This window comes from Chiloscyllium punctatum, chromosome 15 (assembly GCF_047496795.1).
Source record: "Chiloscyllium punctatum isolate Juve2018m chromosome 15, sChiPun1.3, whole genome shotgun sequence".
In the NCBI taxonomy this organism is placed as follows: Eukaryota; Metazoa; Chordata; class Chondrichthyes; order Orectolobiformes; family Hemiscylliidae; genus Chiloscyllium; species Chiloscyllium punctatum.
Genome location: NC_092753.1, coordinates 8,577,966 through 8,650,054, shown reverse-complemented (window position 1 = coordinate 8,650,054; position 72,089 = coordinate 8,577,966). Strand labels below are relative to the sequence as shown.

Genomic DNA, 72,089 nt, shown 5'->3' with positions numbered 1-72,089 from the left:
ATAGAACTGCCTCTGTGGTGGGGCACAGCTCGAGAGCCCAGGCACTCAGAGGTTAACAGGAACTGCTTGAGTCGAGAGATGGAGAAAGTGAACACATTCTGAATCAAGTTTTGAAGGGTTTTATCATCAATACTAGCAAGTTCCTCACAGCGAAGCCTACACTAGCCTCTGAATGAATGTGTAACATTTGTTCTGTCGGCAATCTGCTCTCAGTGAATCCAGTCACATGTAAGGAAACTGTGTCCATCAAGTCCCTTTCTGACGAGTGCTGCCTTGCATGCTATTGACTGGATGGAAGGCTGTGCACATGGTCCTGATGTTCCAACTTGCCAAGTGAAGAGTTAGCATCTCCTTTCCTTTTATTTATTTCATGGTTTGACAATGATTCTGTTCATGTCGTGCCTCGATTCCCAACTCCCATCCCATTGAAGCAGATGGACCATGGTGGGATAAGCACCCCATTAGATTAGATTCCCTACAGTGTGCAAACAGGCCCTTCGGCCCAACAAGTCCACACTGACCCTCTGAAGAGTAATCCACCCAGACCTATTTCCCTCTGACTAATGCACCTAACGCTATGAACAATTGAACATGACCAATTCACCTGGCCTGCACATCTTTGGACTGTGGGAGGAAACCGGAGCACCCGGAGGAAACCCACGCAGACACGGGGAGAATGTGCAAACTCCACACTGACAGTTGCCCGAGGCTGGAATCGAACCTGGGACCCCGGTGCTGTGAGGCAGCAGTGCTAACCATTGAGCCACCATGCCGCCCATAATTCAGGGAAGGTCTTCTTAGAGTCTGAGAAGATGGATATACTGCTGGGCTACCCCATTGCAGGCTCAAGCTACTGCTTATATTGTCACACTGAAACACACATATGTATTTTGAAATTCCACTGTTTGACTTAGTATCTAGGACATTCATGAACTGAAACGGTGTCTAAACCACTGATTTAAAATGGCCACAGGCATTGCCCGATCACACAAGTGACCAAGTTTCAATGAGGAATAAACAAGAGCTAGCCAAGCTGAAATTAATATTTTATCCAAACCAAGACCTCCTGGGGAGGTTTGAAAAGGTTTTAGTCTCCTATGTTGGTATGCTGTTTTCTGACAATCTTCCATGTGTTGGAGATGGAACATTGCCTAAAATTAACAAGCATGAAAACCAAACTTCCACAAAAATGAGATACACAAATAGGTTTGTCTTGCTTTTGATGGTGAGGAGAGATGGAACTGATGATACAGCACTGAAAACAGCCCGAGGATTCTCTCCCTGTGTCTCACAAAAAGAACGAGTGCCCAGTTGAAAAATTCATTTAAGAATAAAATTGCGAGCTGCAAATCCATCACTTGTTGATAGCGCAAGACACCAAACAAACAGCCTGGGCTCAATCTTATGTTTTTGTGGCTCAATCCAATGTGTGCAGAGTTTTTTTTGGAAGGTCTGTCACTGAGAGGCCTGGTGAGTTTTCTCACCCTACTTTTGCAAACTCACCTCTGACCACCCCAGGCAGGGCCTGGGTTAGTATTGGAGGAAGCCCTGAGCTGACAGCTATAACAACTTCCTACCAGGGCTCTGCACTAAACGGCAAGGCCAGACAGCACTAACGTAAGCCAGGTATCTACGGCTGAGGGGGAAAAGTGCAAAAAGGCAAGGTCATGCATGCTGTGATCACCCAGGTAGAATAGAATTATATCATAGAATCCCTACAGTGTGGGAAACAGGCCCTTTGGCCCAACAAGTCCATACTGACCCTCCGAAGAATATCCCACCCAAGCCCATTCCCCTGCTACTCTACATTTGCCCCTGACTAATGTACCTAACCTACACATTCCTGGGTAATTTAGCATGGCCAATTCACCTGACCTGTACATCTTTGGACTGCGGGAGGAAACTGGAGCACCCGGAGGAATCCCATGCAGACACGGGGAGAATGTGCAAAATCCACACAGAGAGTTGCCCGAGGCTGGAATCGAACCCAGCTCCCCGGCGCTGTGTGGCAGCAGTGCTAACCACTGAGCCACCGTGCCACCCCATAGGCGTAGAGCGAGTGACAGCTGTGAGACATAGCGACGAGCCCAGAGATGCAGCCTTGCCCAGTTCATGAACACAGTGTGCGTGTCCCTGAATGTAAAATGTCCCTGCTTTAATATTACAACGATATTTGTCAGTGCAACTCAAAGTGCAGAAGGACCCTGTTAACATTCTGGAGATGTGCCATGAGGGGGGTCAGAGAGGCTGGCACATGTTGGATTCACCAATGGTTAACAAGGACCAGTGCCCACGGAATTTGCCCTGAGATGCTGGTGCCCAGTTTCCAACATGGAGGTTCTTTTGAGTAAGCTGGATGCACCAGCTGCTCGCTCTGGTTTCTTTGTTGAGTTTTCTCCAAGGTCTGACAGGTTTGTGACAGGTTTGGAACATGAATGAAGCAAGCTGGGCTGAGAACAAGGCCATGAACAAGCAACAGTCACCATCGACTGACCACTCAGCTCTGACCAGCAAGAAACCTGTCACACAACTTCTGCAAAATGGAAAAGGTGGAGCAGGATGATCACAGTGTTGGGATGGACCTCTGTGTACTCGCTACCCTATTCTGTCAAATATCTTCTCATAAACCACATCACTCAGGCCCTTATAAGATGAACCTAACCTACACATCCCTGAGGTAAAAACAATGACTGCAGATGCTGAAAACCAAATACTGGATTAGTGGTGCTGGAAGAGCACAGCAGTTCAGGCAGCATCCAACGAGCAGCGAAATCGACGTTTCGGGCAAAAGCCCTTCATCAGGAATAAAAAAATTTTTATTCCTGATGAAGGGCTTTTGCCCGAAACGTCGATTTCGCTGCTCGTTGGATGCTGCCTGAACTGCTGTGCTCTTCCAGCACCACTAATCCACTACACATCCCTGAGCACTGTGGGTAAGTTAGCACGGTCAGTTCACCTGACCTGCACATCTTTGGATTGTGGGAGGAAACTGGAGCACCCAGAGGAAACCCACACAGACACAGGGAGAATGTGCAAACTTTACACAGACAGTCACCCAAGGCTGGAATCGAACCCCGTGCCATGGTCTCAGGTTAAAACCTTATCTTCAAGGACACCGTAAGAGCTTTAAACTGCATATCCATTTAACATTTTTTATACTAGACACTGTCCCCCTTTAGTTTTATACCTGGCTGCCTGAAAACCTGACATTGCAGCTTTGTTATTTTTCACATAAACTGCATCTGTTCAAACTCCAGGAAAGCTTGCAACTGATTCTTTACTGTTTGTGGTGAAAACAGTTCACTACGTTTTAATTGGGGATAGGTATATCCTCATAATAAAAAAAAACGTAAATCTTCCTTGTGACCCATAGGGGAGGCCGAAAAGCAGTACTTGGTTGGGAGAACAGGTATTTATTGAGGAAGTATACAGAAATAAGCAAGATGCTGAATTATATTAAGTTGGTCTCACACCGCATAGGTCACATTTTCAAATGATTTGTACAGCATCTCGCTTTGGCAATCTCCTACAAGGTGACAGGTAAGTGTGATATAAGACCATAAGACATGGGAGCAGAAATTAGGCCATTCAGCCCATTGAGTCTGCTCCGCCATTCAATCACGGCTGATGGGTTTTTCAACCCCATTTTCCTGCTTTCTCCCCATAATCTTTGATCCTCTTGGTAATCAAGAACTTATCTATCTCGCTTTTAAGAATGCTTGAGAAGCTGACTTCTACAGCCTTCTCTGGTAATGAGTTCCACAGGTTCCCCACCCTCTGGGTAAAGGAGCTTCTCCTTACCTCCATTCTAAAAGGTCTTCCCTTTATTCTAAGGCTGTGCCCTCAAGTCCTAGTCTCTCCAACCAATGGAAACGTCTTCCCAACTCTACTCTGCCCAGGCCATTCAGTATTCTGTATTTTTCAATCAGATCCCTCCTCATCCTTCTAAACTCCAAGCAGTATAGTCCTAGAGTCCTCAAACATTCCTCCTATGTTAAGACTTTCATTCCTGGGATCATTCTCATGAACCTCTTCTGGACCCGCTCCAGGGCCAGTACAGGCCAGGCACCCTTCCTGAAGTATCGGGATCCAAAATTGCTCACAATACTCTAAATGTGGTCTAACCAGAGCCTTATAAAGCCTCAGAAGTGCATCTTTAAAAGTACATGCTTTAAAATTCTCGTACTCTCCAGATGAATGACAATATTGAATGTGCCTTCCTAATTACCGACTCAACCTGCAAGTTTACTTTAAGAGAAATCTGCTCCCTTTATCAGCCCCACCCTTTCATATGGACAGGGTGTGAACATTTAGCTGTTGGTGTTCAAGTATGCTGTGTGAAGGTTATGTTGTCCATAACTTTGATTGCTTAAGATGTTAAAACAGTAATAGCTTACATCCTGTGACAATAAGAATTCTCAAGCCCAGCTTACAACTCATTGCCATTTACTTAGAAGGGATGGAATACTCAGCCATCTGTGTAAAAGTCACCAGAGTATCAGGCAATGTAATCTGTCTGTCAAACGGCATGTATCAATTTCTTTAAAAGCTGCTGCCTCTAGGCAGCAAATAGATTCATTTTGTCAGCTCCTCGCCCTCAAATTGTCTTGTGCCTTAGCAGAGAGAGAGATGTCTTGATTCGAACATCATATAAAGATAAAAAGACATAAATCCTCCAAAGAATGGCGGAGTGTGTCACGCACAGTTCTCAATGCTCAGTCTTTCCAGATGACTGAAAGAGACATGGCAGTTAGGGGGGTGAACATAAGCAGCAGGAGATAGAAATCAAGCTCAATCACTGCGCTCGCCCTCTTATCCAGTTGCATTAGCTTCAACTGTGCTGACTGTCGGGCACCTGCCAAGAAATGTGGTCGCACCTATCCTTCTGACCTGCCTCTGTCCAACTTGGACCCTGTGCTTGCTTTGGTTCAAGAACCTGTTATATCCCGTCAGCTACACTAAACAGCATTATAGGGAAGACGGTGGCAAAACGGTAACGTCACTGGGCTGGTAATCTAGAGACCCAGGATCGTGTTCTGGGGCTCGTAAAAATCCACTTGGTTCACTCATGTTCTTTCGGAAGGAAATCCACTGACCTCGTCTGGTCCTCAAGTGACTCCTGACCCATAGTGATGCAGCTGCCTCCCAACTGTCCTTGGAAGTCGCCCACAAGGTTCAAGTGCAATTTGCTGCTGACACCCACATCCCAAGAAAGGGTAAAGGAAAAATATCCCCCACTATGTACCTGGCAATTGGGGAGAGGAGTGTATCAAAAAGAGAGAATGGAAAATGCACCAATGAGCTGCCAGAGGTTAAAAGCCTGAGATTTAGAAATTTGTGTTGTTGTCATAGTGTTTCCTCATGACCCCTATTTAAAGCTAAGATATTTATTTTCTAATACATGTACAAAGTGTACTGACAGTGGGAGATTTCAATGTCCACCACCAAGAGTGGCTCAGCAGCAGTACTACAGATCGAGCTGGTCTGGTGCGAAATGACGTAACTGCTAGACTGGGTCTGCAGCAAGTGGTCAGGGAACCAACAAGTGGGCAAAACATACTTGACCCCATCCTTACCAATCTGCCAGTTACCAATGCACCTATCCATGACAGTATCAGTAAGAGTGACCGCTGCACAGTCCTGATGGAGACAAAGTCCAACTTCACATTGAGAATAACCTCCATTGTGTTGTGTGGCACTACCGCCAGGTTAAATGGGACAGACTTCAAACTGATCGAGCAACTCAAGACTGGGCATCCATCTGGCACTGTGGGGCCAGCAGCAGAATTGTATTCCAACCCAATCTGTAACCTCACGGCCCGGCATATCCCCCATAACCATGACCATCAAGCCAGGGGATCAAGCCTGGTTCAATAGAGAGTGCAGGACTTTGCGCCAAAAGCAGCACCAGGCATACCTGAAAGCGAGGTGTCAACTTGATGAAGCTACCAAACAGGACTACTTGCACGCCAATCAGCTAAGCAGCAAGTGACCGACAGAGCTAAGTGATCCCACAACCAACGAATCAGATCTAAGCTCTGCAGTCCTACCACACCCAGTTGTGAATGTTCATGGACAATTAATGAACTCACTGGAGGAGGAGTCTCCACAAATAACCCCATCTCCAATGACAGAAGAGCCCAGCTCATCAGTGCAAAACATGAGGCTGAAACATTCACAACAATCTTCAGCCAAAGTGCCGAGTGGATGCTCTATCTCGGTCTCCCCCAGTGGTTCCCAGGATTACAGATACCAATCTCCAACCAATACGATTCTCTCCACGTGATATCAAAAAAGGTAGGAGACACAGGGTAACACAAAGGCAATGGACCCTGAGAACATTCCAGCAATAATATGGAAGACTTGTGCTTCAGAACTTACCACTCTCTGAGCCAAGCTCTTCCAGTACAGTTACAACACTGGCATCTACCTGACAATATGGAAAATTGCATAGATATGTCCTGTATATTAAAAGAAGGACAAATCCAGCCTGACCAATTACCACCCCATCAGTACACTCTCGATCGTCAGTAAAGTGATGGAAGGTATCATCAAAGTGCTATCACACAGCATCGGCTCAGCAGTGACCTATTCAGTGATGCCATTTTGGGTTCTGCCAGGGCTACTCAACTCCTGATCTCCTTACAGCCTTGATCCTAACATGGACAAAAGAGCTGAATTCCAGAGCTGAGGGAGGAGTGACAGCCCTCAACATCAAGGCTGCATTCGACTGAGTGGGAATCAAGGAGCCCTACAAAACTAGAATCAAGGGAAATTCAGGAAAACTCAATGCTGATTGGAATTATACCTGGCACAAAGGATGATGCTTGTCATTATTGGAGGCCAGTCATCTCAACGCCAGAATATCTCCACAGTGTCCTCTTCAACTGCTTCCTCAATGACCTTCCCTCCATCATAATGTCAGAAGTGGGGATGTTCGCCGATGATTACATAATGTTCAGCGCCAGTCATGACCCCCCTCAGACAGTGAAGCAGTCCATGTTCGAATGCAACAAGATCTGGACAATATCCAGGCTTGCCCGAAAAGTGACACATAAGATTTGCCCCACACAAATGCCAGGCAATGACCATCATCAATAAGACAATCTAACTACCATCCCTTCATGTTCAAAGGCATTACCATCATTGACTCCTCCACAACATCCTGGAGGTTACCATTGATCAGAAACTCGACTGGGATGATTACATAAACAGTGGCTATAAGAACAGTTCAGAGGCTAGGAATACTGCGGTGAGTAACCCACCTCCTGACTCCCCAAAGCCTGTCCACCATCTACAAGGCATAATTCAGGAGAGTGATGGAATACTCCCCACTTGCCTGCATGGGTGCAGGCCCAACAGCACTCAAGAAGCTCAACACCCTCCAGGACAAAGCAGCCTGCTTGATTGACAGCACATCCTCAAGCCACTCCCTTCACCGCTGATGTTCAGTCACAACAGTGTGTTCTACCTACAACATGTATTGCAGAAATTCACCAAAGATTCTCAGACAGCATCTCCCAAACCCACGACCACTTCCTTCTAGAAGGACACTGGCAGCAGATACATGGGAACACCACCCCCTGCAAGTTCCCCTCCAAACCACTCACCATCCCGACTTGGAAATATATCACTGTTCCTTCGCTGCCGCTGGGTCAGAACCCTGGAATTCCCTCCCTAAAGGCATTGTGGGTCTACCTACAGCACGCGTACTGCAGTGGTTCAAGAAGGCAGTTCATCCCCACCTTGTCAAGGGACAACTAAGGACTGGCAATAAATGTTGGGCCCAGCCAGTGACACCCACATCCCACAAGTGCATAAAAGAAAATTACCCCCCTATATACGTGACTGTTGCTCAGAACCCAACACATTCCATCTGTCTTCATCTTTTCTTTGGCACCTGTTCAAGTCCATCCCTCCTCTATTCTGTTACCCATTCATGTCACACATTGGTAACTTACCAACAGCTCCCAGCCACGATAGAATAGGTTCTTCCCCTCTGAAACCTTTGATTACTCAATGTCTGCCTGGATTCTGCTAGTGCCAATTATCCAGGCAGAAGCTAAATGGGGCATTTTTTGCCAAGAATTGGATAATCTCATGTCAGACATGAAAAGCATTTATCCAGCGTTGTCCCTTTGAACGTGACTGCTATATTGTAAGTTTGATTTTTTAACCTGTATCCAAACAGAAGTTGCAGGTGCAAATGCAGCAGCTTGCATTTATATTATGCCTGGACAGGAAGAGTGCCTGGCTGGGCTAGAAATGGGGACGGAACTGGGAGAGGCAGCTGGACAGAGCTCAGCAGTAAAGCAGTCCATGAGCTCCTCACACTACTTTTCGAGGGGAGTGTGGAGCACGGGCCAATTTATAGCGCAAAAGAGCACTCGGGGGTCCTCTGTATTTTCCAGGATGATCCCAGAACGGCGAGAGGTTCCAACAGGAAAAAAATGCAAAATTTAGAACCACTCGATGTGGTCCAGCAAGATCTGGCAACAAAAGGCTCAGCCAATTTTCCCATAAGCCTGCAGCCCTTGGTCAAACAGGCAATTATTTTCTCAAGGTACATTTTAAGTGGTATTATTGGTTTGCTTTTGCCTTGCTAAGTAATTGGCGCTTCAGCAGAGTATGAGGAGTGTAGTATTAAAAGACATCTGTCCTGCTAGATAGTTAGATAGAAAGACCTCTTAATTTGTTTGTTTGATATCACTGTCATCACAGTCGGTTAATAACCATCACCCAGTTTCTGCTCTGGCTCTCTTTGAGACTCCCAGTGCTATACATCTACTTTTCTCCTTCTTCCTCCTCTGTTTTTACCCTCCATTTTGCCAAATCAAGGTTGTTGGGACTTCACTTCCAAAGCTTGTACTCAGCTATCTTGCCCTGTCTAAATCTACCTAGCAACTTTATATGCCCAAACTTTTACCCTTGACCTAACCTACACCTTTATCTTTCTGTCATCCTGTTGGTTTTGAGCGGCTGCTTCCAGTAATGCAAGGTATTATCTAGACTCTTTCTTCAGAACCCAATTCTCACATTCATAAAGTGCAATACCATACACTAACGACTGTACTACATGTGTTTTCATATTTTACACTGATGCTTTTGGTCTTTCAGATGCTAATAAAGTCACTGGTTACAAGTCTTGCCATAGGTTAAGCTAAACTTGCATTCAGAAAGTCAGGAGGTATGGGACATGGGAAATTTGGCTGTCCAGATACAGAATTGGCTGGCCGAAAGAAGACAGTGAGTGATACTGGATGGAAGGTATTCTGCCTGGAGGTCGGTGACCAGTGATGCCCCGCAGGGATCTGTTCTTGAGCCTCTGCTCTTTGTAGTTTTTATAAATGACTTGGATGAAGACGTGGAAGGGTGGGTTCTTATGTTTGCCGATGACACAAAGGTCAGTGGTGTTGTAGATAGTGTCCAGGGCTGTTGCAGGTTACAACAAGACATTGACAGGATGCGGAGCTGGGCTGAGAAGTGGCAGATGGAGTTCAACCTGGATAAATACATAGTGATTCATTTTGGAAGGTCAAATTTGAATGCTGAATACAGGGTTAAGGACAGGATTCTTGACAGTGTGGAGGAATAGCAGGATCTTGGGGTCACGTACATAGATCCCTCAAAGTTGCCACCCAGGTTGATAAGGTTGTTAAGAAGGTGTATGGTGTTTTGGCTTTCATTAACTGGGGTATTGAGTTTAAGAGCTGAAAGGTTTTCCTGCAGCTCTATAAAACCCTGGATGATCCACATTTGGAATATTGTGTCCAGTTCTGGTCGCCTCATTATAGGAAGGATGTCAATGCTTTAGAGAGGGTGCAGAGTAGATTTACCAGGATGCTGCAGGGCTTGTCTTATGAAGAGAGGTTGAGTGAGCTAGGGTTTTTCATACTGGAGAGAAGAAGGAAGAGAGGTGACTTGATCGAGGTGTCCAAGGTAATGAGAGGCAGAGATAGAGTAGACAGCCAGAGAATTTTCCCCAGGGCAGTAATGGCTGTCAGGAGGGTCATAATTTTAAGGTGATTGGAGGAAGGTATAGGGGAGATATCAGAGGTAGGTTCTCTACACAGAGAGTGGTGAGTGGTGGAGTCAGATACATTAGGGACATTTAAGCAACTGCTGGACAAGCACATGGATGGCAGTAAATTGAGGGGCGTGTATGTTAGGTTCATCTTAGATTAAGATCAGGATCTTGATTAGATGGACCAATGGGCTGAGAAGTGGCAGATGGGGTTTAATTTAAATAAATGTGAGATGCTGCATTTTGAGAAAGCAAATCTTAGTGGTAGACTTAATGGTAAGGTCCTAGAGAGTGTAGCTGAACAAAGAGACCTTTGAGTGCAGGTAGACAGAATAGTGAAGAAGACGTTTGGTATGCTTTCCTTTATTGGTCAGAGTATTGAGTACGGGAGTTGGGAGGTCATTTTGCGGCTGTACAGGACATTGGTTAGGCCACTGTTGGAATATTGCGTGCAATTCTGGTCTTGTTCATATCAGAAGGATGCTGTGAAACTTAAAAGGGCTCAGAAAAGATTTGCAAGGATGTTGCCAGGGTTGGAGGGTTTGAGATATAGGGAGAGCTTGAATAGGCTGGGTCTATTTTCCCTGGAGCGTCGGAGGCTGAGGGGTGACCTTATAGAGACTTATAAAATCATGAGGGGCATGGATAGGATAAATACTAAATGTCTTTTCCCTGGAGTGGGAGAGTCCAGAACTAGAGGGCATAGGTTTAGGGTGAGAGGGGAAAGATATAAAGGAGACCTAAGGGGCAACGTTTTCATACAGAGGGTGGTATGTGTATGGAATGAGCTGCCAAAGGATGTAGTGGAGGCTGGTACAAATGCAACATTTAAGCGGGATTTGGATGGATATATGAATAGGAAGGGTTTGGAGAGATATGGGCTGGGTGCTGGCAGGTGGGATTGTATTGGGTTGGATTGGGTTGGCATGGACAAGTTGGACCGAAGGGTCTGTTTCTGTGCTATAGGTCTCTGTGACTCTCTGATTCTAAATGCTACATTAAAGATGAATATAAAGAGTATCAGGAATGAGAGACTCTAAATTATGAAGTATGAGTTCCAACATTATGCTAGAAAGGAGAATAAGAAGGATCTCAGAGAGGTTTTAGCTAAGAAGGAAGGATCTACAAGGCTAACACATAAAACTCTGTTTCCACTTGCTGTCCAAAACATCAAAGGGTGAACAAAGTCCAAAACCCAGGGAATGGGAAGACATTGCTTCCCCTGAAATGGAATACTTCTTCCATTCGCACAATTCAGTGAAGTTTAAGGAGGATGAAAAGACCTGTCAGTCAGGGCTGAAAAAGCTGGCAACATTCTGCAGATCTTTCAGTCACTGCAAAACCAGGGAGAGGCCTGTTTTACAACTATCCGACCCTTTTACAGCATCTTCTGCTTTTATTTCACATACTTTTCAAATGGGAACTAACAGAACATGGCATTTTTGCAGCAAAAAAACGACTGTGGGACCAAGTAACAGTGGGAGAAAAGCTAGATTCTAAAGGAATATATTGTGAACAAAGAGATTCTGAACACAGCTTGAATTTGGAAAATGCTTACAAGGCAATGCCATAACTTGTACTATTTCATTGTTTTGTTTGGATCTCATACACCAGTGAAAAAGGGGCTGACTGTTTCCTTAATCTAATTGTTCACAAGCTAATTTATGGTTGCATTCAGCTACAGTAGACTAACCATTATCCTCCATTTGATTTATCTGTGCTATTTAAGATTCTGCATCCATGCTTGCAGTAAAACATGCAATTATTATATCACATTCTGCTGTTTGCTTTATGTCTCTGATGAAAAGTTATTTGTTTTCTGACACACCTCGAAACTAAGTTCTGTCACTTTGAAAATGCATATTTTGTCATTATTGTAAAAACAAAATGTGCTGGAAAGTTCTAACTGGCCAGGTAACATTTGGAAAAGAGCAGAGAGAATCAAGAAAAATGGATTTTATTTCAGGTCAGCAAACTAGCTAGTGAGATACTACAGGGATCAGTGAATTATTTTGCATCTATGCTATTGCATGAAAGAACAGACTTTATGTTAGGCAAATTCACAAATGATGACCAAGAATGCAGGCTGGAAGGAGGAAATAAAGAGCCTGAAAAAGGATAAGTACCAAGAATTTGGTGGGTGGAGTCTGTTGGAAAATATGAGGTTGTCCACTTTGGCTAGAGGAGCAGAAACTAGAATTTTATAGAAATGGAAAGAAAATGTGGCATCCGTACGCAAAGGGATCTGGGTGTGCTTATACAAGAAACATGAAACGTTAGCACGCAAGGAAGCAAGTAATTAAGAAGGCAAAAACCGAAAGAACTGCAGATGCTATAAATCAGAAGCAAAAACTACAGTTACTGAAAAAGCTCAGCAGGTCTGGCAGCAGCTGTGAAGAGAAATCAGAGTTAATGTTTCAGGTCTGATGACCTTTCCTCAGAACTTCGTGAGGAAGGGTCACCAGGCAAATACAAGGTCAGTCTTTATTTATTGTAAGGCCGATGGAGTTATACAAGTAAGGAAGCATTGTTACAGTTGGTCAGTGGAGAGAACACATCCGGAGTATTGTGAACAGTTTTGGCTTCCTTACTTAAGGAAGGACTCATGTGCATTGGAAACAATTCAGAGAAAGTTCACTTGATTGCAATCAAGAGATTGTCTAGTGAAGAAAGATTGAACTGATTGACCTTATATATATATTGCTTTCCAGAAGAAGGGGAGATGATCATGTTGAAACATAAAAGACTCTGAAAGGCCTTGACAGAGTAGATGCTAAGGGGATGTTTTCTCTTATGGAATGAAAATAAAACGTCTCCCATTTAAGACAAAGGTAGCTGCAGGCAAATCAGAGCAGGACTTATACACTAAATGGTAAGGAACTGGGAAATGTTGCTGAACAAAGACCCCTTGGAGTGCACACTCATAGCTCCTTGAAAGTGGAGTCGCAGGTAGGTAGGATAGTGAAGAAGGCGTTTGGTATGCTTTCCTTTATTAGTCAGAGTAACAAGTATAGGAATTGGGAGGTCATGTTCCAGTTGTACAGGACATTGGTTAGGCCACTGTTGGAATATTGTGTGCAATTCTGGCCTCCTTCCTATTGGAAAGATGTTGTGAAACTTAAAAGGTTCAGAAAAGATTTACAAGGATGTTGCCAGGGTTGGAGGATTTGAGCTATAAGGAGAGGCTGAATAGGCTGGGGATGTTTTCCCTGGAGCATCGGAGGCTGAGGGGTGACGTTATAGAGGTTTATAAAACCATGAGGGGCATAGATAGAGTAAACAGGCAAGGTATTTTCTCTAGGGTGGGGGAATCCAGAAATAGAGGGCATTGGTTTAGGGTGCGAAGGGAAAAATTTAAAAGAGACCTAGGGGCAACATTTTCCCACAGAGGGTGGTATGTATATGGAATGGGCTGCTAGAGGAAGTGGTGGAGGCTGGTACAATTACAACATTTAAAAAGCATCTGAATGGGTATATGAGTAGGAAGGGTTTAGAGGGATATGGGCCAGATGCTGGCAAATTGACGATATCTGGTCAGCATGGACAAGTTGGACCAGAGCGTCGGTTTCTGTGCTGTACATTTCAATGACTCTGTGAGAATGATTTTCTTCTCTCAGAGGGTCGTTAGTCTTTGGAATTCTCTCCCCCTGAGAGTAGTGGAAACTGGGTCATTGAAGAACCTCAAAGTGAAGGTCGCCAGATTTTTAAAATTTTCTTCCATGGAATGTAAGCAACATTGTCAAGACCAGCTTTTGTTAGTTGTCCCTCACCTTGGCTTGAATGGAGTGATTGGCACAGACACTTCAGTCAATCATCTCGCTATGAGTGACCTATCCACATTGCAGGACACGAGTCAACGAGAATACAGGTGACTAACCCACTCACAGGAGCTGGGCCAATCAGGGATGGGGTTGGGAGAGTGGATGACCAATCCATTGTAGGACTCAGATCCTTGGGGTGATGGCAAGTGACTAATCTGCTTGAAGAAAGCTACCTATTCTATCAAATACCTTAAGGAGGCTGCATAAACACATTAATACATTGTTGTTTGTCTTTGGAGGCCAGACTTCTTGGGGAAGAAGAGAACAAAGACCATAGAACAGAGAATATTACAGCACAGTACAGGCCCTTCGGCCCTCGATGTTGCACCGACCTGTGAAACCAACCTGAAGCCCATCTAACCTACACTATTCCATTATCATCTATATAGTTATCCAATAATCATGTAAATGCCCTTAAAGTTGGTGAGTGTGTTCCACACCCCTACTATTCTCTGAGTAAAGAAACTACCCCTGACATCTGTCCTATATCTATCACCCCTCAATTTAAAGCTATGTCCCCTTGTGCTAGCCATCACCATCCAAGGAAAAAGGCTCTCACTGTCCACACTATCTAACCCTCTGATTATCTTGTGTGTCTCTATTAAGTCACTTCCAAATCTTCTTCTCTCTAACAAAAACAGCCTCACGTCCCTCAGCCTTTCCTCATAAGACCCTCCCTCCCTACCAGGCAACATCCTTGTAAATCTCCTCTGAACCCTTTCCAATGCTTCCACATCCTTACCGCAATGCGGCAACAAGGACTGTGTGCAATACTCCAAGTGCGGCCGCGTCAGAGTTTTGTACTGAACCTCAATCCCTCCACCAGTAAAAGCTAGAGGAGGCAAGAACGTCTGCATTGATGTGACTACTACAGTTATAGCCCTGCTTATGGGCCTACAGCAAGATGAGTACATGGTTGGAAAGATGGTGCTGGGGAACTGGCTTCAAATCCCTGGGAAAGGCCACTGAAGAACAGGGCACCTGTACAAGCCTGGTGGGACAGAGTTCCTCACGGGGTATTTTGCTTGTGCTACTGGGATTTCTATGTTGGGATGAGGTGAGAATAATACCAAAGTGCACAAAATACTGGGAGAGACAGATAGCACTGAAAAATAGTAAGTCAAAAGGTGGAGTAAGGGAAAAATTAAAACACTTGAAAATAAATCAAAGAAGGCCACTTTTGGAATAGTGCATGGAATTCTGGTCTCCTTTTTATCGGAAAGATGTTGTGAAACCTGAAAGGATTCAGAAAAGATTTACAAGGATGTTGCCAGCGTTGGAGGATTTGAGCTATAGGGAGAGGCTGAACAGGCTGGGGCTGTTTTCTCTGGAGTGTCGGAGGCTGAGGGGTGAGTTTATAGAGGTTTATAAAATCATGAGGGGCATGGATAGGATAAATAGACAAAGTGTATTCACTGGGTTGGGGGAGTCCAGAACTAGAGGGCATAGGTTTAGGGTGAGAGGAGAAAGATATAAAAGGGACCTAAGGGGCAATCTTTTCACGCAGAGGGTGGTAAGCGTATGGAATGAGCTGCCAGAGGAAGTGGTGGAGGTTGGTACAATTGCAACATTTAAAAGGCATCTGGATGGGTATATGAATAGGAAGGGTTTGGAGGGATATGGGCTGGGTGCTGGCAGGTGGGACTGGATTGGGTGGGGATATCTGGTCGGCATGGACAGGTTGGACCGAAGGGTCTGTTTCCGTGCTGTACATCTCTATGACTCTATGGCTCTAACTGGGGTCACTGGAGATCTGAAATAAAAACAGAAATTGCTGGAGAAACTCAGCAGGTCTGGCAGCATGTGTGGAGAGAGAGCAGAATTAATATTTTGAGCAAGATGACTCTTTATCAGAACTGTAAGTACAAAGGAAAAACATGGTATTTATGCTGAAGCCAACATGGGGGAAGGGAATGGTGGAGACAGAGTCCAGGGAAAGAGATATGTGAACAGAGAAGGGAATTGTGGATAACAGGCCAGGACAGAAATAAAATGCTGAATAAGTGATAATAATTATTATAATTAGATTCCCTACACTGTGGAAATAGGCCCTTCGGCCCAACAAGTCCACACCAACCCTCCAAAAAGTCACCCACTCAGACCCATTCCCCTAACTAATGCACCTAACACTACGGGCAATTTAGCACGGCCAATCCACCTAACCTGCACATCTTTGGATTGTGGGAGGAAACCGGAGCAAACCCACACAGACACGGGGAAAATGTGCACACTCCACACAGACAGTTGCCCGAGGAGGGAATGGAACGCAGGTCCCTGGCGCTGTTAGGCTGCAGTACTAACCACTGACTCACCGTGCTGCCCAATAATAAGAGTTAAGAGGAAGAAAATGGGTTAGCTGTGCTGAATGCAAGCCATATAGTGTAATAATGAGCCCAGGAATGGGTGACTCTGATACAAGGAACCCCACATATGGCCCTGTTGAGACATAGGTTGTTTTTAGCATGGCTAACCAATCTTCTCACTCTTTGCACAATTTTCCACGTGCTGAAAGAGTGAGTTTAACCCTTTGTTTCCTTCCAGGTCAGATGAGACTCCGGTTTCTTTGTTTAAATGTCTATTCCTGCATGCACGAGAGATGTACACTTCAAGAAAATGGTGTGCATCTCAAACTTTATTGCAAGGACAGAAGTTGTAATTTGCTTATACAGATATTAAGCTTCCAATCACAGGTACCATATTTACTGCCCACCTATCTCCACCCAATCGTATTCATAGAAGTTCACACAAAGCTAAGCCCAATAATTAGAGGCCAGTCAGTTTAAACTCCAATAGTGAGGAAACATCCAGAAACAACAAGTTTGGACACAATGAATAATGCCATGGGTGAATCGGGGACAGCCAGCATGCACATATTAAGGGAACTTCCGAGGGGGAAAGACCATTTTTAAAAAAAAAGCACTGGTGATACGTGGAAATGAATGAACGGAGCCAACTGAAGCTTCATTTTAAAAACATACAAAACACATCAGACCAATACGTTGCGTTCACAGGTTTTCCTGGTTTTTCCTTTTGGGTTGATGGAGTTCTTTGAAGAGATAGGAGAGTGTTCATGAGGATAATGCTGTTGATGTAGCGTGCGTGGCCAACCCAAAGGTGTTTGATAAAATACCACATAACATCCATGTGAGAAACATTACAGTTAATGGAATAAAAGGGGAAGCAGTGGCATGGTGATCGCGTCACTGGGCTAGTAACCCTGAACCCCAGGCCAATGTATTGCAGACATGGGTTCAAATCCTACCAGGTCAGATGGTGAAATTTGAATTCAATAAAATCTGGAATGAAAAGCCAGCCGAATAGTGATCATTGTCAACTATTGTAAAAGCCCATCTGGTAGACTAATGTTACTTAAGGAAGGAAATCTGCTGTCCTTATCTGGTCTGCTTTACATGTGACTCCAAATCCACAGCAATGTGGTTGACTCTTGCCAGAGGACAATTAGGAATTGGCAATAAATGCCAGGCTAGACAGTGATCCTCACATCCTATGAATGAATAAAACAAGTTGTTGTGGTTCTGTTCGCTGAGCTGGGAATTTGTGTTGCAGACGTTTCGTCCCCTGTCTAGGTGACATCCTCGGTGCTTGGGAGCCTCCTGTGAAGCGCTTCTGTGATCTTTCCTCCGGCATTTATAGTGGTTTGAATCTGCCGCTTCCGGTTGTCAGTTCCAGCTGTCTGCTGCAGTGGCCGGTATGTTGGGTCCAGATTGATGTGCTTGTTGATTGAATCTGTGGATGAGTGCCATGCCTCTAGGAATTCCCTGTCTGTTCTCTGTTTGGCTTGTTCTATAATAGTAGAGTTGTCCCAGTCGAACTCATGTTGCTTGTCATCTGCGTGGAAGCGGCAGAGACAAACCACTATAAATGCCGGAGGAAACATCACAGAAGCACTTCACAGGAGGCTCCCAAACACTGAGGATGTCCCCTAGACAGGGGACGAAACGTGTGCAATACAAATTCCCAACTCGGCAAACAGAACTACAACAACGAGCACCGAGCTACAAATCTTCTCACAAACTTTGAATAAAACAAGTAGCAGCAATGTGGATTAAAGACTGGTTGAGTGTAAAGAAGCAGAAAGTAATGGTTAATGGATATGTTTCAGGTTCAAGGATTGTGTGAGGTGAAGTTGTCCAGAGTGGTACTGAGACCCTTGCGTTTCCTGATATATTAATGATGTGGATCTTGCAGGGTACAAAAGACAATTTCAAGGGTTATGGGCGGTCCAAAATTTGGAAGCGCTGTAAATTATGAGGAGAACAATGTAGAACTACAAAAGGATGGGAACAAGTTGATGGAGTGGTTAGGTAGGAGGCAGTTGAAATTCATTATGGAGGAGTGTGAGATGGTACATTTTGGTAGAACGTGGAGAGACACCTTTAAACAAAGGGCAATTATTCTCTGAAGGGCGTGCACATGCAGAGAGACCTGGGTGCATATATGGATAAGCCAGTAAAGGTGGTAGGACAGGTGGAGAGAGTGCTTATAGAGACAGAGTCACACAGCATGGAAACAGACCCTTTAGTCCGACCAGTCCATGCCGACCATAATCCCAAACTAAACTAGTCCTACCAGTCTGTGTATAGCCCATATCTCTCCAAACCTTTCCTATTCATTAACTTATCCAAATGTCTTCTAAATGTTGTAACTGAACCCACATCCACCACATCCTCTGGCAGTTCATTCCACACACGAACCACTCTCTGTAAAAAAGTTGCCCATCATGTCCTTTTTCAAATTGTCCTCCTCTCACCCTGAAAATATGCCCCCTGGGTTTGAACTCCCCCCATCCAAGGGAAAAGACTTTTGTCATTCACCTTATCCATGCCCCTCATGATTTTATAAACCTCTATAAGGTCTCCCCTCAACCTCCGAAGCTCCAGTGGAACAATGTCCTAGCCTATCCAGCCTATTTTTCTCACCCAAAACGCTTAAAGCAGCCAGTGGTTGTTCATGATAAACCATGTGCCTGTGAGTATAGGAAGCCCAGTTACCAGGCTGCTTCATCTTTGCAAACCAGCCATCTAATTATGGATTCATTCAGGCAAATCCTGAGCAGATGGGAAGCCTGCACCAGGCCCTTTCAACTTTACAAATCATTGTCACTCACAGTGACAGTACAACAGCGGCATCAAGCAGAGATTCACAATATCACTTTGACAGTCACCTAATCTCCTGGGCAGAGGGCAACCTTGTGGGCATGAGTCCCTCTGCCAGTGACAGACAGCTGACAAACACTTGGGTCAATGCGACGTGTGGGAATGGGTCCCCCACATCACAGGGTCAGTGTCCTCAGAGCTCAGCAAGATGGGTACCACGGCCGTGTGGAGCAAGTCAGAGCCGGAGCTTTATTTGTGGGGCTTGGAATTGCAATCCTGCTCTTCTTGTATCACCAGGAACCTTGTTAAAAGCTTCACTTCCCGGGCCTCTTCCAGCCCTGGCAATTGCTCTCAGCAGCTTCCGTCCGGTGGTAAATCCAGAACAGCCTGCGCCACCCCATTCCAGGTAAAAACTAACATCTCCAAGCTTGCTCCACACACTGAAAAAGGGATGCCTCTTAGTTTCATGTATTTGGGTGGGAACAGAATGGATAACTCCCCTTGCTCTATTTGAATCTCTCAACCCTCCCAGAAAGCTGAAAGGTTAGAAATGATCCCAAAACTGTTCTCCGGCTTCCCTCTGCTTGACATTATTTCACGTCCAGTGGATACTGCTATACGTTTGTCAATAAGACACGTTGCTTTCTCTGACACTTGGCTTCATCAGATTCAGCTGGAGGAGCTCCCTAATAATTGGAAAACGGATTTTGAGTGGGGGCAGGATTGCAGGAAACAGCTCACCTCGCACCTTGTGAGAGGGTGGTACATCGGGGTGAGGTGAGGGCAAAGGTGGGTGTCTGGGGAGGGGTGCTAACGGTGATAACAGGATTTAAATCAGGTAAGGAGAGCCTGATCATGCTGGAGGATGGGGTCAGTTTGATTGTGGAGGGGAAGAAGTCTCCAGCTTGGCCCACAAGCAGTGTTGGAAAATCATTGACTTGCTCCGTTAAGCAACTCTCACCTCCCATGAGCGGCTGGGTTTCCATACAGACCTCTCCAGCCTGTGCTAAAGGCAGGTCACAGAACAATAATATAAACTAAAATTTGCTTTTGTGCACAGAATCACATTCAGAACAACTCCTTCCACATTCATGCCTGGATGTGAGTTTAAGACTTGGAAGGTTAAGTTAAGATTGTCGAACAGCTTTCATAAGTGGCAGGATTTCAAACACTCTTGATCTCATTTGTAAAGCCCCAGAAAACTTTCCCACATGAATCACTGATGGATTTTCTTTTGTGTTTTTATTTTAATTTGAATTCAATAAACTCAGAGCTTGGGAAATATTTTCTGAGACTGAACAGGTACCATGAGGATTGCCAAATGGAAATTGTCATTGAGATATGAGAGACACGAACCTCTCCTTGTGGAGTGCGTCCAAGAGATACCCAAAGGGAGAAGCAAGAAGAAGAAGCTGCAAATGCTTGAGGCTAGCAGCAGGAGGGAGACAAACTAGGCCGGGACACAAAAGCAAAATAGCATGGATGCAGGAAAGCTGAAATGACAACTGAATACGCTGGAGACTCAGCAACTCTGCAGAAAGAAACATATAGTTATTGTTTCAGAACCTGACGAGGGGTCACAGATGTATTGCCCTTAACTGATGCTAGGTTAGGACTTGGACTCATAGAATCCCTGCAGTGTGGAAGCAGGCCCTTCAGCCCATTGAGTCCACACTGACCTTCCAAACAGCATTCCGTCCAGACCCTCATCGTATCCCCTAACCCTGCATTTCCCATGGCCCAGCCCTCCTAGCCTGTACATCCCTGGACACTATGGGGCAATTTAGCATGGCCAATCCACCTAAACCTGCACAGCTTTGGACTGTGGGAGGAAACAGAGCACCTGGAACGAACATACACACACACACACACACACACACACACACGGTGTGCAAACTCCACTCAGATAATTGCCCGCGGTGAGGATCACTGGTACTGCGAGGCAGTAGTGCTAACCACTGAGCCACTATGGCATTTCTAAGGGCCTTTGCTGGAAGTGGTTGTTGTGTTATGTCTAACAGTTGGTATGCTTTCTGACTTTAAGACACGTGCTCATGATATTATTACTATACCATAACATGTGACCTGAGACTATAAAGGTCTCAGACTCCAACTTTACGTGGGTCACTTGAAGGATGAGATGTTAACTGTTTGTAAATGAATTGCTTAATATTATTCCAGGCGCTGATACATATCACAAGCTGTAATATACATCAGATGAATCTTTCAATGTCTCTTTACCTATGTTACAGTGTTATGTTATGGGAGCTACCATAAGTGTTGACACATCAGGTACAAACGGTCCACTAGAGGCAAAGCCCACACCACAGTGACAGTTCTCAGTTGATCACTTCACTCCCAGGGTGTTTCCTTCCCCTGGTCCTTAAGAACTGAAAGACTTTATTGTTAACTGGTAGGCCGATGACCACAGTGTCAAAACTTCCACCAACTGTCTCTCTCTCTGTTGCTCCATGATTTAAAGTCGTAAATTTTCAACGTTCACTTGTTGACCTGAGACATACCAGAAAGAGTCAGACAAGGTCCACTTTGCACAGATTCCCTTGAGGACACTTTCGCATGTGGGTTTGAGGGCAGGGGAAGATTAAATCCAGGGTATTGAACAGCGTGATGGGGAGCTGGCTCCAAACTGAAGAAGGGCTTATGCCTGAAACGTCGATTCTCCTGCTCCTCGGATGCTGCCTGGCCTGCTGTGTTTTTCCAGCACCACATTTTTCAACTCTGGTCTCCAGCACCTGCAGTCCTCACTTTCTCCTGGATCCAAACTCTCAACTTTTCTCGGGGGTAGGCCTCCACAATCTCCTCCACAGAAGGGCTGCTCACTAACATTTTTATTCATTTAATTCAAGCCATGTTGAGACAGGTTTCTGGCTTTAATGTCAGGTCTATGGGTGTCCTGGCTTTTCTGAAACTCCCCAGTGATAGTGAATTAAGCACACCATCGCAATTGAGGAACCTGTGTCAACTTCACAGATACAATGCAAGAAATATTCAGTAATCAGAAGCAGAAAGACAATGAGAAAGGGGGAATGAAGAGGCAGGGTTGCAGAAGAAGCACAGGAGGGGAGAGAAGAGGGGAGGAGAAAGAGAGTGAGAGAGACAGGGAAAGCAGAGAGAGGGGAGCAAAGAGAGAGGGAGAATGAGAAGGGGTAAACAGGGAGAGACAGGAGGGATAGCGAAGGGAACAGAGAGGGTGAGATGAGCAAAGTGGGTATCAGAAGGAGTGAGACAGAGAAAGAAGTAGAGGGGTGGACAGAAAGAGAGAGAGGGTAGATAAGAGAGAGAGCAGAGTTGGGAGTGAGTAGGGAGAGGAAAGCAAAGAGAAAATCTTAGAATCATAGAATCACGACAGTGTGGAAACAGGCCCTTCGGCCCAACAAGTCCACACCGACCCTCCGAAGAGTAATCCACCCCGAACTTGTTACTCTACATTTATCCCTAACTACTGCATACTATCTACACATCCCTGAACACTATGTGCAGTTTAGCATGGCCAATTCACCTAATCTGCGCATCTTTGGATGAATAGTATAAAATGTTCACCTCATGAGTCAGCGGTTTCCATTTTACTTGCAGCAGGAGTGGTGAGAGAGAGGACCGGGGGGGGCCGCGGAAATCGTATAAAAAGTTTATCTTGTGTATAGGTGGAGTGCACACTGAGCAGGAGCAGACCTGAGGCTGCTGCGTAACTGAGGTTTTGTACTTGGGCAGTTGCTTTGCCCAAAGCTCTACTTAGATAGTGCCTCCCACCCATCCTCCTCCGCTAAACCAAAAAAAGAATTCTGTGCCCCGATTCGGTAAAGTTACTAGTCTTTTTTTCAATACTCTCTTAGGCAAATCAGAACAGTGGGAATGGAGGTTAGGACAGTTGAATGTTCCACCTGCAGAATGTGGGAGGTAAGGGTCACCACTAATGTCCCTGCTAACATCATCAGCAAGAATTTCCCTTCAACTTCAGCTCCTCGGAGATTGCGTTAGGGAACTGGAGCTGGAGCTGGATGGACTTCAGATCATTCAGGAGGGTGAGGGGGTAATTGAGAGGAATTACAGGGAGGAAGTCACACTCAGGTACAAGAGGAAGGTAAATGGGTTACCGTCAAGGAACGGATAGGGAACCGGAAGGCAGTGCAGGGATCCCCTATGACTGTTCCCCTCAATAACAAGTATACCGTTCTGGATACTGTCAGAGGGGATGACTTACCAGGGGTAAGGCAAAGGGCACAGGTCTCTGGCACAGGGTCTGTCCCTTTTGCTCAGAAGAGAAGGCGGAAGAGGAGCAGAGTATTAGTTACCGGGGACTCCATAGTTAGGGGGACAGACAGGAGGGTCTATAGGAATTAGAGAGACTCATGGTTGATGTGTTGCCTCCCAGCTGCCAAGGTCCACGATATGGATAGAGCAGGGACAGGTACGGTTTTGCAGATTCCGGGGTTTAGGTGTTTCTGTAAGAACAGGGAAGGTGGTAAAAGAGGGGGAGGTGTGGCATTGTTAGTCAAGGACAGTATTACAGTGGCAGAAAGGACGTTTGATGAGGACTCGTCTACTGAGGTAGCATGGGCTAAGGTTGGAAACAGGAAAGGAGAGGTCACCCGGTTGGGAGCTTTCTATAGGCCTCCAAAAAGTTCCAGAGATATCGAGGAAAGGATCGCAAAGATGAATCTGGATAGGAGTGAAAGTAACAGGGTTGTTGTTCTGGGGGCTTTAACTTTCCTAATATTGACTGGAAACACTATAGTTTGAGTGCTTTAGATGGGTCAGTTTCTGTCCAATGTGTGCGGGAGTGTTTTCTGACACAGTAGACGGGCCAACAAGGGGCGAGGCCACATTGGATTTGGTATTAGGTAATGAACCTGGCCAACTGTTAGATATGGAGGTAGGTGAGCACTTTGGTGATAGTGACTGCAATTCAGTTATGTTTACTTTAGCAATGGAAAGAGATATACCGCAGGGCAAGAGTTATGGCTGGGGGAAAGGCAATCATGATGCGATTAGACAAGACTTAGGATGCATAGGATGGGGAAAGAAACTGCAGGGTCTGGGCATAATTGAAATGTGGGGCATGTTCAAGGAACAGCTACTGTGTCCTTGATAAGTACGTATCTGTCAGGCAGGGAGGAAGTGGTCGGGTGTGGGAACCATGGTTTACCTAAGAGGTTGAAGCTATTGTCAAGAGGAAGAAGAAGGCTTATGTTAGGATGAGATGTGAAGGCTCAGTTAGGGCGCTTGGGGGTAACAGGTTAGCCAGGAAAGATCTAAAGAGAGCACTAATAAGAGTTACTAGACTAGATAGGATTGAGGTGTTAGCAATTCTGGAAAGTGTGAAAATAGATAAGTCCCCTGGGTCGGATGGGATTTATCCTCAGATTCTTTGGGAAGCTACAAGAAGATTACAGAGCTTTTGGCTTTGATCTTTATGTTGTCATTGTCTACAGGAATAGTGCCAGAAGGCTGGAGGATAGCAAATGTTCCCTTGTTCAAGAAGGAGAGGAGAGGCAACCCTGGTAATTATAAATCAATGAGCCTTACTTCAGTTGTGGGTAAAGTGTTTGAATGGCTTATAAGAGATTGGACTCATAATCATCTAGAAAGGAATAATTTGATTAGGGATAGTCAACACAATTTTGTGAAGGTAGGTCATGCCTCATAAACCTTATTGAGTTCTTTGAGAAGGTGACCAAACAGATGGATGAGGATAAAGCAGTTGATGTGGTGTATATGGATTTCAGTAAGGCATTTGATAATGTCCCACATGGTAGGCTATTGCACAAGATACGGAGGCATGGGATTGAGGGGGGTTTACTGGTTTGGATCAGGAATGGCTAGCTGAAAGAAGACAGAGAATGGTGGTTGATGGGAAATGTTCATCCTAGAGTGCAGTTACTAGTGGTGTAACGCAAGGATCTGTTTTGGGGCCACTGCTGTTTGTCATTTTTATAAACAACCTGGGTGAGGGTGTAGAAGGGTGGGTTAGTAAATTTGCAGGTGGCACTGAGGTCAGTAGAGTTAGGGATAGTGCCAAAGGATGTTGTAGGTTACAGAGGGGCATAGATAAGCTGCAGAGCTGGGCTGAGAGGTGGCAAATAGAGTTTAATGCAGAAAAATTGTGAGGTGATTCAGTTTAGAAGGAGTAGCAGGAATACAGATTACTGAGCTGATGGTAAGATTTTTGATGGTGTGGATGAGCAGAGAGATCTCAGTGTCCATGTGCATAGATCCCTGAAGGTTGCCAGCCAGGTTGATAGGGCTGTTAAGGTGTACAGTGTGTTAGCTTCTATTGGGAGAGGGGTTGAATTTCGGAGCAATGTAGTCATGCTACAGCTGTACAAAACTCTGGTGCGGCCGCACTTGGAGTATTGTGTACAGTTCTGGTCACCGCATTATGGGAAGGATGTGGAAGCTTTGAAAAGGGTTCAGAGGAGATTTACCAGGATGTTGCCTGGTATGGAGGGAAGGTCCTATGAAGAAAGGCTGAGGGACTTGAGGCTGTTTTCGTTAGAGAAGAAGATTGAGAGGTGACTTAATAGAGGCATACAAGATGATCAGAGGATTAGATAGGTCAGATAGTGAGAGCCTTTTTCCTCAGATGGTCACAGCTAGCACGAGGGGACATAGCTTTAAACTGAGGGGTGATAGATACAGGACAGATGTCAGAGGTAGTTTCTTCATTCAGAGTAGTAAGAGCATGGAACACACTGCCTGCACAGTAGTAGACTTGTCAACTTTAAGGGCATTTAAATGGTCATTGGATAAATATATGGATGAGAATGGAATAGTGTAGGATAGATGGGCTTCAGATCGGTGTCACAGGTCAGCGCAACACTGTGCTTTAATGTTCTATGTTCTATGAGGGGAGCATTATATGGAACAAAGGGAGGGAGCAGAGAGAGAGAGAGAGAAAGCAGAGCTGCAAAAAGATATGAACAGCAAGAATGGGGAGCAGAGAGAGGAACAACAGGGAACAGGGAGAATTTTGGAATTCAGTCTGACATCTCTCACTGGTCCTCTTCCACAAAGAACCTTGGGTGCTGTGCCTTCTGTTCATATTTTGATTCCTGTTCACTCACAGCAGGAAGTGATCCAACTTCTTTTCAAAAGTATCAATTGACCCCCAATTAATACCTATCTCTCAATATTCATATCCACTTAGAATAAGTCCACCCACATTGAAACTTCCTCAGAGGCTGGTATCCCGTCACCGAGTCCCCCTTTATTGACACATAGAGAGTCCTTGACACTGACCCAGCTCCCTCAGAGCCAGCTCTCAGGGTGAACAGAACCCCTGGCACTCCTCTTTGCTTTCGTTTATTTTCTATTTGAGGCAACTCGTTGATTTTGTTTTGCTTTTATAATTTTCCTCCAAACCACAACAGATCAAGGAACTCAGATTCTATCAGGTCTACCTGGCTGACCTCATTACACATATGTTGATTATTCTCTGTGGAATTCAAATGTTTAATGGTAGTTTTAATCCTTTTTTTGATACTTGGGAAATTTTCCCTCTATCATATTGTACAAAGCTTGTTGCTCAAGTGATGATATGGGTGTTGCTGGCTGCCCAGCATTTATTGCTCGTCCCTAGTTGCCCCTTTAGAAGGCAGTGGGGGATCCACAATGCCATCAGGGAGGGAATTCCAAGTTTTTGACCCAGTGACGGTGACATATTTCCCAGTCAGGATGGTGAGTGGTTTGGAGGAGAACTTGCAAGTTGCAACATGTAAATGCTGCCCTTGTCCTTTTCAATGGAAGTGGCCATGCATTTGGAAGGATCTTTGGTGAATTTCTGCAGTCCATCTTGTGGGTAGAACTCACAGCAGCTGCTGAGATTCAATGGTGGAGGGAGGGGATCTTTGTGGACATGGTGCCAATCAAGTGGGCACCTTTGTCCTAGATGGTGTCAAGCTTCATGAGTGTTGTTGGAGCTGCACCCATCCAGGCGAGGGGGGAGTATTCCATCAAACTCCTGACTTGTACCTTGTAGATGATGAACATTCTTTGAGGACTCAGGAGTTGAGTTACTCACCACAGTATTCGTAGACTCTGATCTGCTTTTGTAGCCAATGCATTTATATGGTGGGTTCAGTTGAGCTTCTCATCAATGGTAACTCCAAGCATGCTGGTAGTGGGGGATTCAGTGATGGTAACACCTTTGAATGTCAAAGGATGGTAGCTAGTTTGTCTCTTATTGGTGGTGGTCTTTGTCTGGCATTTGTGGTATACAAATGTTACTTGCCACTTGTCAGTCCAAACCTGGATATTACCCAGCTCTTGTTGCATTTGAGCACGGACTGCTTCAGTATTTGAGGAGTTGTGAAAGGTGCTGAACATTATGCAATTATAAGCCAACATCCCCCCCTTCTGATCTTATGATGGAGGGAAGGTCACTGATGAAGCGGCTAGATGGTTGGGCCTAAGGGACTATCCTGAGGAACTGCTGCAGAGACATCCTGGAGCAGTGATGACTGACCTCCAATAACCACAGCCATCTTCCTACATGTCAAGTATAACTTCAACCAATGGAGAGTTGCCCCCTGATACCAACTGATCCTAGTTTTGTTATGAGTCCTTGATGCCACACTCGGTCAAATGCAGCCTTGACGTTAAGGGCTGTCACTCTCATCTTACCTCTGGAATTCAGCTCTTTTGTCCATGTTTGAACCAAGGCTGTAATGAGGTTAGGAGCTGAGTGGCCCTGGTGGAACCAAAACTGGGTGTCACTGAGCAATTTGCTTCCTTCAACCTCAGCCATACCTTGCAATGTTCATGAAGACCTGTCTCATGTCTCTCCTCCAATCTTTTCTCCACCCAAAACTTAATTTAGGCACTTTAACATTTCTTACACACTCTATCACACGTGAACCTTCAACTAATGCCATACAAAGTATCAGTAACACACAGATGAGAATTTAAAGCAGACACTCCAATCTATAGATAGTCAGAAACTAGAGGTACCCTGGGCAATCTGCTATGGAGTCCACGGATGGTGAAAGACTGACTAACTGAAAGTTAAAACTTTCAATGGGCAATTTCCCTGCTCTCCGAGTCCCTGCATGTCAGGTCAGATCCATGGTAATTATCAGTTTAGCTGGAAATGTTAGACAGATTGAAACATGCTCTCATTCCTGAGTAACTAATGTTCCCTGATCCTCCAACCCATTCTGCCCCATCCACACTTTGACCCTCCCTGACACTCTGATTCTACCCCCAACCTTTGACCGTCCACTGATGTGCCAACCCCTCCCGGACTCCAGTCACCTCCTCCAATTCCAACATGACCCTAGTGCCCTACCCAACTGCCACCTTCTCCATCTACCATTCTACCCATCTACCATCCTGACTCTACCCCTACCACCTTCCACTTGACCAATCCTCCAGCTTACCCACTTACCTCATTTGAACTCAACCTCTGCCGCACTGAAACACTGCTCTTATGTCCCGTAGTTTTCCAGTGCATTTGCGAATCAAATCCTACCAGAATGTGTTACTTAACATTGTTAAAAGGGGCATGCTTTGTCTCGGCCACCTTGATTCTTGCTTCTGAAGAAGCATCAAGGTGAAAGACTGCTTCTCTTTTAAGAATCTTACAATGATTGCTCTCCTGGAAGATTCAGGACAATGTTAGTGGTGAGTCATTGCTTCCGAAAATCTTCCACTTCATTCTGATTTGAAAGGAAGTAAATAACTCTCAATAAAAGTTCTGCACGTTCCCCACAGGAGCAGTGAACCCTCCAATCACCAGAAACATTCTGAAGCCAGTCCATCTTGTTGATTAACCTTTGTCGCCATTGACATTGGAAGGCATCGCATTTAATCTAACATCCCATGAACAATGTAGTCCTTCCTTAGATGGAGAGTACAGAATGACTGTTCATCAAGATAGCTCTCAGTTTGAACAATCAATCACAGCTTTTCAAAAATTGCAGCCGTATCTCACTGTCAACAGAAATGGAGATTGATCTGCCTTGCTCCACTTTGAGTTAACGTCAACATGTATCAAATAAATGGCAAACTGCAATCCAAAAAACACAGGCCTCCGCTTTCCCAAATCCTGTCTTTGAGCGCTCACTCAATTCCCCCTATTCAGCGTACAGCCTATACAATCAAATGGCCGATTTAAACTTGGTTTCATTCAGCAGAAATAATGAAGCCATGTAAGCAGAGTAGTTATGAGATTGATGGTCACAGTGAAGAGATTGACGGGCTTGATGAGTCCACTCTGAGTGTGGAGGCTGAGTCTGTTCTGAAGCTCTCACTGCTGTGGGCATTTAGCACTGTGTCCACTCGTCACACACTGATGCAATGCCTCTGTCACACAGGAAAAGCTCAGCTGTTCTGGCAGCATCCGAGGAGTAGCTGAAGTGATCAGCAGTGATAAAGAGCTCATACCCGAAACATCAATTCTCCCACTGCTCAGACGCTGCCTGACTGGCTGCGCTTTTCCAGCACCACACTTTTTGACTGCAGTCCTCACTTTCTCCAACGCCCCTGTCATGTGTGATGTTGGTAAACATGCATTCAAAAGAGTCTTTAACAGGTGATATTGTGACATTCTGATACAGTAAAAGTAAAGATGTTGTACCTTCTGATGCATCATAGCTCCTCGAAAGTGGAGTCGCAGGTAGATAGGATAGTGAAGAAGGCGTTTGGTATGCTTTCCTTTATTGGTCAGAGCATTGAGTACAGGAGTTGGGAGGTCAGGTTGCGGCTGTACAGGACATTAGTTAGGCCACTGTTGGAATTTGGCACGCAATTCTGGTCTCCTTCCTATCGGAAAGATGTTGTGAAACTTGAAAGGGTCCAGAAAGGATTTACAAGGATGATGCCAGGGTTGGAGGATTTGAGCTATAGGGAGAGGCTGAACAGGCTGGGGCTGTTTTCCCTGGAGTGTCGGAGGCTGAGGGGTGACCTTATAGAGGTTTATAAAATCATGAGGGGCATGGATAGAATAAATTGATAAAGTCTTTTCCCAAGAGTGGGGGAGTCTAGAACTAGAGGGCAGAGGATAAGGGTGAGAGGGGAAAGATATAAAAGAGACCTAAGGGGCAACTTTTTCAGGCAGAAGGTGTTACGTGCCAGAGGATGTGGTGGAGGCTGGTACAATTACAACATTTAAAAGGCATTTGGATGGGTATATGAGTAGGAAGGGTTTGGAGGGATATGGGCTGAATTCTGGCAGGTGGGACTAGATTGGGTTGGGATATCTGGTCGGCATGGACGGGTTGGACCAAAGGGTCTGTTTCCATGCTGCACATCTCTATGACCTGCAGGAAAATTGCAAACCCCTGAACAGAAACCAGCTTACTGGAAGCAAAGGGACTGCATCATTTACTGTTCGTGCCCTCCTTTTCACCACCATCCCCATCCTCATTATCCAATAACAGGATTTCCCACCACATATCCCTCATCAACCGAAGTTTAAGATGGTCTGCCTACTAAAACTGACAGCCCAAGGCAGGAAATTTCCCAATGCACCAGACCCACCTTGCCAAAACAAATTCTGGAAATGGGAGATTTTCACTGTGAGCCGGGCTGGCTATGGGATACAGTTGGGCTCACTGTCCCGGAGCAGAGTGAGTGAGGAATCCGAATTTTCCCCAGTGGCTTTACAAGTTACGTTCTCTATCCATCATCCTTCTCACTGCTTCAGCCAAGCCACCCCCATGACCCATCATTCCTTCCCTGACAACTCATCTTGCATCTTCCTCCCACAGCCCCCAAAATGCTTCATGCCAACTCATGCCCCCCCCTCCCCCCATGGCACGTCATGCTGTCCTTATCAGACACTCACCTGGTACCTACCATGACAATCCTCAGGATCCACGCAGAGATTAAGATATTTTTAATTAATCTGTCTGAGCCTGTAATGACGCAAATCTGGAGCAGGTGGAGCTTGAATCCAGGACTCCTGGCTCAGAGGTCAGGCCACTACCACTGCATCACAAGTGCACTTAATACAGATTTTATTTTAGAAACTCTAACAATTGAAGCCACTTTCGTGCTGACATGCTTGATAGTGAAAAACCTACCATTTGTTGAATCTATTCAAAGATTTTAATCCTCTAGTCAATGAACACTTATAAAAACAAAAACACTGTTATTTCAGACCCAATGTCAAAACAGATGGTTCTTTAATGGATGCTTTAAACTGTCAATCTAACTGTGAGCTCATAAACCCTTGCTGAGTTCATTTAATGTTTGAAACTCAACCGAGCATTCAAAATGCCATCATATTAGCCCTTGATGAAATGTCAGCGGTGAGATCTGTTGAAAGCAGATGTTACCTTTTTTTCTAACTTATGTCTGTGAATCAAATCAGTCCAGTAGAGGATTTTCTAAAACCCTCTGTGACTGCTGCAGCCATTTATTTTTAAGTTTAGAAGGTGGTGCACCTAAAAGACTGGTAATCGTGAAAGTTATACTGACCTCATGCACCCTTTTCTGAATACTCCATCAGTTTGTGATTCCCACACTGGGGTTAAGATCCTTGCAACAGTTTAAATGGGCTCTGTTCAAACTCAGCGCCAGCTTTGCTTCCTGTGTGATTCATGTTTGCTTCATGTTTCCTTCCTGCGTGATTCATGTTTCCTTCATGTTTCCTTCCTGCGTGATTCATGTTTCCTTCCTGCGTGATTCATGTTTGCTTCATGTTTCCTTCCTGCGTGATTCATGTTTCCTTCCTGCGTGATTCATGTTTACTTCATGTTTCCTTCATGCGTGATTCATGTTTACTTCATGTTTCCTTCCTGCGTGATTCATGTTTCCTTCCTGCGTGATTCATGTTTCCTTCATGTTTCCTTCATGCGTGATTCATGTTTACTTCATGGTTCCTTCCTGCGTGATTCATGTTTGCTTCATGTTTCCTTTCTGCGTGATTCATGTTTCCTTCCTGCGTGATTCATGTTTACTTCATGTTTCCTTCCTGCGTGATTCATGTTTGCTTCATGTTTCCTTTCTGCATGATTCATGTTTCCTTCCTGCGTGATTCATGTTTACTTCATGTTTCCTTCCTGCGTGATTCATGTTTACTTCATGTTTCCTTCCTGTTTCCTTCCTGCGTGATTCTTGTTTGCTTCATGTTTCCTTCCTGCGTGATTCATGTTTGCTTCATGTTTCCTTCCTGCGTGATTCATGTTTGCTTCATGTTTCCTTCCTGCGTGATTCACTGCCCCATCCGTTTCTCCAGAAAAAGAGAGTGACTTCTGCAGCTGGGTCCGTTGCCTGAATGTTTCTCCTCCACAATGGATATTCCTTCAATTACAAACTGATTGAGCTAATGCAAACCCCATGGGTGAGCTCAAAATCTCAGACAACATGCTATACAGCATTCTGGCTGCTAATTCAAACACGCTTGGTTGGAGGAACTGTTCAATGGCTATTGCCACAGAGACTCCCAGCTTCCCAATGCTGTTCAACGTTCTGATGTCAACTTAAACAGTACTTCTTATATTTGTTCCTTCATGGGATATGGGCGTCACTAGCAAGACAGCACTGTTTTTGCCCATCCTTAATGGCCTTTGTGAAGGTGGTGGTGAGCTACCTTCTTCAGGTGTGGCTGTCCTCAAGGTGCAAACACAGTCAGGGTGCTGTTATGAAGGGAGTATCAGGATTCAGACCCTTAAGGAACAGTGATATATTCCCAAGTCAGGATGGTGCGTGGAGCTTGGAGAGGAGCTTGAAGGTGGTAGTGTTTATAGGCTGCTGCTACCCAGAGAATATGTTGATAACAATATGTCAGAAGACATTTGGCTTCTTAACTGTAGACAGGACCTTCTTCGTTGGTAAATCCCCAGGAGCACTGTTGCTTAGAGTCCCATTTTATAGAATCCTTTCAAAATGTATAGCACAGGCACCATCAAAGTGCACAATATGTCCAAAAATCCACAAGACTTTCCTTTCCTTTGTCCGATGACCTTACCTAAGATGCACAATTTGAAGGGATGAGGAGCTTCCCCTCCCCCGCCCTGGAATCTGGAACATCCTTTCTTTCTCAATCCACATCACCTAAACTGAATGGCTGGTTACTATCACATGGTTGTTAGTGGGAACTTGCTGGACATGAATTGGCCGCTACGGTTCCTACATTGTAATAATGGTCACACTTCAAAAGGTACTTCCTAAACTGTGAAATGCCATATGGTGCCCTGGGATGGCACTGAACTTGGTATAAATGTGAGCTTTTCCTGTCCCTTTAGAAACTGAATTCCAGCAGTGCTGGCAGAATAAGGCGGTTTACTAACACAGAGAAGGAAGGAGGGTACAGAGATAAAAGCACGCCTCTCAGTAACTCTACAATTGTTCCATGTCACCTCATCCACCACCAGTGACCCTGGCCAGGCCCAGAACAGTGCAATTTGGAACAAAAACGGGAATCCATCACCAAAGGACATCACTTAATTCATTCATCAGACCCCAGCAGATGCTCTGGACAGATGGCCGAGTGGCATTATTGCTAGACTATTAATCCTAGAACTCAACTAATGTGCTGGGTTCAAATCCTGATATGGTGAGGTTGTTATTCAATATAAATAAATTAGGGGGGATTCAAGATGGCACCAATTTGAATAGATCAGCCTTGCTGAGCTCTGCACCCCAACCCATGGTAATAATGTTCTTTCATCCCCCCACCTTAGCTTTTTTTCAGAAAAAAATTATTGTCAAATAGTAAAACAACTGTTTAAATCCTTTTTCAAGCATGCGAGAATGACTAAGGGGAAGCAAACGGCCAACTCTCAACACTCAGGCCACTCGAAAACAGCGGGCGGGCCCAAGACGATAACTGCGGAAGTGGCTGCAGCTCCCTCGGCGGTGGTGAAAGAAAGGCCTGTACAGTGGGACATCGTGGAGGAACTCGGAGCAATCCGACAACTGATCCAGGAGATGAGGGAAGGGACGTGTATTCAACTGGATCCCATCTCAGCCATGTTGCAAAAGCGTGAGAAGGAGTTGGAAGGGCTCAGGAAGCGAGTTGAAGAGGTTGAGTGATGGACCGTAGCATTGGAGACCGAGGTCAAGTCCTCGGCGGGGCAGATCCACGCCCTGGAGAAACAGGTTAGGGCCCTGACTGAGCAAGTCGACGACTTGGACAATAGAGGCAGGAGAAAGAATTTCCGGGTCATCGGCCTGCCGGAGGGAGTCGAAGGTGGGCAGCCAGCCAGTTATTTTGAATACTGGTTGCCACAACTTCTTTGGCTGGGATGCTGAGGTGAAGCAGCTGAAGGTTGACAGAGCTCCCTGGGTTGCAGTTCCTGTCAGGGTCAGCGACCCCGCCCAGTTCTGATGCGATTTCAATGCTACAGGGACAAGCAGAGAGTCATGGAAACTTCTAGAAGGTTGGTGAGAGATCCGCAGGCCTGACCTAACAGGGAACTAAGATAATGTTTTTCCAGGATATTTCTGCAGCAGTGATCCATGAGGAAATCGTTTGATGAGGTTAGGAGACGGTTAAACTTCCTCAGTGTTCAATATCCGATGAGATACCCAGCAGTGCTTTGTATTACTTACGAGGAGAATGTGCGGTTGTTTGATTCCTTGGAGCAGACCAAAAACTTCTTGGACACTTTAAAATAATGTAGATGCATTTTTGGACAAGGACAGTAATGTCTGTTTTTTTTTGTCTTGCTTTTATTTCTTGTACTTTCACTCTTTTCCCAAAGAAGCTGTTGGTGGGCAACATTCCACCCTCCTCTTTCTAAGTCGCGACAACACCATTTTTCTTTTAACTGGTGAATGCATCCCTCTGATACTCCAGGTGCACCACTTAAGAACCCTGCTAACCATGATCCTTTGCAATCACCTTTGACCTGCCGAGAGGAAGAATTTGCCTTACAACACGCTGAGCGTACTCAAAAGGACACTCATAAAGCCTATTTACAAAAAAACCAAAACAAAAATAAACTAACTACAAAACACAAAAGACACTTAATTGGGAACTCTAAACCCCGCCCACAGAGGGAGCTTACATTTCCCACGTGCACCTTCAAACCCCCTTCCAGCTTGAGCTGGAGTAGTATTGATATATTGTAGGTGGTGGGCAGAGTGCTCACCGATTTTGTTATACCTTCATGTTTACAATGTCCTTTGTTTGATTTCTTCCATTGCTTGGGTTCGGGGTGCAGCTCGAGCTGGAAGGGGGTTTGAAGGTGCATGTGGGAAATGTAAGCTCTCTCTGTGGGCGGGGTTTAGAGTTCCCTATTAAGTACTTTTGGTGTTTTGTAGTTAGTTTATTTTTGTTTTGGTTTTTTTTGTAAATAGGCTTTATGAGTGTCCTTTTGAGTACGCTCAGCGTGTTGTAAGGCAAATTCTTCCTCTCGGCAGGTCAAAGGTGATTGCAAAGGCTCATGGTTAGCAGGGTTCTTAAAAGGTGCACCTGGAGTATCAGAGGGATGCATTCACCAGTTAAAAGAAAAATGGTGTTGTCGCAACTTAGAAAGAAGAGGGTGGAATGTTGCCCTAGAGACTACAGGAGACTCATCTTAATGACAAGAAACACTTGAAGTTCTGCAGGATGGGTTTGATTGGGTGTTTTTCTTGTCTTTTAGTACTGGGAGCAAGGGAGTGGCCATACTCACCTGGAAGGGTTTCCCATTTAATTTAATTGATTGTGTTAAAGGTGAGTATGGTCAGTTTATTATTCTTAAGGCCCTTATAAATGGCAAGGAATATGGTATTTTGAATATCTACTGTCCTCCAGCCCAACTCCTTAAATTTCTGACTGATGCACTATCTGAGCTGATGGCCTTGGTGTCGTGACATATTATTATGGGGGGGGGGACTTTAATTGCCTTATGGATCCTGTGCTGGATAGAATGCCCAAGGGCCCCTCCAAAGCTTTCTTCACACTCTAAGCACCTGGGTGATCTACGTGTGGAACTGGGGTTAGTAGACGTTTAGACACATTTACACACTATGGGCAGAGATTTTACATTCTTTTCCAATCCTCAAAAATACCACACAAGGAGTGATTATTTCCCTATTCCCGGGGCTTTTTTAGATTTGCTGGCATCCTGTTTGATTGGGAATATTGTCATCACTGATCATGCCGTGCTGTATTTAATGGTTAAGATTAAGGGTGATACAATGGGCTCACTGTACTGGCGAATGGATCCCTTCGTCCTCAAGGGCAGCAGGTTTGTAGAATACTTCTCCAGGGAATTTGAAGCTTTTTTGGCCACTAACTAACTCAGGTACAGCTCGTAATCTGTCCATTCTTTGGGAGGCTACTAAGGCCTACGTTAGAGGGATAATTATCTCATACTCTGCCAGCCAGAAGCAACAGAAGGGAGAGCAGCAGCATCTGCTTGAGGCACAACTGAAGGCAGCTGAGACGGCATATTACTGCAGACCCACAGTGACCAAGCTGCAGCAGACCACAGCTCTCTGATCCACCTTAAATTCCATGCTACCACATACAGCAAGGAAGGAACTTCCCTTTGCGAAGCAGAGACTGTTTTGAGCATGGTGACACGCCGGGTAAATACTTGGCATATTTGGTCAGGAAGAAGAATGTCTCCCAGTCTATTGTTTCTATTAGGCAGGGGAATGGGACTCTTACTTACGATGCTACAAAGATCAATGAGGCGTTTCGGAGGTTTCACTCTGAACTTTACCAGTCTGAATGCTGTGAGGACAGCTGGGATAAGATGGAGCCTTCTTTTTTCGAAATTTGGATCTTGCTGGTGCATCTCTCCTTAGTGCTCCATTAACAGCTCAAGAGATACAGGAAGCGGTGAGGCAACTTCAAAGTGGAAAGGTGCCCGGCCCTGATGGCTTGCCCAGTGAGTTTTATAAAGAATTTGTAAACATCCTGTCAGGACTGATGCTAGACATATATGACTCTTCATACAGTTGGAGTTGCCTCCCACCATGCTTGTGAGGGGCTAGTATCTCTCTTATCCTCAAGAAAGGGAAGGCCCCAGAAGACTGTGCTTCTTACAAACCCATCTTGCTTTTAAACTCCGATTTTAAAATTTTATCAAAGACTCTGGCATTGAGGTTAGAGAGGGTGTTGCCCTCTATTGTTAAGGAGGGTCAAACGGGCTTTATAAAGGTTTGCAGATCTTCTAATAACATTCGGAAACTGTTTAACACGATCGAAGTGTGCCAGCAACCATCAGTTTAAGGGTCGGTGGTTTCTTTGGACGCGGAGACAGCATTTGACCGGGTGGAATGGCGATTTGTGTTTTTTATACCATGGAGTGGTTTGGCCTGGGTGAAGTGTTTACTAGATGGGTAAGGGTCCTTTACAGTGATCCTCTGGTGGCAGTGCTTACTAATGGTACAAGGTCTGATAGTTTTAACATTGGTAGGGGAGGTCGGCAAGATTGTCTCCTTTCACCTTTGCTCTTCATATTGGTGATTAAGCCGCTGGCAGAGGCTAATTTGTGGGGAGCCTAATCTAGCTGCCCCATAGGTAGGGTCGAAGGTGCACAAGATCACATTATATGTGGATGATGTTCTCATTTTCCTTTCGAACCCAGCAATCTTGGTGCCCGATTTGATACAATGTATTAATTCATTTGGCTTTTTCTCAGGTTACAAGATCAGTTTTTCAAAACCGGAGGCTATGCCTATGAGGGGTCTTGGGGGAACACCAGACATTGAAGGTGGGCTCCCCTTTAAGTGGGCACAAGGAGGTTTTCTTTATTTGGGCCTCTCTGTTACCCCTAGTTTTGATCGGTTATTCAAGGCTAATTTTGGGTTCATTTGTTTGACAAGATTAAACAAGACCTTCAAAGATGGGGGGGCCCTCCCAATATCGTGGCTTGGTCGAGTTCCTCTTATTAAAATGAATGTTCTTCCTCGCTTATTATACCTTCTGTGGATGCTTCCCTTGCTTTTTCCTAGACAAACGTTTCGGAAATTAAGTGGTTGATTTAGTTCTTTGATTTGGTGCCATAAGCGGCCCCTTCTCCAGCTCACAAAATTGCAAATGGCCCAGGGATTGGGAGGAATGGATCTCCCGGATGTCAGAGGGTGTAGGGGGTAGTGTAATTTTTAAACGGTTAGCTGCCTTTTAGTCTTTTCTACCTCATAGTAAACACAAGCATGTAGAGGGTAGACGGTTAGCTGCCTTTTAGTCTTTTCTACCTCATAGTAAACACAAGCAGACACTCGAAACTGTTGCCGGACCTCCCCCACGTTTATATGAATGAAACAGTTGTAACAGTTTTCCTCGATAGTTGAGAGGCCGCCCTTAACCACAGTTGTACAACATCATCCATATAAGGGAAGAATGGGAAGCTCAAACACTGATTGGCCAAGTGAATGATAAAAGAATCGCAGGCACCAGAACCCAAATAAGGAAAACAGTGGGGAATCCGAGCACTCGTTGGTCAAGGCAGCAGTAGTAAACCCAGCCCACATATACATGTATATAATGTGTGGAGATTACTATGCTGGTGTGTGTGTACCTTTGGGAACAGCACCCGACTTTGCAAAGTTGAATGAAAAAGTTTTGGACAGACTCCTCCGTGTCTTTGTTCCTGGGAAGGGAAATAAAAAAGTGCCGTCGATGGGGCTGGACAGCCACTTATCTCGCACAATTGGGGGCTCGTCCGGGATGACATAATTATTGCCGGGGGGGGCAGTCTCTTCGGCTCACGGATCAAGCCTGATTACAACAGAGACGCGTCTAGTATATATGTATACTTCTCACTGATCGGCTTGGTCCGTTGGCCGTCGGCCAAGAGACGATGTGACCCGGCTCATTTAAAAATAATTTTGAATCCTGGAAAAGGAACACACGGACGAGTGCTAGGACGACCGGTTAGTGACTATACACGGGGGTACACACATTTTAAAAGGCCAGACAACTCCGTGCACGGATCAAGGTAAGAGATTCTTTTGTTCTTCCTTGTTGGCCGCGTGGTTTTGACAGTCATCTGTGAAAACGCTTTGGGCGTTTAAGACCAGGACTGAAGATAAACCACGGGAAATCAGACTTCTAGATTTACTAAGGAAAAGTCAGGGAAGACTGCAAATGGGAAAGAAATACCCCCCGATAGTCCATTAGGTCGGAAGTTAAGTCTATGGGCAGACAGTAGTAGAACGAAGGACTTAAAGAAAGAGACCATGATAAAATATTGTTGTTTTATATGGACCAAAGAACCTATCCGCGCCCCCTCGGTAGTTTGGCCCGAGTATGGGTCTGATGAAGACTGGGTGTGTCAAATCCTAAATGTATATGTTAACAGAAAACAACCGTTTGACCCAGAGGAGAGCAAATATGCCGCCGCCTGGTTGGCGGGAGACGGCGAGAGTCCCACGCGTCTCTATCCTCTGATTCCCCAAACAGACCCGAGGAAGCCCCAGAAGTCTTGGGACATCCTCACCGACGGTTTGCCACCGTCTTCCCCGCCCCCGTATATACCACCCGCGCACGACCAGGCGTCCAGCGCGGACCTCCCTCCTGCGACGGATAATTCCGAGTCCCAGCAGGCTACGACCAGTGAGGAAGGGACTGCTGGGGGGGGCACAGGAGGGGGCACAGAACTCACCCCAGGCACTAGGAAATCAGTCCGACTCGAGATGCGGAGAGGTCGAGAAGAGGGATTGAGAGCTGGGAGGAGTGACAATATTGAACAGCTGAACCCCTTACGAGAGGTGCCGTTTGGGAATGAACGGACCGGGTTCGTAGTACAACCTTTAAATTCTGGGGATATCCGGCAACTCCGTAATGAACTACCCCGTCTACTGGACGACCCCGTCAGTGTGGGAATACAACTGGACCAATTTCTGGGGCCCAGTATATACACATGGGCTGAACTGCAGGCCATGATGAGAATACTATTTAATTACGATGAAATTGTTATGATCCGGAATAGTGCAATGGCCATTTGGGATAGGGAGCATCAGGACGGCCCTCAGCGTGGAGAGCAGAAGTACCCCTTAGAGGACCCCCGGTGGGATCATAACGACGCGGGGGGAAGGGCCAATATGACAGACCTCAGAAGCCTTATAATCAGGGGGATCCAAACCTGCGTGCCCAAACAGCGGAATTTAGCAAAAGCATTTGAAGTTGGACAGAAAAAGGATGAATCCCCGAGTGAGTTTTTAGACCGTTTGCGGGAGTCCATGCGAAAGTATTCAGGTTTAGACCCCGATGGGGAAATAGGCAAGAGCATGCTTAAGGTGCACTTTGTGACTAAGTCATGGCCTGACATTCAGAAGAAATTACAGAAAGTGGAGGATTGGGCTGAAAAGGATGTTGCAGAATTATTACGGGAAGCACAGAAGGTGTACGTTCAGAGGGATGTAATAAGGGAGAAACATAAGACAAAAATGATGGTGGCAGCCGTACGGGAAGCTTGTAAGTCCACCGGAATGGGGGAGGGAGATTATGGGGTGGAAAGAGGAACGTCGAAGAAAAGTTGGAGAGGGAGAGAAGCGAGACGGGGCAGAAGTGAGAGAGGAGGATCTTATGGAATTGAGCGCCCTCAGAAGGCCGGATGTTACCATTGCGGGAAACTGGGACACTTCAAAAGGGATTGTCCCGAGTTTAAAAGGGAAAGAGAAGGGATGTATGAAATGGAGTGTGAACAAATGGATTAGGGAAGTCAGGGGAGGATCGGAACACGGGCCTACCAAGAACCCCTGGTAAATTTACGGGTGGGCCCATTTAGACAAGATGTTACCTTCTTAGTTGACACAGGCGCTGGCAGGGCCTCAATTCCCCTCCATCCGAGGGGGGTTGGCTTCCAAGCTAAAACATTAAACATTTCTGGAGTTAAGGGTGGGGTTTTTAATGCGAAAATATTCGAACCACAACCCTTGCGGCTGGAGGAGGAGGAACTCCAGGTGGAACTCCTTTACCTCCCCCATCTTCCCTATGGGTTGTTGGGACGGGATTTGATAGTCCGTTTCGGATTGCGAATAGAAGTGGGAGAAGAGGAAGAATTAGCCGTTACCATGTCATACCTTAGTGAGTCCCGATTGACAGAGATAGACCCTAGGGTTTGGGTCGCCAAAGGGAACCGGGGGGGACTCGCAATTCGACCTGTGGAGGTAAAATTAAAGCCCCAGAGCCCCGACGTCAGAGTGCGCCAATACCCCATCTCTTGGGAAGGGAGGCAGGGCCTGAAGACAGTTATGGAAGACCTAATAAAAGATGGATTGGTAGAGCCCTGTATGTCACGATACAATTCCCCCATCCTGCCGGTCCGGAAGTCGGATGGGAGCTACCGAATGGTCCAAGACCTAAGGGAAGTAAATAAAATTGTCCAAGTACGGCACCCTGTGGTACCGAACCCATACACTATTCTGGGGCGAATCCCCCCGGACCACGGCTGGTTTAGTGTTATAGACTTAAAGGATGCCTTCTGGGCGTGTCCCCTGGACAAGGACAGTAGGGATCTTTTTGCTTTTGAATGGGAGGATCCTGATACTGGCAGAAAACAACAGTACAGGTGGACCGTACTCCCCCAAGGATTCACTGAGTCCCCGACTCTGTTCGGGCAGATTCTGGAACAATTATTGGAGGGACTAACCTTGTCCCCGGCCCTTAAGCTTATACAATACGTGGATGATCGCCTTTTATCCGGATCGGCGGAGGAGGACGTCCTACTTGGGACTAATGCCCTGTTAAATTACCTAGCTGAGAAGGGTTTAAGAGTGAGTCAGAAGAAGCTCCAATATGTCGAGAAAGAGGTTAAGTACCTAGGACACTTGATAAGCCAGGGACAGAAACGAATAAGTCCGGAAAGAGTGCGGGCAATAATCGAACTAGGCCTCCCAACGACCAAAAGGGAGTTGCGGAAGTTCTTGGGACTCTTAGGCTATTGTCGATTATGGATAGACGACTATGCCCCCCTTACTAAAGACTTGTACCTAAAACTCATTGAGGAGGCACCCAACAGAATAAAATGGGAGGAGGAGGAGAAAAAGTTAATTGAAATCCTAAAAGGAAAATTGATGGCCGCACCTGTTTTAAGCTTGCCGGATTTTAGTAAGACATTTCGCCTCTTTGTGAACTCTAGAAAGGGAACCGCTCTTGGAGTATTGACCCAGGACTGGGGGGGTAAAAGGAAGCCCGTGGCTTTCCTGTCAAAAATTCTGGATCCAGTCTCCCGAGGGTGGCCAGAGTGTGTCCAAGCGGTGGCAGCCACGGCAAAGCTGGTAGAGGAAAGCAGGAAGTTGACTTTTGGGGCCCCCTTGACAGTCACTACTCCCCACCAGGTTAGAACTATTCTGAATCAGAAGGCCGGGAGGTGGCTGACTGACTCGAGAATTCTGAAATATGAAGCCATATTGTTAGACCGAGACGACCTCCGAATAGAAGTCGGGGGCTGCCAGAACCCGGCGGACTTTCTTTGGAAAGGGGAAGGCGAGGAGGAACTGGAACACTGCTATTCAGACATAATAGAGTACCAGAGTAAAGTGAGGGAAGATCTGAGGGATACCCCCTTACATGCAGGAAGGCGGTGGTACATTGATGGGTCCTCTCGAGTGATAGATGGGAAGAGACACAACGGTTATGCAGTCATTAGTGAGACTGGTTGGGAATTAGTGGAAAGTGGACGGCTACCGAATGCCTGGTCCGCACAAACGTGCGAATTGTACGCCTTGCACCGGGCTCTGAGGAATTTAAAGGGAATAGCCGGGACAATCTACACTGACTCTAAGTATGCCTTTGGGGTAGTACACACCTTTGGGAAGATCTGGAAAGAAAGGGGAATGATAAATAGTAGAGGAAAGGAGTTGGTCCACGAGGAACTAGTAGCCATGATCTTGGAGGATTTGTTGCTGCCACAAGAGATTGCTGTAGTACATGTGAAAGGACACCAGAAAGACGATAAAATAGAGACCCTGGGGAATCAATTGGCAGATGAACAGGCAAAATTGGCTGGGATGGGGAAGGAAGTAATAAACTGCCTGGTAAGGATTCCACAGATATCCGAAATTACCGAAGTGCCCACGTTTACTGACAAAGAAGAAACTCTTCTTGCGTCTCTGGGGGGTACAAAGGATAGGGAAGGCAAGTGGACCTTACCCGATGGCCGCCAGCTACTAAATCGACCGTTGACGCGGGACATTATTGCCCGTTTACACCAAGGGGGTCACTGGGGCGCCCAGGCACTGTGTGATGCCTTCCTGCGCCGATATGCTCACCCTGGTCTGTACACGGTAGCCAAGCAGGTCACAGGAGATTGCATAACGTGTCGAAAGATTAACAAAAGGGGGCTGCGGCAGCATGCAAGACAAGGGGGTAGGAGTCCGGCCTATAGGCCGTTTGAGTATATCCAGGTAGATTACACTGAGCTCCCCCCCATAGGTCGCCTGAAGTATCTATTAGTAGTAGTAGATCACCTGACAGGATGGGTGGAAGCTTTCCCCACTACCACGGCAACGGCAACTCAGGTTAGCAAGATTCTACTCGAGCAAATCATCCCACGATTTGGGCTACCCTGCGCTATTGACTCTGACCAGGGGAACCACTTCACCTCGACCGTCCTCCAGAATGTAGTGCAAGCAATGGGGATTGACTGGGATTTGCACACCCCCTGGCATCCCTCCTCCTCGGGCAAGGTCGAAAGAATGAACCAGACCATCAAAAAGCAGCTAACCAAGCTCACTAGTGAAATCGGCCTGCCTTGGACCAAATGCCTACCCCTTGCCCTGCTGCAAATTCGCACCCAGCCAAGGCGGGATTTGGGCGTCTCCCCTTTCGAAATGTTATTTGGCCTCCCGTTCCATGGGCCGAAGGGGGAACCTCCTGTATTTGAGTCTCGGGATATGTTTGTGCAAAAATATGTGGTGGCTCTGGGGTCTGCTCTATCTCGTTTACGCCAACAGGGACTTTTGGCACAGACGCCGCCCCTCGAGTTTGCGGTGCACACCGTCAAGCCGGGTCAGTGGGTCCTGATTAAAAGCTGGAAGCAGCGTACCCTCGAACCAACTTGGGACGGTCCCTTCCTGGTACTTTTGACGACCGAAACGGCTGTCCGTACGGCTGAAAAGGGCTGGACACATTACACTCGAGTCAAGGGACCAGTGCCACAACCGACGGAGGACGAACGAACCTCTCTGACAAAGGCATCTAAGGAACAGAGACTCTGAGAACGAACTAATCGGACTTTGGCGAGTCTAAAGGAACTGTGCCCTCGGGCTACGGGTGTCGCGACAAAATGCGGTCAATCGTATTGTTAACTTGCTATGCCATTGTCCTTGGGCTGGGTCATAGTGTGCGTGTTACCCAATTTGGCCTCTGGTTAAAACAAGCAGAGGACCGTCAGTGGTTCACCATCTCCGTGCTTGCCAACCAATCAACACAGACACTTAGCTTAGACCTATGTGAGTTGGTGCCCTGTAGGACTAAAAGTCAACTGAATCAAACTAAGCAGAATCTAGAGAGAGAAAGGGGATTCCAGGGTCAGACGTTAGTATTACAATTGTATGGTAGGGAAGGCCTAAGTAGGCTTCCAGCCCCCGGGGTCCAGGCTATGGTGTCAGTTGTCCGTGATCCCATCACCCCTGGACGAGATTGTGGGCAGAATCAGTGCAATCCGCTTTATCTGACCATAAAGAACTTGGAAAAGAACGAGGCGAGACTTAATAGAACAATACTGGGTATTAGAGTTGGGGGCCAGTCAGGATGGGGGGGGATGCAGCTGTGCTGCACGTACATCACGGTCATTGAAGCTGAGTCTGGGGGCTCATCCACCACTGATAAGCAGGAAAAGATTAGAATAATTGAGACGACGGATTTGGAAAAGACCTTTGAAATAGAAACAGGATACGGGGAGGCGAATGCCTGGATGGAATGGGTCAAATATACTGTGAGGAGCATGAAAAAGAGTGATTGCTACGCATGCACGAGTGCCCGCCCTAACCCTCAGGTGGTCCCATTCCCGCTGGGATGGGAGAAACACCCACGAGCCATGGACTGCATGATAAGGCTGTACCAGGACCGAGAGGCCTGGAACGACCCCACTTGTCGACCCTTGAGTTTGAAGTTTCCCCCCCGTCAGGTCTGAGGGGGCGCCCCGCCCGCCATCATTCTCAGGGGTAACGGGTACGCACCAGGCCTGCGTCTCTCGGACGGGACTACAGTGGGACGACGATGTGGGGACATTTGACAAGTGCAGCGGATCAATCCGGCTGGTCAATGAAACTACCGGGGGCGGGAATTACTCCCACATTCATGTACCTAGGGCAGACCTTTGGTGGTACTGTGGTGGGAGGGTTCTGCGACCGACCCTGCCCCAAAAATGGACGGGCACTTGTGCAATCGTTCAATTGGCCATCCCATTCACCCTGGTATTCGAAAAACAAGAGCAACCCCGTTCTCGTGGAAGAACTGAGAGAGCTTTGGAGACCTCTTTCGATGATAACATATATTTAGATGCCATAGGGGTCCCCAGGGGTGTTCCTGACGAATACAAGGCTAGGAACCAGATAGCGGCAGGTTTTGAGTCGTCACTGTTCTGGTGGGTGACCATCAATAAGAACGTGGATTGGATTAATTATATTTACTACAATCAGCAGAGGTTCATTAATTATACCCGGGATGCAGTGAAAGGAATAGCAGAACAACTGGACGCCACTAGTAGGATGGCGTGGGAAAATAGGTTGGCCTTAGACATGATGTTGGCAGAGAAGGGGGGTGTTTGTGTCATGATAGGCACTCAGTGCTGCACTTTCATCCCCAACAACACAGCCCCTGATGGGTCCATCACCCGCGCCCTGGATGGACTCACCACATTGGCGGACGAACTGGCCGAAAACTCGGGCATCGACTCTGGCCTCACGGACTGGTTGGAAGCTTGGTTCGGTAAATGGACGGGGGTGGTCGTTCCCTTTCTTGTCTCATGTATAGTGGTGGCAGGGGTACTCACTGCCCTTGGGTGTTGCGTTATTCCCTGTGTCCGGGGATTAACTCAACGACTGATCGAAACCGCCCTTACTAAGAAGGATGTTCCCTATGGGCAGGTTGAACGAATAAATCTCGAGATGGAACAACGTCAATCCCTCTTGGGCGGGGGTAGTATTAGAGAAGGGCAGTTTGATGAACAAGCTCGGGAGTTATTAAATGCCCTGGAGAAGAAACTTACGGTTGAAAAATTACAGGCCGTAAGAAAAGACACGGGGGATTTGTAGGGGGTAGTGTAATTTTTAAACGGTTAGCTGCCTTTTAGTCTTTTCTACCTCATAGTAAACACAAGCATGTAGAGGGTAGACGGTTAGCTGCCTTTTAGTCTTTTCTACCTCATAGTAAACACAAGCAGACACTCGAAACTGTTGCTGGACCTCCCCCACGTTTATATGAATGAAACAGTTGTAACAGTTTTCCTCGATAGTTGAGAGGCCGCCCTTAACCACAGTTGTACAACATCATCCATATAAGGGAAGAATGGGAAGCTCAAACACTGATTGGCCAAGTGAATGATAAAAGAATCGCAGGCACCAGAACCCAAATAAGGAAAACAGTGGGGAATCCGAGCACTCGTTGGTCAAGGCAGCAGTAGTAAACCCAGCCCACATATACATGTATATAATGTGTGGAGATTACTATGCTGGTGTGTGTGTACCTTTGGGAACAGCACCCGACTTTGCAAAGTTGAATGAAAAAGTTTTGGACAGACTCCTCCGTGTCTTTGTTCCTGGGAAGGGAAATAAAAAAGTGCCGTCGATGGGGCTGGACAGCCACTTATCTCGCACAGAGGGTATCAATGGAGCTCCCTTCTATCTTTTGTGAGTGATTGGGCCTGTGAGCACTCAGTGTTGATATGGTTGGACATTGAGGCCTCCCAGGCAAAGTGTCCACTTCTTAACCTGTTGTTTCTGGACAAAAATGAGGATATTTGCGGAACTTTGCAGCAACCCACTAGTTATTAACACTGTCAAAGCGTGAAGGGCAATGATACAGATGGTAGGTAAGAGGTGTAAAACATCTTCCCATACTCCCATAGTTGGTTTGCCAGGTTTCCAGTACAATGGATCCCGGGTGGATATGCGAGTCTCTTGTTTGAGTGAGCCGTTTGAAGATGAAACTTTAATGTTATTGATCAAATAACTCGTAAGCATGGATTATCGAGCAGGAACCTCTTCTTATTTTTTCAAATAAGAGATTTTATCCGAAAAGAGAATACACTTCTGACTGAGTGTGACAGATTTCAATGTCCATCATTAAGAGTGGCTTGGCGGCAGGAGTACTGATCGAGCTGGTCAGGTCCTAAAGGACATAGCTGCCAGACTGGGTCTGCAGCAAGTCATGAAGGAACCAACAAGAGGGCAAAACATACTCAACCTCACCTTCACCAATCTGCCAGCTGCAGAAGAATCTGTCTGTGACAATATCAGTATGAGTGACCACCGCACAGTCTTTATGGAGACAAAGACCGGCCTTCACATTGAGAATAGCCTCCATCATGTTGTGTGGCACTATCATTGTGAGAAATGGGAGAGACTTTGAACAGATCTAGCAACTCAAGACTAGGTATCCACTTGGCACTGTGGGCCATCAGCAGCAGAATTGTACCCTAGCACAATCAGTAACCTCATGGCCTGGCATATCCCCCACTCACCCATTACCATCAAGCCAAAGGATCAACCCTGGTTCAATGGAGAGTGCAGGAGGGCATGCCAGGAGCATCACCAGGCATGAGGACTACTTGCACACCGAACAGCATAAGCAGCAAGTGATAGACAGGGTTAAACGATCTCTCAACCAACAGATCCGATCTAAGTCCTGTCACATCCAGTCGTGAATGGTGATGGACAATTAAACAGCTCACTAGAGGAGGCTGCTCTACAAATAATCTCATCCTCAATGACAGAAGAGCCCAGCACGTTGGTGTGAATGATGAGGCTGAAGCATTTGCAGCAATCTTCAGCCAGAAGTGTCATGTAGGTGATCCATCTCGGCCTTCTCCAGTGCTCCCCAGCATCACAGATACCAACTTCACCCAATTCAATTCATTCCACATGACATCAAGAAACAGTTGGAGGCACTGGATACTGTAAAGGCTATGGGCCCTGACAACATCCTAACAATAGTACTGAAGACTTGTGCTCCAGAACTTGCTGCTCTCTGAGCCAAGCTGTTCCAATACAGTACACTGGCATTACCCGACAATGTGGCAACCTGCCCAAGTATGTCCTACACACAAAAGGGAGAACAAATCTAACCTGACCAATTATCAGCCCATTAGTCTACTATCGATCAACAGTAAAGCAATGGAAGGTGTCACCAACTGTGCCACCAAGCAGCACCAGCTCGGCACTAACCTGCTCAATGACGCCCAGTTTGGGTTCTGCCAGGGCCACTCAGCTACTGACCTCATTACAGCCTTGGTTCAAACGTGGACAAAAGAGCTCAATTCCAGAGGTAAGGTGAGAGTGACAGCCCTCAAAATCAAGACCAATTTGACCAATCGGGACATCAAGGAGCAACATCAGAATCGAATGGGAATAATGGGGCAAACTCTTTGCTGGTTGGAGTCATATCTGGCACGTAGGCAGATGGTTGTGGCTATTAGTGGCCATTCATCTCTGCAGGAGTTCCTCAGGGTAATGGCTTATGCCCAACCACCTTCAGCTGCTTCATCAATGAGGTCAGAAGTAGGGATTGTTGTCTATGATTACACATTTCAGCAGCGCCATTTCTAACTCCTCAGATATTGAAACAGTCCACATTCAAATGTGAAATGACTTGGACAACATCCAGGCTTGGGCTGTAAAGTGCCAGGTAGCAGTTGTGTCACAGAAAAGCCAGACAATGCCTATCTCCACTGCCCCTCGACGTGCAATGGTATTACTATCACTGAATCCCCTACTATCAACATCCCAAGGGTTCTGAGGAAGAGTCACTCAACCCGAATGTTAACTTGGATTTCTCTCCACAGATGCTGCCAGACCTGCTGAGCTTTTCCAGCAATTTGTTTTTATTCCTGGGATTTACCATTGAGCAGAAGCTCAACTGGACTGGCCAATTAATTATGCTGGCTACAAGGGCAAGTCAGAGGCTAGGAATACTCCACTCAGTAATCCATCTAATCATAGAAACCCTACAGTGTGGAAGTAGGCCATTCAGCCCATCAAGTCTACACTGATCCTCCAAAGTGCATCCCACCAACACCAACTCTATCCCTGTTACCCTGCATTTCCCACAGCTAATCTACCTAACCTACACATCTTTGGGCTGTGGGAGGAAACCGGAGCACCCAGAGGAAACCCATGCAAATACAGGGAGAATGTGCAAACTGCACTCGGACAATTGCCTGAGGATGGAATCAAACCCAGGTCCCTGAACACTGTGAGGCAGCAGTGCTAACCACTGAGCTACTGTGCCGTTCCATGCCCTGACTCCTCAAGGTCTGTCCATCATTTACAAGGCACAAGTCAGGAGCATCACATAATACTCCCCACTTGCCTGGATGGGTGCAATTCTAACAACACTCGAGAAGCTTGACACTGTCCAGGACAAAGCGTCCCAGTTGACTGGCACCACACCTACAAGCATCACTGACACTCTGTAGCAGCAGTGTGTACCAGCTACAAGGTGCACTGCAGGAATTCACCAAAGATCCTTAGGCAATACCTTCTAAACCCACAACCACTTTCCTCTAGGACAGGGGCAGTGGATATCTGGGAATATCACCATCCAGACTCAGAAATATCCGAACTGCTGCTGAGTCAAGATCCTGGAATTCCCTCCCTGAGGGCATTGTGGGTTTACCTACAGCATGTGGACTGCAACAGTTAGAGAAGGCAGTTCACCACCACCTTTTGAAGGACAATTAGGGATGGGCAATAAATGCTGGCCCTGCCCATGTTATGGACCAGGCCAGACCCCCTCAAAACACTTTAAGGTAGCCCAGACCCCAAGTTTTTCTTGTTTTACAAGGCAGATGTGAAGTGGATATTCCAAGTGTGACGCAGCTGGTCAAACCACTCGGCTTTAAGCAAAACAGAATTTATTCACACACCACATTTGAAACACGAACAAAAGAAAGCAGAATTTAGAATAACTTAACTATTTGAAAACTTAGTGGACTCGATACCACAATTTAACTAAAGAGCTGTTCCAAACCCCGCAACATTCCATAAACACACCCCTTGGCAAAAGGTAAATTCAAACGCAAATTCTTATAGGCAAGAGAGATTTCAGAGAGAAAAGTCAGTCAAGAATCATCTGCTGAAGCATTGAACCTGTTCTCTGCAGCAGCTGCTATGCCTGCTACTGGCAGGGTCTTGGCTACGTGGAAACAATGACTGCAGATGCTGGAAACCAGATTCTGGATTAGTGTTGCTGGAAAAGCACAGCAGTTCAGGCAGCATCCAAGGAGCAATAACATCGATGTTTCGGGCAAAAGCCCTTCATCAGGAATACAGGCAGAGTGCCTGAAGGGTGAAGAGATAAATGAGAGGAGGGTTGGAGTGGGGAGAAAGTAGCATAGAGTACAATAGGTGAGTGGGGGAGGGGATGAAGGTGATAGGTCAGGGAGGTCGGTGGAGTAGATCGGTGGAAAAGAAGATAGGCAGGTAGGACAAGTCATGGGGACAGTGCTAAGCTGGAAGTTTGGGACTGGGGTGAGGTGGGGAAAGGGGAAAGTGAAGAAACTGTTGAAGTCCACATTGATGCCCTGGGGTTGAAGTGTTCCGAGGCGGAAGATGAGGCGTTCTTCCTCCAGGTGTCTGGTGGTGAGGGAGTGGTGGTGAAGGAGGCCCAGGACCTCCATGTCCTCAGCAGAGTGGGAGGGGGAGTTGAAATGTTGGGCCACAGGGCGGTCGGGTTGAATGGTGCGGGTGTCCCAGAGATGTTCCCTAAAACGCTCTTGGCTACAACTAAACCAAACTAGAAAAAACCTGAACTGGGAGGACCGGCCATTCCCTTGCCGTTATTAAACTTGGCTCTTTCCAAGACATTTCAGCACCTCTGCTTTTATGACCTCTCTTAAGCAAAACCCAAGGATAAAATAACATTATTAAAGTGACAGCGTTGGTACGGGTGCCACTCCTGCCCCATGAGAGAATTTTAAAAAATATATCATAAGATTGGGGGAGGGGGGAGGGCAGTACACAGTCCACATTGATAAGGAAAATGGAACAACAATCTGAGAGCCTCATGGACTTATACTGGGTTTGCTTTGAGGTGGAAGCTGGTAAAGTAGAGAAATGGATTTGACGTTCACTTGGATCTCTACAATTGACATTTCAAACTTGACCTTGGGACAAAGCAATTCAGCTTCGAGCTGGATAGTCCAAATATTCATCTTCTGAACCACAAGAAATCTGAGTTTTGTGAAGAATCGGAAACGCAACCCATTTCATTCCCTGAACAGAGTTTAACGCTACCTCGTTCTGTATTGGGAGCAGACTCACTGATTAAGAAAGTTCACCTATATAATTCTATTTTGTTCCTCCCCTTTTTTCACCTTATACTAGCTATCTTCCTATTTATTTCAAAGTAAGTGGCAGGTGAAGGATTCAGTAACGAGAGGTCATGTTTTCAAGGTGAGAGGTGGAAAGTTTAAGGGGGATACACGCGGCAAGTACTATACACAGAGGGTGGTGGGCATTTGGAACGCGTTGCCAGCAGAGGCAGGCATGGTAGATTCATTCAAGATGCATTTGGACGGATGCATGAGTAGGTGGGGAGCAGAGGGATACAGATGTTTAGGAATTGACCGACAGGTTTAGACAGTACATTTGGATCGGCTCAGGCTTGGAGGGCCGAAGGGCCTGTTCCTGGGCTGTAAATTTTCTTTCTTCTTTGTTCTAATTCAAGCGTCTATCATGATTCATGTGATTTATATCCATTAGAAACATACTTTTAATATTACAATGTTTTTAAAAACCTACCCATTTTGCCATAATATGCAGCTGGTTAAAATATGGAGCTGGAAAGTGATTAGGAACTCGTCAGTCAGATGGAGTGCTTACACATCTGCTATTCCATTCAAAGGGTATGAACCATGATACATTAAAAAAAAATAAAAATGCACAACACAATTAACTTACAATCAAATACAATCTTTCTGACAAGGATTTAATTAAATACTGTGTACGCTGATGAGTTAATAGAATTTAATCTTAAGAACGGATGTTCCCAAATTCGATTGTCACTAAAAAGGAAACTAGTTCTCAATATAAAAGCTGACTAAGATCATTTAAAAGATATTGTTCAAAGGAAAGACTCCATGAATTATTTCCAATGTATGAACGCGGAGCATGTGCATTGTCCTCAGAGTTTAACACTGAAGGTTAACCCACATTGGTGCATATCCTGGGACATTGTTCATAGCAAGTGAGAAGATGTAATCTCTACCTTTGTAAAGGGCATAATGAGAAACAGCCCTTGCTTCTTAAATGTCCCTGATTAGCACTGGAAGTAGCGGATGATACAGCCCACGATCTGGTATCTGGGATCTGAGTGAACAGGACAAGAACAATGTATCGCCTTAATCAAAGGACAGTGAATGAGCAACACTAGTTCGAAATGACGAGGTGTGAGATAACTGCACTGAGGCTGGTATCCCACCACCAAGTCATCTCCGTTTACTCATGCACAGAACCCTGGCTTCCAGCTCGGAGTCAGTTGCCTGAGTGAGGTGATTCTAATCTCCTGGTCATATATATTTTTTAAGTACCATGTCCGCATTTTGGATTCTCCTGGTTATATATATATATTTTTGTACACTGGTGTGGCCAGCCAGTCAATCCTCAACTGAGGAAATTCAAATCTTCTGGGTTTTTTTGCAGTATTTGAAAGTAACTTCAATGAATTACACGAATGATGATCTCACCTAATTCTAGCTAATACTCCTAATATAGATTTATTTCTGTGATGTTTCTGCCTAATTTGTGAAAGAGCTCCGCAGAGGCTGATATTCTGTTACCAATTCCCCCTTTATTTACCCATGGAGAGTCCCTGACACTGATCCAGCTCCCTCAGAGCCAGCTCACACAGTGAACAGAATCTCTGAGACTCCTGGGTTTTGTACACTGGCTGTGGCCAGCCAGCTTGAGTCAGTCCTCAGTTGAGGAAATTCAAATCTCCTGGTTATTTTTGTGTTCAGTGACAAGTAGGATGTCCTGAATACCCTGGTTTTTTTATTTTATTAACTAGTCTTAAATAACAAAACAAACAGGTAACATGAACAGTTACATACAAGACACAGGGGAAAGGGTCAGCAAGGCCAGACCCCAAACCCCACCATACAACCAGTTCACACCGAAACAGGGACAAATCTCAAATCCCACCTTACATTATCAAGAAGGAAACAATGAACAGAATCACATATAGACAGTCTGATAAACCAAAAAAATAAAACAGCGCATATAACACAGATACTCCTGGTAACCCAGCAAGGCCATCCCACCTTCCAGCCACTCTAAGGCAGCCCACCACATGCCCTACCCGGCTCTCGGTCTGCTCTGACACACCTTCTGCCCACCTTGAGGACAGCCCGTCCCAATTATCCCTTCTTGGGACAACAGCGCTCAGAACGGCCTACCCACTGCCCGGCTTTCGGGACAGCCTACCCACCTTCAGGTTCACAGGATGATGTACCCACCCTCCGGCTCTCGGGGTGACAGGTTTCAGGATGATCTATGAGCCTCCCAGCTCACAAGGAGGCCTGCCAGACCCAGTGACACAAGACAGTGCAGCTGATAACCCCAACAAGACAGAGTCAATTAACAACAAACAGGGTCCCATCTAGTACGCAGAGTCCACTGCCATAAGCAGTTCTCTTCAGAATGCAGAGTGCATTCCCAAGAACAGAGTCCACTCCAGAATGCAGAATGCATTGTCTGAGATAGAGTCTTCAACCAAAGGTAGAGTTCACTTCAGTATGCAAAGTACACTCCTGAAGGCAGCAAATACACACCCCACAGCACACATGTCTCCATAGAGGCCTGGTCTATCCACAGAGAACCAGGCCCACTCACAGGAACACAGTCCATTGTAAAAGGTACTGTTAACTCACAGGGGATGGTCCACTCCAACAGGCAGGGTCCACACCAACAGGCAGGGTCCACACCAACAGGCAGGGTCCACACCAACAGGCAGGGTTCACACCAATAGGCAGGGTCCACACCAACAGGCAGGGTCCACACCAACAGGCAGGGTCCACTCCAGGATGCAGTAAATGCTCACCTGCTGGCATACACAAGTGTTCAGTCTTTGAGGCCTAGTCACCCACAAAGGGCCAGACCTACCTGTATAGGAACAGTTCATCTGGAAAGGAGCATTTTCTCACAGGGCTCAGTCTAAACACCAAAAAAGTGAAAACTCATGCAAAAAATAAAGAAATCCAGAGTGCAAGGACTAAGCCCTACCACAAAATCAACATAATCCTTTTCTCAAAGTGAAAGAGAAAAGAGTAAGACACAGGCTGTAACCAGCCAGTGAAATAACAGTTCCCTAATGAGAACTGAATTATACCTGAAACACACTGACTGTGTCGATCAGATAGTTTAGAAACCAGTCCTCACTAAAACAGGAGTACTAGTTAACAAACTGGCAGTGGAGATCAGCCAGTTCAGGAATCAGGCTTCTCCCCAACAAACAGAAACCAACAGCAACAGTACACACTTAGCTGTGTGGCCAGCCAGCTTGGAGTCAATCCTCAACTGGGGAGATTCTCAATCTCCTGGGTGTTTTTTTGTCTTTCTTTTTTCTCTTTTTTCCTTTTTCTTTCCTTACCCCCACACTCCCGCCTAACTGCGCTAGTGCTTATATTTTCCCCAGCACCCAAGTTGTGTGTGTGCAGGTGTGAGACACAGTGAGAGACACAAGGTGCACGAATCTTTATTTAGCTTCCACCACCAGGAAGAAAGGAAGCACCAGGGTGACCAGTGACAAGCAGTACCCTCCTATCTCTGGTTATATATTTTTTTTTTCTTTTTTTTAATTAACCCCCACACTCCCGCCTAACTGCGGTAGTGCTTATTTTTTCCCCAGCACCCATGGTGTGTGTGTGCAGGTGTGAGACATAGTGAGAGACACAAGGTGCACGAATCTTTATTTAGTTTCCACCACCAGGAAGAAAGGAAGCACCAGGGTGACCAGTGACAAGCAGTACCCTCCTATCTCTGGTTATATTGGGCAGCCAAAGCCTTCCTGATTGACCCAGGTTAACAACTCCAATCAAGGACCTCGTAATCAATGAGGTCCACCTGGTTCCAATCACTGCAAGGGGCAAATCTGTATCATAAATACTCTGTTAAATCATTTATAGAAAGGGGGAAGGGAGGGCGGGGGCTGGGGCAAGGGGCAAGGGGCAAGGGGAAGGGGAAGGGGAAGGGGAAGGGGAAGGGGCAAGGGGCAAGGGGCAAGGGGCAAGGGGCAAGGGGCAAGAAAGAAAATTAAGAGAACAGAGTAAAGTAGTGGGGAAATGTTTAAAACATGAATCTTAAATTTTAAAAGAAATCTTTCAGAATTAAAATCCAAATAAATAATCTTTCACAATTGTAAGTTAGTTTTCAGTGGCAGAAATATTACCAGGCAGAATTTAATATTGCATTATAAAAAGGTATTTAACACCTAAAATTACTTGAGTTAACAATGTGGTGAGTGTATTTCCTAAGTACAGTCTAAATATAGGGATGCTGCATTACTTGATGCATTTTAAGGGGGACCAAACAATAAAATATTGCTTTCATAAAGCTAACAGCAGAGAGACACATCTCTGACAGAAACATCTTAACTTCCAGGTTTAATTACTTAGCTGTCCTTATTGGAAGCTGCCTTTTGCACTTAATGACAGCAATCCTTGAGCCATTGTTCATTTGGGAGAGTTAGGTTCTCCTTTTGTCTGGTTAAAATTAGTATTACATCGGCATTTCTATTGCCATTTTCCAGAGATCACTTTTACTATTATATATTAGATGGTTCAAATTTAGTAAATTGCAAACAGAGCTATTACTATCACATTAACAATATCAATAAGCTTGTGGGAACATTACCAACACTTTGCATTTATGAAGTGACTTTAGTGTAGGTAAATGACTCAAACTGCTTTACAGGAGCATTATGGACAAATATTATCACCAAGCAAAAGAAAACGTTGGACAAAGGTTTTGTCACTGAATCTGGATTTAAGGAGAATCACAAAAGGGGAAAGAGAAACAGAACAGTGGTGAGATACAGAGAGAAAGCAGCAGAGTTTGGAGCCTAAGGAGCCTATGATTCCATATGCTTCCGTGATAATTATTTCAAATAAAGGCAAGACGGAAACATAGAGGGAGAATTTGTTGTGCTCTAGACAAGCTTGATACTTCCTTCAAGGCAAATGAGTTTTCTGATCAGGGTTATTTACTGTATCTGCAGGCATATTCAAATAAGCAAATAAAGCTGATGAGATATTAAGCCCAGAGAAGTATTAAGGTCCGAAATGAGCTGGCTATGAGTTTGGGATCATCGGGGCAATGCCATGAAAACCCTGGGCTCAACAAATGATATGAGCCATGCTTCTGCTCACCTGCAGTGTGATCCGTGCTGTGGCCCACACTGCGAAGGGAACTGGCTGTTGAGGACCAGACTGAACCCCCCCTCAAAACTGTAGGCCGAAAGGCCCGCTCCTGTGCTGTGCTGTTCCAAAATATATGGAGAAGGTAGCCTAGACCCGAATATCTTCTTAATTTAAAGGTAAATGTAAGGTGTTGCATTCCAGATGCAATTCGATTGATCAAACTACTTGATATTAAGCAAAGCACAATTTATTCGTACACTCTCGTTAAAACACAGCAAAAGAAAGAATTAGCTACAATTCTATCAAAATTTCTAACAGAATAATAGATACAGTAACTATTACTAATTAACTGTTCCAATGCAGTAACGTGCCATAAACCCATCCTTCGCAAGTGGCAAATTCAGAAAACTGATGGTCACACATGCAACTCCAGCAGCTCAGGAAGGGAACCCCCAGCTTTTAGCTGTAACTGAGAGAGGGGGAAAACTAGTTTGCACATCTTCAGGACTCCAGCAGCCATCGTTTAAAGCTAAAACTAAAAGTCCAGGTTCTGTGGGAGCCTGACAACACCCTATTCAGGCTGCTTCTATTGTTGCAACTTTAAAAAGAAACCCCAAGACCTCACAAGCTGCTTACTTTAAGAGTTTTTCAGAGGTACCTCAGTATCGCTATCTTCAAACCTTTCTTTTAAAATAAATCAGGACAACGTAGACCTCTTAAAGCCATAGAATTGTTACGCTGGCTCAGGCATCCAAGTGGCCCCCAACATCCCTCAGCCATCCCAGCTGATTGGACACACGTGGGACAGCATAGCTCTACTATTCACCCCCCGCCCTTCCCATCCATCTGCTATCTCCATCCGGATGTCCCTTGTCTAAGATGTTGCAGTAAGAAACACAATAACACTTGCCGTGCCTTTCCCTGTCCTCATTTCATAGAACCCCTATGGAGTGGTAACAGGCCATTCGGCCCAACAAGTCCACACCGACCCATTCCCCTATATTTCCCCTGACTAATGCACTTAAACTACACATGCCTGAACACTATGAGCAACTTAACATGACTAAACACCGAACCTTCGCATCTTTGGACTGTGGGAGGACGTCAAAGCACCCGGAGGAAACCCAGACAGACACGGGAGAATGTGTAAACTCCGTACAGACAGTTTCCCAAGGCGGGAATCGAACCCAGATCCCTGGCACTGTGAGACAGCAGTGCTAACCACTGAGCCACCATGCCGCTGATGAAACTGGTGAAAAGCTGCTAACATTCAATGGGAGAGATCGCAGACAGGGACACTTTGGGCTGTACCAAATCAGTCGGAGCCGATGAGACACTGTGCAGCTTTCGCCTGTGCCTGCAATGGGAGGGGGGACCACAACCAAATAACCCTGCATCATGGCTGGACATACCGGTCCTGTCATGGAATCAGCCATCGTGTTCCATGGTGGAAAGGCTGTGCTCCAAGTCCTGCCCAAGCGCGAGTGATACCCTGTACTAGTGTGCATCTGAGCTCCTTGAGAGTCTGACAGGCCCCAACAACGCACCCAGCATCTCAGAGTGGTTGGCCCTCTGCTGATCTGTCAGAGATATCACTGGAGTGCTTGGAGGTCAAACTCCTGTCCAACCCTGCACTCTGGGAGCTGATACACCAACTATCCCTTATCCCTGAACTGCCTGCATCCAGTTCGTGCCTGATGACTTGCAAACCCCAAATCTAGACTGGCCCAGTAAAGTTTGCACAGTGCTAATACCTCAGCTGCTGGCTTCAAGTGTCAGATGTGAGCGACAAGCGTTTATTCAGTGCTGCTCTACTGCTCTCACTGCTGAGTGACTGGTGAGGCTGTGGTGCAATGAGCAGAGTGTGAGGTTGGACGATGCCCTCTGAGAAATGCAGTCATCAACATTGACTGGGGGTGGGTGTCGGGGGAGCTGCAGATAAAAGGGAGGGGGGAGGGTTTAGGATGGGGAGAAGGGGCGAGCAGACTCTGGGAAATGAATTGCATGGTGATTGGTCACTTTGATTGGTCGGTGTCCCTGAGATTTGTGGGCGGCACGGTGGCACAGCGGTTAGCACTGCTGCCTCACAGCACCAGAGACCCGGGTTCAATTCCCGCCTCAGGCGACTGACTGTGTGGAGTTTGCACATTCTCCCCATGTCTGCGTGGGTTTCTTCCTACAATCCAAAAAATGTGCAGGTGAGGTGAATTGGCCCTGCTAAATTGCCAGTAGTGTAAGGTGTAGGGGAATGGGTCTGGGTGGGTTACGCTTCAGCGGATCGGAGTGGGCTTGTTGGGCCGAAGGGCCTGTTTCCACACTGTAAGTAATCTCATCTTTCCAGATTTATTTTTGTCTGTTGACTTCCATCCCTCAGGCCTCTCTGACCTAGTGCTCCATTTATTCAGCTTCTAGTTGCAGCCAATTGCACCACAGCAGTCAGCAGAAGTTCCCATCTATTGAGTGTAGCCCTTGTTGTCAGAAGGTCAGATTGTTTTTCAGAGGTGCAAGGTAACTGGATCACATGTTGACCACCCCCCGCCCCCCCCAACCACACACACACACACACATACATACCGATAGACAGACCCCACAAACACACATACACACACACACACATAGGGACAACCATCCCATACACAGACACACAGACACAAAACACACGCACACAGGGACACACTCACACACACACAGACCCCACAAACACACAGAGAGAGACACACACACATACACACATAGTGTCACACATTCAGACACACACAGGGACACCCTCCCCCCACATACACACACAGAGGGTCACACACACACAGGGAGACACACACACACATACACACACACAGACACAAACACACACACACAGAAACACACACACACGCACAAACACACACAGACAAACAAAACACACAAACACACACACAAAACATACACACAGACACACAAAACACACATGCACAAACACACACACAAGCAAAACACAGACACACACACACACATACACAGGGACACACACACAGACCCCACAAACATACACACACAAACACAACACACACAGATACACATACAGACACACAGACTCCCAAACACACACACACACACACACACAAGGACACCCCCTCCACATACACATGGACAAAACACACACACACACTGACAAGGACACACACACAAATACAAATACACAGACCCCACTAACACACAGACACACACATACACACACACACACAGACAAACACACACAGGGACACCCCACACACACATACACAGACACAAACACACATGCACAAGCACACACAGACACAAACACACACAGACACAAACACACACACACGCACACACAGGGATATACACACATGCACAAGCACAGACACAAACACACACACAGAAGTACACACATGCACAAACACAGACACAAACAAAACACACAAAACACACACACAGACACACTAAACACACACACAGACACACTAAACACACACACAAACACACACAGACACAAACACACACACAGACACACACACACACACACACACACACTGACACATCCTGCTGGGTCTGTTGTGTACCACACTCGAAAGAATGCTGCACTCTTTCTAATGAGGAGCCAGAACAAAGCTTGCTGCTGTATGACATAACAAGACTGGGTCCAGACACATCGCAAATTGTGCCCCTCACACAAGAAAACAGGAGAAACAAAATAGCCCATTAACCTGAATAGGTTTTCCTAGCAGGGAGCAGTGACAGGGCAGGAGGTTGTTATAAAATAACAGGCAATCTGTTGTGATGAGAGTACACATCAAAGTTTGCTTTCAGTAAACACAGAGTCAAGCTTAATTGCAAATCTCATTATGTTGGCAATGGACCTCGAATTTCTGGCGGGTAATAGTTTTACCAAATGAAGACAGAAATTGTGGGAGAAACTCAGCAGGTCTGGCAGCCAGAAGAGTTGAACTGAACTTGAAATATTGACTCTGCTTCTCTCTCCATAGATGTTGCCCAATCTGCTGAGTTTCTCCAGCATTCTCTGTGTCTGTTTCACATTTCCAGCATCCACGGTATTTTGATTTCATAATGTCAGAAGTCACACAACGCCAAGTTCGAGTCCAACAGGTTTATTCAAAATCACAAGCTTTCAGAGCGCTGCTCGATCAACAGGTGACCTGAAGTCCACCTTACCTGACGAAGGACAGGCTCCAAAATCTTGTGATTTTGAATAAACCTGTTAGACTCTAACCTGGTGCTGTGTGACCCCTGACTTTGTCCACCCCATCCAACGCCAGCATCCCATTGCTTTCATTATAACAGGCTTATGAAACTGGGCGGTTGTAAGACATCTTTAGAACAAAGAACAAAAGAGAAGTACAGCACAAGAACAGGCCCTTCGGCCCCACCTGTGCCGATCACCATGCCCTAACAAAACTATAGAGCAGACCTTCTGCCCTTATTCGGTCTGTATCCCTCTATTCCCTCCCTATTCATATAACCATCCAGATGCTTCTTAAATGTCACCAACGTGCCTCCTCCCACTACCTCCTCAGGCAGTGTGTTCCAGGCTCCTATCATTCACCTTCCCTTGCACATCTCCCTTCAACTTTCCCCCTCTCACTTTGAATTTAGATAGATTAGATTAGATTAGATTAGATTAGATTACTTACAGTGTGGAAACAGGCCCTTCGGCCCAACAAGTCCACACCGCCCCGCCAAAGCGCAACTCACCCATACCCCTACATCTACCCCTTACCTAACACTACGGGCAATTTAGCATGGCCAATTCACCTGACCTGTGCCCCCTTGTAACTGAAGCTTCAACCCTGGGGGAAAAGCCTCTGACTATCCACCCTATCTCTGCCTCCGATAATTTTTCAGGCCTCTGTCAGGTCTCCTCTCAGCCACTATCTTCCCAGTTAAAACAATCCTAGCCTTTTTAACCTTACCTCACAGCCAATGTCCTCAAGACCAGGCAACACCCTGGTGAACCTTCTCTGCATTCTCTCCAAAGCTTCCACATCCTTCTGGTAGCGTGGTGATCAAAACTGCGCACAATACTCCGAATGCGACCTAACAAGGACAGTATTAATAGCTACCCAAATGAACGTTGGATGAATGGTTATTTCATGTTTTTCTGAATAGCTATATTCAGTGTTTAAAATTAAAGTGTTGTAAATAATGTATGAAATTAATCACCAAACATGTTACTGTCTTCAGTTTTATGAGCGTAATTATTTGACAAATACTTCATAACTTCAATGATGGGAACAGAGGAAATTGTGGAGCACAAGACAGGATAGTGAAGAAGGCGTTTGGTATGCTTTCCTTTATTGGTCAGAGCATCGAGTACAAGAGTTGGGGAGGTCATGTTGCCGCTGTACAGGACATTGGTTAGACCACTTTTGGAATATTGCGTGCAATTCTGGTCTCCCGGCAATAGGAAGAATGTTGTGAAACTTGAAAGAGTTCAGAAAAGATTTACAAGGATGTTGCCAGGGTTGGAGGATTTGAGCTACAGGGAGAGGCTGAACAGGCTGGGGCTGTTTTCCCTGGAGTGTCGGAGGCTGAGGGGTGGCTTTAGAGAGGTTTATCAAATCATGAGGGGCATGGATAGGATAAATAGACAAGGTCATTTCCCTGGGGTGGGGGAGTCCAGAACTAGAGGGCATAGGTTTACGGTGAGAGGGGAAAGATTTACAAGGGACCTAAGGGGCAACTTTTTCACCACAGCGGGTGGTACATGTATGGAATGAGTTGCCAGAGGAAGTGGTGGAGGCTGGTACAATTGCAACATTTAAAAGGCATCTGGGTGGGTATATGAATAGGAAGGGTTTGGAGGGATATGGGCCAAGTGCTGGCAGGTGGGACTGGATTGGGTTGGGATATCTGGTTGGCATAGACAAGTTGGACCGAAGGGTCTGTTTCCGTGTCAAACATTCTCTATGACTCTATGACAAGAAGCCAGAATTGGAAGAGCACATTACTTCCTTCTATTTGTCATAAACATCCTAATCACCTGAGCAGGATTGGTAAAACAATAATGCGTATTTCTTGTTTGCAGCTAAGACTATATACATGCAATAATAACAAGTTCTGAGGAAGGGTCACTTGACCCAAAATGTTAACTCTGATTTCTCTCCACAGATGCTGGCAGACCTGTTGAGCTTTTACGACAATTTTTATTTTTGTCTCTGATTTCCAACATGCACAGTTCTTTAGGTTTCTATATACATGCAATATGTACTGTGGGCTTATGTACACATCTGACCTCTATCACCGCTACTGTACTCTGAGCGCAAGTCACAGGATAACGGCAGCAGCTAATGATTGCCACTAAACAAAAACTGAAGGCCTGTGAATGCTAAAAATCTGAAACAAAAACAGAAATAGCTGGAGAAACTCAACAGATCTGACAGCGTCTGAGGAGAGAAAGCAGAATCAGTGTTTCACGCCCAGAAGCATGAGAGCTATTTCTGTAATAGCTGTTAGTACATGCCCTTAAAGGTACGTGTACCTCATATCACAACACAGCACACTGATCCTGAAGGGCTGTAGGAATTTCCAGACTCAGAGAAGGGTGAGGGATGAGTGGGAACTTTGAAATCAAAACATCGCCAGCTCGGCAAGTAACACAGCTGATGGCAGAAAATATAAACGACTCCTCAGCACTGCCAACTTTCACCTTTTGGAATAAAGTTCCGCGCAATTGTCAAAACAACTGAACTTGTTCAGAAAACACTTTGTACCCTCATCTAGTCTGTTGCCTGAATGAAGCATAAAGTATACATTTCCATTTAGCGTTATCTTGCTTGTTTAAACTCAGCTGCTGAAAGGATGATTAAAAGCATTTGCCCTACGGTGAATTATAAGATGGCACTATGCAAAATCGTGTTCTCAGCTAAAGACCTCTTAGAAAACCAGTGAAATATTGATTAGGTCTCAACTGTACCGTGCATTTCATTAAATCCTATTGCTGTTATCAGTGACATCCAAAGACTGCACGACAATCACACTGTGGAAGCAGTGCTCCTGTAGCAGGACAATGAGGTGCACTTTCCTCAAATGTATGTATGAATTGTTAAATAGCTCTTTATAAACTGAATTGGGAGAATGTAAGCATAACGTTAAGACATTGTTTCAATAGGCCTAAATCCCATGGACACCTTTTTTTATTCTGCGCACTGCAATTAATAATGATTCAGACTCTGTTAATGAGTTTGTGCATTGTTTCCTATTCATTTGCCCAACATCCTGAATTGTAATTTTCTGAAATTCAATTAATGATTTCAATAAAAGGGAAAAGAAATCTTAAAATGCTGGCAATCAGGGCGGTTTTTTTTTAATGTCAGATGTGCAGTAGGAGGACAGTCTGGATTGTATAAAGATCAGGCCAATGTTTTGGGTAAAAACCTTTGTCAGAACTCAATGTGTAAGAGAGGCAAGATTGTAGTGGAGTTCAGAAAAATAGAGAGGGGATTAGGGGCTCTGATAGTCAACAGAAAATGAACGGTTGAATGAGCTGCTTAATAGAAAAGCAAGGAATTGTTCAATAGCATGAAAGATCATCTCCGTGAGGCAGCTGGAAGATTTTAGTGGGGAGATTGCCAACTCAGTTGAGCATATTTAGCAGCAACATAGTGGCTCCAAATTTAACGGTCACCTCATTTGAGTAATTATTCAGAGCCACCAGCGTAAGAGATAAGGCAAAACAGGTGAAAAGGGCAATGCAGCTTAAACGACACGTCGTAGCAGACATCACAGAGACCTTGCTACAAACTGGGCATGAACGGGAGCTGAAATAATCCAAGGCTATTGTTCAAACTCCTGAACTGGAGGATAGGGTAAAGGATAGAGAGACAAGGAATGGGGGAGCAACATCAGTAAAAACACACAGAAATTATCCCCATCAAACTGATCAGTCAATGAGAACAGTTTGGGGAGAATTAAATAACAGCTTTGGATGGATTCACATGGGAGTTACATTCAGACCTCCTGATGGCCGTGATGTAGGGCAGGCTGGGAGAATGTACAATGTGGATAACACAGAAGTAGGTGGTAAAAGCAGTGTGGTTATACAACAAACTAGCATTGTTTATATTGACTGTGAGAAGAAGACCTCAAGCAGTTACCTGAACTTCCACGGTATGTGGGGGAATATTTGCAAAGAATACAGTTTCATCTTTGTGGATCATATGCAAGAACTTGGAAGCAATGCATATTAGAAGGAGGATGCTGTAGAACATCAAAAGGATGAAGACAGGTTAGTGAAAAGAGCAGACAGGTTGTCGATGGCTTTCAATGTAAAGTGATTCCTGACCTGCATCAGAGTATTTCAGCTCAACAATTCAAAGGGATTTCAGCAGGATGAAGCCTGAAGCATCGTGCAAGTGTCTAAACTTTGATAGAAACCAGCGCAAAGGCTTCACAACATTACCAGACAGCAGCTCATTGCACAGGGGATGCTGTGAGCTGTGAGAGCCTGCAGGCAGATTCCGTTCATTAACACAAGGAGGAAGAAACCAGCCATAGGGAACAAAGCAGAACTCGGAACATCGCCGAGGAGGTGAGCAGTACAAGTGCCACATTCTCAGATACCATGTGGGAAATATTAAAACTGAATTAGGCAGTAATGGTAAATACAACAGTGCTTTCGAATATGTATGCACATGTGTTTTACCCCAACCCTCATGATACTGCATTCCCAGGTGTGGTCCAGCAAATTGTTTTGGTTATTCTTTCATTCAGTCGATGTGTTACCCTCAAGAAGGAGATAGCGAGCTGACTTCTTGAACTACTGCAGTCCATGTGGTGTAGGTACACTGACGGTGCTATTAGGGGAACGTTCCAGGACTTTAATTCAGTGATAGTGAAGGAATGACATTGTGCTTGAAAGTCCAGAGGGGAGCAGCAAATGGTGGTGAACCCATGTACCTGCTACCCTTGTCCTTCGAGATGGGTTATCCAAAGGAACCTTGGTGAATTGCATTGCTGCTACTGAGCATTGATGGTGGAGGGAGTGGAAGTTTGTGGGTGTGGTGCCAATATAATGGGCTACTTTGTCCTGGATGGTGTCAAGCTTATTGAGTGTTGTTGGAGCTGTACCCATCCAGGCAAGTGGGGAGTATCCCATCACACTCTTGACTTGTGCCTTGTAGATGGTGGACAGGCTCTGGGGAGTTAGGAGTCATAGGACATGGAAATAGACCCAACTCATCCGTGCCGACCATTATCCTAACCTAATCTAGTCCCATTTGCCAGCACTTGGTCCATATCCCTCCAAACCCTTCCTATTCATATGCCGAACCAGATGCCTTTTAAATGTTGCAATTGTACCAGCCTCCACCACTTCCTCTAACAGCTCATTCCATACTCTCACCACCCTCTGCATGAGAAGGTTGCCCTTTAGGTCCCTTTTAAATCTTTCCCCTTTCACCCTAAACCTATTCCCTCTAGTTTTGGATTCTCCCATTGGACGTTATCCATTGCAATTAAGTGGTCAGTTACTGCCCCATCCATCCACTCTTGATCGTCACTAAACTGAGGGACAGTTCCATCAACAGAGCTATCAAGCAGCACCTGCTCAGCAATAACCTGCTCAGTGATGCCCAGTTTGGATTCTACCAGCTCCTGACCTCATTACAGCCTTGGTTCAAACATGGACAAACGAGCTGAATTCCAGAGGTGAGGTGAGAGTGACAGTCTCTAGGCACCTCCTCACACATCTTCATTTGACCCTCCCAGTCCTTGCTGTCAACCTCAGCTTAGTGTAATCTCATACCTGTCCTACACAGTAGCCCTCAATGAATGCTGATCATCAATGCACTCAGCATGTGCCAGTTATCTCACTCATACACCTTGTCTTTCCCTCCCTGCCTGAAGCAGGGAACACAGAGCACCAGGGAGAGTCAGAGAGCTGAAGGTAGACCACCATCCTTCTCCACAGAAGGGGCCACTGGAACTAAACAAAGGCTCAGCTTGCCTAACCGTCAAAAAAAAGGAGAGATGGTGCATTCCAAGATGGTGAGTACAGGAGTTGGGAGGTCATGTTGCGGCTGTACAGGACATTGGTTAGGCCACTTTTGGAATATTGTGTGCAGTTCTGGTCTCCTTCCTATTGGAAAGGTGTTGTGAAACTTGAAAGGGTTCAGAAAAAATTTACAAGGATGTTGCCAGGGTTGGAGGATTTGAGCTATAGGGAGAGGCTGTTTTCCCTGGAGCATCGGAGGCTGAGGGGTGACCTTATAGAGGTTCGTAAAATCTTCAGGGCCATGGATAGGATAAATTGACAAAGCTTTTTTCCTGGGGTGGAGGAGTCCAAAGCTAGAGGGCATAGGTTTAGGGTGAGAGGGGAAAAATTTAAAAGAGGCCTAATGGACAACTCTTCTCACGTAGAGGGTGGTGCGTGCATGTAATGAGCTGCCAGAGGAAGTGGTGAAGGCTGGTACAATTGCAACATTTAGAAGACTTCTGGATGGGATATATGAACAGGAAGGGTTTAGAGGGATATGGGTCAAGTGCTGGCAAATGGGACTGGATTGGCTTGGGATATCTGGTCGGCACGGACGGGTTGGACCAAGGCTCTGTTTCTGTGCTGAACATCTCTATGACTCTATGACCAGAACTAAATACCATTGAGGTAAAAACAATGACTGCAGATGCTGGAAACCAGATTCTGGATTAGTGGTGCTGGAAGAGCACAGCAGTTCAGGCAGCATCCAAGGAGCAGCGAAATCAACATTTCGGGCAAAAGCCCTTCATCAGGAATAAAGAGGGCTTTTGCCCGAAATGTTGATTTCCCTGCTCCTTGGATGCTGCCTGAACTGCTGTGCTCTTCCAACACCACTAATCCTAAATACCATTGAGCCTCTTGAGTACACCTCGCACACTCGTGTCAACTCAATGTCAGCAACCACTAAAATCACAATATGCACAATGATGACTTCAAGCCCTCTTAACCTTACCAGCTCAATATTGTCTCTTTATCTCCTAGAAGGCAATCAAGCAACCCATGGCAAATGGCACAGGAAGAGGATGAGAACTCCTGAGGAGAACTCCCGCATCCTCAGCACATGCCACCTCGAAAAGGCATAGAGTGAAGCAGAGTGAAGCAGCCAGGGTCAATCCGTGAAGCACATAACAGTACCAAGCTAAACAAAGGCACCTACTCAAACCGAGATGTAGAAATGCAGCAGACTGAGGGAACTATGAAAAGTGACAGGCATACAAAGAATATGAAAATCAATGCCAAAGAGAAGAATTGCAACAGTTACCAAAGTGAGCAGTACATTTTTCATAAATATATTAAGAGAAGAATAGTGAAATAGAATTGGGATCTATTGAAGACATCCAACACTGAATAATAAGGAAATGGAAGATGTATTAAATAAATATTTTATATTCATTTTTCAAAGGAAAAATAACCAGCTGTTCAAGACAATCTAAAAATGTCAAAGGACAGAACAATGAAGGATTTCATATAAATCTAACAATGATCATTGAAAAGACAGTAGGATTTCCAGTCTCCAGGATTCCTCTCCAAGGGTCCCACAAAATGACAGAATTGTTATGGTGCCCGAATGAGACCATTCTGCCCATCGTGACTGCACCGGCTCTTCTTGTGAACATTATTAATATCCTCCTTTCTCCCCATACTCTCACACACTATTTCTATCCAAACAACCACCCAACACCATCTGTAATGCCTCAAATAAGCCACGTTTCCAGACAGTGCATTCCATACCCTAACTACTCACTGAGAGAAAAATAAAGTTTCTCTCGCGTCTTTTGCATATCACTTTAAATCTCTACACTCTCATTTTTGTTCCTTTCATGAGTAGAACTGCTTCTCCCTATCTACTTTGTCCAACCTGCTCATGCTTTTGAAAATCTCTATCAAATCTCCACTCAGCCTTCTTCTCTCCATGGAGCACAGTCCCAACATCTTCAATCTCTCCTCATTGCTGACGTTTATCATTCCTGGAATGATTCTTCTGCATTATTTCCAATGCATTCACATCTTTCATGTAGTGATGCTCATAACTGTACAAAATACTCCAATGTAGGTCAAATGAGTGTACTGTACAAGTTTAACATCACTTCCTTGCTCCTGTACTCTATTTCCCCTATTAATAAGTGCAGAGACTTTGTATGCTTTATTAATTGATTCCTCCTCCACTTACTGTGCTAATTCAGTGGTATGTACATACATATACCCATGTCCTGCTGCTGCATATCATTCTCCAACCTTAACATGATGATATAATGTCTCCGTCTCCCAACTGCTACTCCACTGACACTTGATCCACTTGGCCCACCTCATTTCCAGGGAGTAAATCCAACAGTGTGTGCTTTCTTGTTGGATTAAACACATAATCCCACTGTAGCAACTCACGCAAGTCTAAGAACCCTTGCTCCTCACCCTTCCTTACCAGTATCCTTGTCTGTATTTGAGTATTTGAAGTCCCCAACTGTAAATACTCTATATTACAGACATTTCTCTGTCATTTTCCTGCAGACATGTTTGTCTATATCACTTCCACTAGTTGGTGATGTATGAAAGGTCCTGACTCTCCTGCTCCTCCGATGCTGCTTGACTTGCTGTGCTTTTTCCAAATCCACAGTTTGTCGACTCTGACTTTCCAGCATCTGCAGCCCACACTATCTCCATAGACCAATGTAACCTTACTTTTTGACTCTAACCAAATTGACTCTGTCCTTGAAACCTTATGGGATATCCTCTTTCGCCAGCACTGCAATGCCCTCATGAACAAATATTTCTATCAACTCCTTCCTTCCTTATCCAACTTAATGCAACAGCTTATCCCCAGAAATGTTTAATGCTCAGTCTGGCCCTTCCCAGCTCTGGGTTATTGTCACAACATCACATTTCCACAAGACAATCTGCATCATAACTCCCCCACCTTATTTACTATACTCTGTGCATTCACATACATGCACGTTAACTCTGTTTTGGACTTTATTTCTTTCTCCTTTCTCCAATTAGCTTATGATCCTAGGGCCAGCTCTATCCTCAAGTGTTTTGTGAACCCTGGCATCCTCCACTATTCTCCTCCCTTGGTTCCCACTCCACTGCCAAGTTAATTTAAAGCCCTACCTACAGCACCAGCAAAACACCCCACGAGGAAGTCAGTGCCAGCTCTCTTCAGGTTTGTATTAGTACCATCTTCCCCAGTTCCAGTATCCCAGCAACCTAAAACCCACCCTCACCCGCCATCTTGCCAGCTGCGGCATTCATCATCGGCGTATCCTCTCGTTTCGGTACTCCCTTGCACATGGTACTGGGGGGGGGGAGATTATTGTATGTGAGGTGCTGCTTACGAACCTCCTACCTCGCTCCTTAACTTCTGATTGCACGACTGCATGCCACTCCAGTCAGCAGTACCACCATGAACCATGACCTCTGGCTGTTCAACCTCCCCCAGAACAATGCCCTGCAGCCGCTCTGTGACACCCCTCAGCCTAGTACCAGGAAGGCACCATCCTGAAGGCATGTTGACTGACCACAGAAACATTCATCTAGTCCTCAAATTAATCTCTGATCATTACCACTCCTCCAATTCTTCTTCCTCCCCTCCTGTACCCACAGTGTCAGCAGTTTTGACTGTGAGTTCACTCCTATGGGGAACCAATGTCGTCATTGACTTCCAAAATGGAAAACTGAGTTGTAAGCAGGACCGAAGGGGATTTATGCACCACCTGCCTGTGTCTCCTGGTGGTCACCCATTCCCTCTGTTCCTCCAACCCCTTATGCTGCAGCATGAACACCTCTGTAAATGTGGTCTCCACGTTAACCCTCAGCCTCGCAGATACATCACTGGTTCTCCAGCCCTTTCTCGAGCTCTGGAACTCAGAATTCACGTTTCTGCAGCTGGGAACATTGATTGTAAATGCAGCTGTCTAGGACATGGGCTGGGTCCACGACCCTCCACAAATTACAGGCCACACATTCCACTCGACTAAGCTGAGGCTATGAAAATAAATAGGTGTGAAAATTGCACTGTTTTTATCATATTATGTTAAAATTCATCCAGTAGAGACCAAATTAAATGTAGATCAAACCAGAGACATTTTGGTGTCCATAGCTCTGCACCCAACAACCAACCCGAACTTTCAGTTGCCATCCATTTTAATTCCCCCTCCCACTCCCCTGATGACATCTCCATCCTTTCCCCCTCCACTGTCACAGTGAGGCCAAATGGAAACTGGAGGAACACCACCTTATATTTCGCCTGGGAAGCTCACAGCCCAATGGCCTCAACATTGACTTCACCAGCTTTAAACTCCCTCCTCCCCCGGCCTTATCCCACATCTAGCCCCACCCCTCTTCCTCACTTCCCTGACCTGACCCGTCCATCTTACTACTCACCTATCCCCTTTCCACTGACCAATCACAACAACCCCATGCCAGTATCCACCTATCATCATCCCAGCAACCCTTCCCCCCAGCCCCGCCCCCCCCCTCCCTCTATATATTTCTGGGCTTCCTCCCCCCTCCCCAGTCCTGAGGAAGGGTTTTGACCCGAAATGTTGACTTTTCTGCTCCTCTGATGCAATCTGACTTGTTGTGCTCTTCCAGCTACACAGCTATTGACTGAGACATTTTGGTAATTGGCTGGCAGGTAGGAGACAGTGAGCAGAGATAAAGGTGCTGGTCCACAGCCATCAATGCTGTAGCTACAGCGTTTCACCAGATACATTACTGACATGGATTATAGTTTAGAGAGCCTTACTCTGTAAGTTTCCAGATGAAGACATGTTAGCAGTCGCAATAAGTAATGTGGTTGCAAAGAAACGTAGATTCAATGAGTGGGCAAAACCATAGCAAATGGATCTGAGACGCACAAACTGAAGTAAAAAAATGTGGTGCTAGAAATACAGCAGGCCAGGCAGCATCCGAGGAGCAGGAGAATTGACGTTCGGGTATGCCCGAAAGTCAATTCTCCTGCTCCTCGGATGCTGCCTGGCCTGCTGTGTTTTTCCAGCACCACATTTTTCAACTCTGGTCTCCAGCATCTGCAGTCCTCACTTTCTCCTAGCACAAACTGGAGTCGTTTCTAAGTAAATGAAGAGAAACAAGATAGTGTGGAAGAGCAAAGACACATGGGGTGCCCATGTACATGCTGGGACATCAATGAAAAGGAAAGGTCTGATATTTGTTGGCAGAATTGGAAATTGCTGGAAAAGCTCAGCAGGTCTGGCAGCATCTGAAGAGAGAAATCAAAGTTAATGTTTCGGGTCCAGTGACCCTTCCTCAGAACTGATATGTGTTGGTCTTTATCTCAAAGGTGGCCAGCATACAAAAGGTGGGAATGAGTCTGAAGTTGTAGAGAAGCGTTCCTCAGTAACCTGGAGAAAGATATTGTCTATTGGATATTGTAAGTAAGGAAGGTTATACAGTCCTGGCCACACAGATTCACCAGAACGACACCAGGAATCAAAGAATGGGTAACATGAATTTGATTTGTATTCTCCTGAGTTTAGAAAGTTGGTGGTGAACTAATTGGTGTTTAAAATGGCCAAAGGGCATTAATAGAGTAGATATTGAGAAACTATTTCCCTTGATGGAGAAATCAAAGGGGGTTACAATTTGAAAATAAAAGCTAAACCATTCTGGAGGTAAACCAGGAACAGTTTTCTTTACAAAAGCTAGTGCTGCGATGATCTTGTCTAAAGCCCTGTGGTGCTGGGGATCATT

At 45.7% G+C, this 72,089-nt stretch overlaps 1 protein-coding gene across 1 annotated transcript; it reads left to right on the top strand.

Annotated features, from left to right (window-relative positions):
* The first annotated feature begins 33,677 nt into the window (after nt 1-33,677).
* LOC140485949 (uncharacterized) lies at nt 33,678-44,566 on the top strand. The gene is made up of 3 exons (XM_072584391.1): nt 33,678-33,955; nt 39,170-40,020; nt 43,767-44,566. Exons 1-3 carry the CDS (start codon nt 33,678-33,680, stop codon nt 43,838-43,840), a joined length of 1,203 nt encoding a protein of 400 aa, XP_072440492.1. The 3' UTR covers nt 43,841-44,566.
* The last annotated feature ends 27,523 nt before the right edge of the window (nt 44,567-72,089 follow it).

Coding starts and splice junctions, on each gene's coding strand:
- LOC140485949 (XM_072584391.1), top strand. CDS start 33,678: ATGACTAAGGGGAAGCAAACGGCCAACTCTCAACACTCAGGCCACTCG. Junction 33,956..39,169: donor AAGCGAGTTGAAGAGGTTGA/GTGATGGACCGT, acceptor ATATGTTAACAG/AAAACAACCGTTTGACCCAG. Junction 40,021..43,766: donor GAAAAAGGATGAATCCCCGA/GTGAGTTTTTAG, acceptor TTACGCCAACAG/GGACTTTTGGCACAGACGCC.